We start from the raw sequence: 72089 nt of genomic DNA on the forward strand, positions 1-72089 counted from the left end.
TCAATTATGAAAGCTGTATGTTATAGAAACTTAGGAACGCTAGGAGCAAGTATGTCTACGTCAACTTCTCCAGAAATATTAAACTTGCATGTAAAGTCATCATTTATCCAAATAATCAAAACACTAAAAAAGACACTACAGAATATTTGTCACTGTGACCTCTGATATGGATCTTTCCCGGTTCATTGTAAACACTAAACGAGTGTTGCCTGGAGACCATCAGGATGAAGGACACATCATCACACACTGCTCCTGGCCAGAAAACATGGCCAAAGAGGATCATTGATTGGATTGATCAGTTACAAAGGAGTATTTCAGCTAATGTCTGATGTCTGCCCTCATCTGACTCAAACCACGACAACCCGTGGATAAAGATTCGATTTATAATGACAAATTCAAGTGTGCCTCTCTTTCATGTTTCATTATAACGGGTCGCACTGATAACTATCATTGTGCGAGTAATGCTTCCCGAGGAGCGGACGTGCTTTAATCACTCTCCAAAAACTACTGATTTACATCGTCAATATCACTTAATGAGGCTAAAGAACAACAACAAATGAGAGGATTTCTTTTGCAACCAAGCAAGTTTAACTCATGGCACAAATTCCTAAATCATACATGTTTTTTACCATACTAAAACAGTCCAACAAATAATTGCGAAACCTTCCGATTTCAATTAAATTGTCTTGAGATAAAAAAGTCTTGAGAAAAAAATATATCAAGGAGATGTTGAAATTAACCTTAGTGAATGAATATTGGTTTCATTTTCCAACATTTCACTGCAGATAAAGAAATTGCTTAAATAAACTAACTTCCGTTTGTTGATCCGAAAGCTATCCGTCTCCTCCTTGTTACAACTGTAAAAGTGGCTCCATCCATCAACATCAGGAGCAGCTAAGGCCATCTGCTGCGGAGCGTGCTGGGAGATAGATCACCGTGTTTGAAATGCAAATCACCATGAATGAAGAATTGTCCAAAATACTCTCATTTTCCTCCAACGTGTGCCGTCAAAAGAATGTCAGGCTCCCCGCGGCGGACACACTTTTGAATAATACATCTCTGCCCATAATGTGTGTGGACCCCATAGGAATATAGCTTATCAATATTGGGTGAAAATTACTGGGTGTACTACTTTCACAAATAAGCTCTGGAACTGCTCGAAAAAGTGTGTGAGAGATAAGTGTACACAACAAATGTAAATAACAATGAATGACCTAGCACAGTTCTTAAGTCATTATATTTCATGAATTCAAGAGTCAAAAAGAAGCATTTTATTCATTTAAAATCTTTTTATACAAAGCATAGGGCTGGGTATGGGCTTTACGCACAGAGCCACCACGTGATTTCCAGCTTCAATAAGATCAGCGCTGTCCTTCCTCTCCCCGATCTTTTACAGTCGCGATTAGCAGGGTCCCACACGAATGAAAAGATACACCTCAGCGTGTTACAAACCTCATGCTTGATGTGAATCCTGCCCCCAAAGTAAACGCCAGCGTTCATTAAGTTATCTTGCGAGCCAAGTAATGACAATATAACATGTAAACGACTCTTTCAAAACTTTGCGCTAGTTTTATTTTTCTATTTTGTGCTAGCCGTTAGTGTCAAGACAAAAACGCTCATCGTTATGAACATGGAGATTTTATTGCAACTTCACGATACAATACATACAGTATCATGATTCAAGTTGCCATAGAGTGTCCATAATACAAGATATATTGCACATTTTAAGAAAAAAGGATCTTTTAAGTGCACAAAATTGACTTTCTTAATTATGATGAATATGCTCAGTAGGGGTGGGCCATATCGTATCGCATAACGTTACCGCGATATAATATTTTGATATCGTTGTCATTTTTGATATCGTTGTGGACACAATATAATTTAAATACCTCTCATCTTCATCAGAGCAGCATAAACACTGACTGTAGAACACGGGGGCAGGTGCTTAAAAAGTAAAATGAAGTGAAGGATGTAAACTGCTTGAGTAGATCATATTTGCGAGGAAATATATAAATTGTTATGGTGATATTTCTTTTCTATATCATGATATAGTTTTTTGGCCACATCGCTCTGCCCTAATGCTCAGTCTGCATTTTTTTATCCTTTTATTGGAGTAGTTAGAGTGCACGTCGTGATGCGTTCTGAATAAAGACTATGACAAACATATTTGCGTATCACCATACAGGTGGCTCGATACGTTCTCCATAACGATATACTGCGATACGATATATTGAGCACAGCCCTACAAAGCAGACTGTGTGTTTTTTCACTACAGAGGCCGTAAACTTTAAACCCGTCACAGCTCGCCCTTGTCCTGCAGTAGAAAATAAATGATACTAGTTGTAAATAAGTTGGGAGCTCTATTCATTGAGATCTGAGAGGGATTACTGTGGTGTTGCTTTCACAGGCACTTCGTATATTTCACAAAACAGTCAAGAAAGTGGAGAGAGGTTTGCTTTAATCCTCTGCCAGGATAAACTACATTAACTACGCGTGCCCCTTCTGTGGCATAAACTGTACACCTCTGAACCATCACTCACCGTCCCAGCAGGGGGGGGCTTGGCGTCCCAGGAATGCCCCACCCACAGTCACCCCCACAAGGGACAAAGTCGAGGGCCCAACACCCCCTCATCTTTACCCCCGTGGGCTGACGAAGCACGTTTGTTTATGATGCCGGCATTAGCACATCAGAGAGCTAGTTTATTTAGAGCCGGGATGTCATGATATAAATATGTTTATTGTCCTGTGGGAATAATGAATAATTAAACTTTCAGAGTTTAATAGAATCATAATGGCAGGTTTTTATACATACTTGAAGTTTAGGGGTGTTTATTAAAGCAATTTAGTTTTAGACGTCATCCGAACGGTCTGTAGTATAGTTGGTTTTAAGATATAGTTAAATTCTATCTTGTTTATGAGCTTTTCGTACAGTTTCCCAAAATGTCTCACCTAGATTTAGTCTTTTATTAGGAAAACGAAGATAAAGGAACATGGGCTGTCTGCAATATTTTATATTGTTTGAAATTGTGATATTTGACAACTACAAAAAGTCTAAAATGTAAACAAAAACTCTAACTCTATTTTTTTCCCCCATCATGAAATTGTGCCAAATAAGGCTTAATACTAAAAAAAATACTTTTCATGACCTTTAAGCCAGGGTAAAACTGATCAAAATAAAGAAAACCATCACTTGTACTTTTCCACATTTGTATCATCACCGTGTGTTTTTGTCGGGCTGTGTTGGCAAAAAACTGTTTATCTCAGTCAGGCGAAAGACTATGTGACTTTGTGATAGTAAGTAACTTAACTTAACTTAATCATTAGATCACTCTGGCCTGCAACTTGCTCAGTCCGCAAACAAAACGGAATGGCTTGAGAAAAATCAAACCGTGAGTTAGACTTAATATGAGGCATTAATGCAATTGGAGTCATAGATTTTTCCCCACTTCCTTTCCGATCCATCTACCAAGGAGAGGCCCCGGAGGCCAAAAGCCAGACAAGTATTTTAACCCCAAACCTGTCCCGCTGTATTTTCTTCAAATGAGTTCAATTGTATTAAAAGAGCCTCCAACAGAGACACTGCAGGAGGGAGGGGCACCGGCCAAATTCCGGGTCAATTCTCAAATCAATGAAAATCGAGTTTGTTTCTGAAATGTGGTTATGTGGAAAACACCGTGCCTTTGTTTGGCATTATTAGGCAGCAAAAATATGCTTGAAATATCTGACAGTTTAACACAGAGAAACTATATCGTGCTGCTGGTGATGGATATACAGTGGGGGAAAAAAAGTATTTGGCCAAAATCCAATACAATGTCTATGTGAAACTGACCAAATACTTTTTTTTCCGCACTGTATAGCCTCCTGGTAGGGCTGAGAAATGAATGAGAGTTTAAAATCGAAAGAGCTTTGGTCAGCCTCAATAACGATCAGGTTTACAGCCTTTTCTTTGGCAGAACCAGCGCCTGCTTTTGGAGTTTGGATGGGACGCTGGGAGATGTGTGTGCGGTAAATAAGATTGGAGGAAAGCATTTGTTCTTGTTTGATTTGAGGTTTGTTTAAAAGATATGTTTAAGTTCAGGAATGCGAGACATGTGGTTATTTTTACTTGTGGAGTTGAATTTATCATATCCCTACCTCATCATATTGGCTTAAGATCATTAAAAAGAAAATGCCTTGCTGATGTTTTTCTTGGGAAACACACTTCACTAAAAATGCTTTATTTGACTAATGTTTTCAAAAAGAAAAATAACAATATAGGACAGTTACATTCATTATAAAATACGCCATGAGAGCAGGCATTACATGTTCCATTAAGTTTACCTCACAATTATTAAACAAACTCTGTGAGGGGGATATTTGAAAGCGGTGATAAATCTGCTGCCCCCGCGCCCTGACCAGTGAGGGGAGGGGACCAGGCTCTGTGATGGGCAGCGTATTAAAATGAGCGATGTGCAAATTGAGACGTGGGATTACGTGTCAAGTCAGCGCCAGCCAGGTGAAGGTCACACCTGGATAAAAGGGCAATTACAGCCATCACGTTGGAGCTTCGCCTTCATCTGTATCTTTTATTTTCACACAAGCGCCAGCAGCACCGGATTTTGGGGGCTTTAAAGCCCCTGATGGCTCCGGGGCGTTCTCCAAGTTCAAAAGTTCACCTTTTACGACCTCCTCGAGCCTGACTGACCATCTCCAAATAAAAACATTCCGACCCCAGCGCCCAACAGCTCAATGACACATGAGAAACAAACACCAAGGCATCAGAGGGGGGAGAAAAACAAAATATCAACCCAAACTCTTTCATTCTTTGAATTGCAGTGGAATGTCCTGACCGTAAGCAATATCATGCAACTCACACAAATGCTCCTTTTACGCACGTCATTTATTCACTCGCCAAACACTTTGAACATGGGTTCAAAGGGATAATAATGCAGGACAGTTTATACAGGAAAGCCATAAGATTAGAACAGCCGATAATAAAGAGTCACCGGAGGCCAATTACAGCCGCGGTGCAGGACAGTGAGCCCACGGACCGCGGCTCCCACTCATGTGTGGACATGCACTTCCAGGTGTCAAGACTTGACAGTAAAATAAGGGAACATTTCAGAGTTTTAGGCAGAGTTCTGCACTGAGGATGTGAGGCTTCCGTAGTTTCTTGAGTTACTTTGGCGGCTAAATCACGTTAGAAACATGCGCAAAGCACAGCATCCAGTTTTAGCCAGGTATGCTACACTGTAAGAGCCGTGCCAACCGCTCAAGTACAAAACCGCTGTTGACAACGATGAAGTCAAACATTACCGCCGACAAAATAGCTAAAACTGCAAGAATAAAACGACTAAAGTCGGAGAGGAGTCTCTGGCTCACCGGAGACGGACTTGGCGTTGCTCCTGTCCGTGAAGTCGAACCCACTGGCCACCTCCATCCTCCTGCAGAAGCCGAGCCCCGTGTGGGTCAGCAGCTGGAAGTTGCCTCTCGCCGCCAGTGAGAGCCCAGACTCGCCCCTGGAGCAAAGGACCGGGCCGGTGGCGGTGCTGGGGGCGGTAGTGCGCGCTGTCGGGCCTGGGGTAAAGTTGAATGAAGCCGCTCGTGGTTCTCCTCGTCCTGGGCTGGCTCAATGCTCTGCGCGTCCCATGCTGTAGCTCTGAGCGCCACAGACACGATCCACACCCCCTGGAAGCGCGTTCACGGCGCCGGGGAGGGTGGGGGACCACTCACAAAGGACGCACACTCTTAATTCTCGCTCGGAAACAAATATGATCTAACTTGGATCCACATGTGCGCTGTAATATTGGCCACTGGGTAAGTTTGGCACCTCAGCTTTTTTATCCTAACGCCAAGAATAGATTAAATGACTGATGGTGTTATATTGTCACAGAGAACGTGAAAGCAGCATAGCAGGAAGTTTGGTAAGGGGCACCATGGTAATTGTAGTGCTCGTGCAAACTACCCGCCAGTCAAAGTTTTGAATCCTCGCATTTCTCAGTGACCAAATAGCTTCCAACGTGCTGTTTGTTATTGGGAACAACGGTGTAAACTTACGATCAAGCTTTGATTTTAATAATAGTTTTGGGCAAATATTTCAGCAGGATAAGTGACAACATTCGTAAAGAGTGTTACTGTCCGTCTGGTGCTTTAGAACAACAATGCATCGCTCTTCTTCTGAAAATCGTTTGCGTTTAGCTGTGACGAGTTTCATAACGTCTCATTATCTACGAGTGGGTTTGAGGTCAGCATATGTTCTACACCTCCATCTTGCGGTGACAAAAGATATTGACGGAGTGTGCACGCTCAGGCCGTGGGCAGGGGCGGACTGGCCATATGTCCATTCTGGGAGAGCACAGAAGGGCCGCTGGCTCTAGGGCCACCGGTCCCGCCTCAACCGAGCTTTACCCAAATCTAAAAGCTAAAAAGAAAAGCATCGAAATAGCGAGAAAAAGGGGATGAAAAGTCAACAAAAACACGAGGAAAAACACAGACAAAAAAAAACAACAAAAATATGACAAAAATGTGGCGACGTGACGAAAAGTTTCCATCACTTTTGTAGGTCTCAGCTTTCAAATGAGGCGTTACATTGTTGATCTCCAGTCGAGAAGCTTTTAGATTTGGGTAAAGCCCAGTATGAAAAAAACATGAATCTAAAAGGAATTCCGTGGAGTATGGTGTGCCACAAGGTTCAATTTTGGGACCATTATTATTTATTATTTATATGAATGATTTTGCTTCTGTTTCTACGACCACCTTTCCCGTTCTTTTTGCTGATGATACCAATAAAAAAAATAATAATAATAAGCCGAACTGGAGAAAATGCACTCGTTAATGTTAAGGCGGGTGGTAAGAGGTTGAAATATGTATTTGTGAAAGTGCACAATTACGCTAATTTGGGCCAGGCTGGTCAGAGTCCAGGGCTGTTTTTCAGTCCCAGTCCGCCCCTGGCCATGGGTGCATTATAAATATTGAATATAGGCGCCTAATAGTTGAGGTCAGGACTGCACTCAACAAATAAAATAAAATACTCAAAACATAAGATATCATTGTAGACCTATTGTAAAGTGTCTCCCTTAAAGTGATAGTCTGTAAGTTTGCAAAGTGTGATAAAGTGAACAATCAAACTCCTCCCCTCTTTAAGCAGAAAGTCCTTAGTTTGCAAAATGAGGAGAGCAGGAACCGAAAGTAAACGATCAAGCTGGTGTCCCGCGGATTCCGATTAGTTGCTGAAATCAGGGCAGGGACTTCAGAAAAGATATGACTTTAATATTACTTACAGTACGTCAAATTTCAGGCCCAGGTGGTCAATTATACGCATTGATCTATAACAGTGGTAAAGCATTTCAACTTACGGACTATCACTTTAAATTTAACATTAATTTTATGTATATTTTATGCTTTACAAAAATGTATGTGTTTTATCGTTGTTATATTTTGTGTGGCCTTTTCTTTTTTATTCACCTCTTGATCCCCGCCTTAGCCAAGTGCATTTTCTCCAGTCCAGCTTTACCCAAATCAAAAAGGTTAAAGCCTTCAGGTCAGTGTAGAAAGCTTAGACCTACGAAACTCATCTAAATCCCGTTTTTGTCACTTTTCTGCTGCTTATTGTTGCACGTTAGTCACTCTTTCACCCCTTCTGTGTCACTTATCTTTTGTGGCTTTTATTATGGCGTTTTCGTCACACATTTTTCGTCCTTTTTTGGTCACTTTTTCATTGAATCTTCATCCTCGTTTTCATGTCATGTTCGTCTCTATTATGACACATTTTTTCTCAAGAAGCTTTTAGATTTGGGTAAAGCCAAATCTGGGGGAAATGCGCGCGGTCCAGGTGGGAGTTAAAGCAGAACTAAGTAACTCTTCCCCCTAGAGGCCATAAGCGCAACTGCAGGTGTCGTAGCAAGTTACGATTTTTTAACTTATTAATTGTCTTGGAGAGTAAATACTACGCTGACAGGAAAGGCGAAGGGAGAGAGGGTTACTGTGCATCCAATTATCACTCAAACTTGGCTGTAAATACTGTTTAAAGTGACGTTAGCCGCAGTTAGCTTTGTCCGTTAGCCTGCTAGCTTCTTCTTCGTGATTCCATTAGTGTGTATTGCTTTCTCCGCACCGGTGGCAGTCAAGTTGTAACATGGTTTTCTATCCAGAGACACCAGGGGGAGATGAAAGACCCTCCAATCAGCCCATAAACACTTGTATTACCCCCACAGGGACTACGGAAAGGATTTATTAAGGTAAACAAGTTACTTAGTACTGCTTTAAGTGTCAAGTTAACTGATGTAAAGCGCTAATTATCCGCAAGATGGCGCCAAACGGACACTCAAACCGGCTCATAGTCGTCCGGCGGACTCGCCAACCGTAAATCAGTTTCTTTGCATGAGCCACAGTAATACAAGTAATTTGCATGCATATTTTCAAGTATTTTTTTTTTTAACTATGGCATTTCTGTTATCTACGTGTGATGACTAAACAAATGTAGGCGTAAATGAAATAACTGTAGGCTGTATCTGTAGGCTATATCTGTAAGTGATAAGTGATAAAGTGATAAGGTACTGGATAATTACGTCTCAATTATGCATAGCCTGAATTGTCCATTGCCAAGTTGTTTATTCGAAGTGCCCTCTTCTGGAAGCAACAGGTGTGTGTGTGTGTGTGTGTGTGTGTATAAAGGGGTCCACATCGCATGCTCGCGGTGTAAGCTCAGTGTGTTTGTAGAGCGTTTAAACCCCTCCCTTGACGCATGGCGGATGATGCGCGCTTTTTAGTGCGCAAGGAGAGCGCGCGTGGGGCAGCAGTAGACAGCTCCCAGTCACCACACAGCATCACCTCCACTGCGCACGGGCCAAAAAACATGGAGCTAAATTAGACCGGGCACCGCGACACTTCTTTGGCGCGACTTTTTGTTGTTGTATTTATTTATTTATTTTGTCACTTTTTAACGCACGTATTCAAAGGACGACAACATGTGGAGATGTATCAAGTTGATCGCGTGCCTTCTGGTTTTGTGTGAGGATGCAAGTGCACTGAGCAAGGTAAGACGATTTCTAACATACAACAACAAAAAGTGGTTTATAGTTGGTAAATTAAAATAAAAGATTTTTTTTTTTAAATAATGAAGTTGCAGCTCCTATACCGTTGCATTTACGTTGCATGTCAGGGCGTTGGACATGTGCCAGCGCAGCGCAACAGCCCGTGACATTACCACTTACCCAACCCCTACATTTGCGGTCTTAAGTGTGCAGATGTTCTGCGGCATGTGCCATATATTTAATGCTTTACATTAATCCACCCAGCGCGCGCCTTTGTATATTTGACAGGGGTTAACAATAGGCTGTGCGGGCGCGGTAATGATGGGTGCAGCGAGCCAGCAGCAGTAGTGGGGCTGGGACACACGCAATATTGGAGCGCGCGTACAGGGCCCAGTGGGGTTACAGTAATATGGAACTGTCCCGTGTTTGGACAGCTGCTGGACTCCAGTAACCCCCCCTCCCTCACTCAGTCACTCACTCTCCCCCTCACACTCACTGCAGCCCTAAACAGGGCAAACATCACAAGTGTCCCCAATAACTGCACAGGCGCTGATATCTGCGTTTGAGAAAATGTGCCATGCTACACTATTTGATTTTAACATTATATTGCTTTTTTTAAGGGCAATAGTAGCAGAGATCCTACTGCAGGGCTCACTTTTGTTGGGTCCATGGGCAATGCACTCACACTCTCAACAGGCTCTTGTGTGAGTGATTGGGGTTCTTGATGTTAACTTCTTGGAGCGCATTAACCTCTAAACCAAGTGCATTGTCTCCAGTTCAGCTTTACCCAAATCTAAAAGGTGACACGCTGCAGGCCAGAGTGGCGCCTCATTTGAAAGCTAAGACCTACAAAAGGGAGTTTTCCTCGCATTGTTGCCACGTTGTTTTTTTGGCACTTTTTTGTGGCTTCTTTGTTTGGTTATTGCGACCTTTTCATGTTCATTTATGTCTCGTTTTTGTCGCCATTTTGACAACTTTTTTTCAAGAAGGGTTTAGATTTGGTTAAAGTCGAACTGCAGAAAATGTGCTCGGTTCAGGCGGGGGTTAAGAGGTTCAGACCTTTTTTCAGTTAAAGTGCCAATTCTGTTTTGGTGTTGACTTTTATGAATGAAGTGAAGAGAATGATATTTTTTCCAGCTTTAGTGCACTTACCTCTTTCTTTTGTAAGTATTCCAGGTTAAATTTAAGTCTATTGCTTGGGTGTCATTCATAATAATTATGTTTACATGAGTACAACAAGCCCTTCGATAGTTAAATAGACAGGCAGACAGAGATATTGCTGTAATTTTCCATGGTGTCTTAGTTACACCTGTATGTTGTCATTGTGCCCTTGGACGATCTTCAATACATGAATTGCCTCTAGTGACCAATTTTGACCATTTTCTTATCAAAACTGCAATGTTAGGTCTTTGAATTAATACGACCATGCACAATTGCAAAAGGCCTTTCCTTATTTTTCCCATTCTGCAAGTCATTTGTTTTTTAAACTCATGTTTTTGTCCTTTGGGTGTAGGCTTATTTTAGACCTTGTTTATTCCCAGTTCTGACCTAGATTAGACCTTGTTTGGCCCTTCATAGATAGATCTAGTAACATTGAAAAAGTAAAAATATTTCCTTAGGGGTACTTTGGGTGAAAAGTGCTCAAGAACTGATGTTGCACAGGAACACATGCACAGTACATGCAAAGGGAAACTGCTGGTCATGCTTTACTGCAGCTGAAATGGGGCAGAAAAGTGGCACTGGATGACATCAAAGGAAGACTCCTATACTTTAGTCTGTTAGCCTTTTGTACAGTATTATCTACTGCTACTGATGAGGTTATATTCTATTGTAAAGTAGCATTAAGACTTTGCATTAGCCGGATCAATCCACACCAACTAAATTTACTACAAAGTGTGCATTAAGTCTTAAGTGCACTGCTCGATAAAGAGGTCAGGAGATACAGCATATGCCGTAATTCATTCTTGTTGGACCAGAAGCTTGTTCCCATATTTGGAGGGTAGACTTGAAAAGTAAGGAATCCCTGCAGCTGTTAACAGGGACACGCGATACATCATACGCCTTTTGTTTACAAAATCATATGACAAAACACAAGCCGTTCTCATTGTTGAACTCTCTGCACATTGTCGTCGTGTCATCATTTTTTTATGTACTTCTAACTCCAGTTCTGCAAAAGCTGTCTTAATGCACAGAGCTTTGCAAAAATTTATTTAATTAAAAGAATAGACCTCGGCGGCACAGTTAGCGCTTGTGCTTCACAGACAGTCCCAGTTTCAATCACCGGCTGGACGGGGCCGTTCTGTGTGGAGTTTGCATGTTCTCCCCATGTCTGTGTAAGCTTCCTCTGGCCTCTGGGTACAATGTACAATAGCCCAGAATGAATGAGTGTGAGTGAGGGGTTGGTGGCGCAGATTGGCCGCCTCGCGTCCGGGACGGCTGTGACTACAATAGTGAGTTTGCTGAGTATGTTGTGAATAATGACTACAAAGTGACGCTTGGAGAAACTTGGTAACACATGCTTGAAAAGCACAATACAGGTGTCAGCCGTTATTATTATTATTATTACCTCTGCCAAGGCACTGCTCCAAACTTGGAAAGGAAAAAGAGATGCCCCTGTTGGCAGGACTCGGTTTCTTAGGTTTTATTGTGCACATAAATCTTTGTCATTTTAGTTTCCAAGTCTTCAAAGAGAAATAGTCATTCAGTTGCAAAAACAGATATTTAGGAGGATTGTAAGTTTGTCTTTAGGCAGTGTTTTCAATTACAAGATCTGTTAATGTAGAAAAACGAAAACAAATCCCGACCACAATCCAATGTATTTGTTATATTTGTCTTCCTAACAAAACATTAATATCAATATTTGTTTTACACTTTACTTGAATAATTGACAACTTGATAACTGTACCAACAAAACAAAATGCAACACAGAGCTTGGCACTTGGCTGGCATTAATGAAGCACGGAGGGGGCATGGTGGGCACCCCGGGGTGGCGTGGGAACGGGTGCCTGCACCTGCCCCATGTTTTGGATGTAAACACCATGAACAATTGGCACAGGGTCATGGCAAGGCTACCGAGTAAAAGACAACAAACTGCGGCGCTGGGTGCGCCTCATTCCTGCAGGGCAGAGCATGAGCGCAGCAATATTTCATCAAGCCGTGTTGTGCCAACACCACAGCAGTTAATTGTGTCTGTCATATGATGTGATGAAGTGTCGGCATCATCTGTCTGTGCAAACCCAGTCGGGAAGTTTGTGGTGCAAAGGAACTGATAAGGGGGAAATGTGCCCATGAGTAACTGTCAGAATGATTGCAGATTGTTTTGAAGAATCGGGGTTATTGTTTTTGACGCTCCTACAGTATGTTGCTGGTCTTTGGCACAGTTCAGTCGTGAATCTTCTTGTTCCAATCGCCCAGAGATATGCATGTGCTAGAAGAAATATGAGACTATATTGGCCCAATATGGACCAAATATGAATGTAGTTTACGAGGCCCAAAGTTTCAAAGAAAATTATTGACTTTAACAATGAGTCAATCTTGGACTTCCGGTGAGGCACGAGGCAAGATGGCGGCGATGCGCTGAGCTCCGAGCGAAACCCCGTACTATTTTGATATATTTTCAAAACCCAATAACTTTTTTAATTGACCTAAGGTGCGCCCTGAGTTGTCTAACAATGACAACAAGAAGAGAACAAGGTTTGGGGAAAAAACAAGAGGCGAGCAGCAGCAAAGGTTCCATTCGCCCCTCAGCCCTTGAGCTAACGGAGGAGCTAGCTGCGCTAATCAAGACAACCTTGGCTGACGAGATGACGACTTTTCACGAGAATGCCAGTAAACTGATCAAAGATTCTATTAAGGAGTCTCTTGCCCCCATCGAGAAGACGCTGACCGAAAACAGTAATATTCTGCGGTCACTGAACGAGCAGATGGACACTCATGCTAAAAAGTTCACTACGGTCTTCAGCAAAGTGGATAGCATTCAAGCTAACCTCAGAAAAAACGAGACCGATACTGCGCGCTGCTGGGAGGAGATAGCAAAACTGCGTGAGGACTTGACTGAGCAAGAAGACCGAGCCAGAAGAAACAATGTGCGGCTGGTAAACTTACCAACTGGAGCAGAGGGTGACGACCCGCGCGGGTATATTCGGAAGATGCTCCCCACCTGGATTCCGTCTCTCCGCGGGTCTCATGTGGAAATCGACAGAGCACATCGGATCTACTCAAACAACGCTTCGAAAACCCAGACCATGATATTCCGTCTTCTGCGTTACACTGACCGACAGGCTATACTTGAGGGAGCAAGAAAATCCAAACCGAGTCTCCCAGATGGCACTCCGCTGTGGTTTTACGCAGATTACAGCACCGCGACAAGTAAGAAACGGCGAGGATACAACAATGTTCGAGCCAGACTTCGGAAGAAAGGCATTGAAGCGTTCCTGGTCTATCCAGCAACCCTGAAGGTGAAATACAAGGGCAAGAGGATGTCGTTTGAAACGCCAGGGCAAGCCGAGGAAGCTCTGGCCACAGCACTGCGGGAGGACGGAGAAGGCGAGGGTTTGGAGGAACAACTTGTTGACTCTGATTCTGGGTGAAATGATCTACGGTCAAGAAGCAGGTTTGGAGTTGATTTTACGCACAAACATTGGACTATTTCTGTTTTGGTATTTCTCTGTTGAAAGAGGGCTCTATGAAGAGGGCTCAGTTCTTTGACATTTTATTTTACGGGCAGGAGCAAAGTTGTAATTTTTAGTTGCGAATGACCAGATCGTGGTACTAAGTTTAAAAATGTCCAGATCACTTAAATTATCACTTAGGTTATCTGATATACAGACTGGTTCGAATTTGTAAGGGCTCTTTATTTACTTCAATTATTATTATTATTTATGTATATTTTACCTGTGTTAAAGTTTAGATAAACAATGTTGTTGCAGCATTATGGCGCTGCGGTTGTGTTAAGATACTAGTTGGGGATTCTGTTTAATGTAAACAAGGAGGGGTCGGGATCGGAGGCTGGCGTGTGACGTTGCCAAGTGACGCTCACGGATGCAACAAGAGGGTGATCGTGATAGGGGAAGGGAGGAAGGGGGAGAGGGGGGGCAGAGGGACGGGGTGGGGGAGGGGGCTGCCACCACCAGTAATGAGGGTAATACTCTTAAATGTATTGATGCTGTTAAACCGAAATGTTTCAAAATTATGTCTTTTAATGTTAAAGGCTTAAACTCTCCCTATAAAAGATCCAAGGTTTTAGATTTTCTCAACAGAAAGAAAGTAGATATAGCAATGTTTCAGGAAACTCATTTGAGGCCCAATGATGTTGTTAGAATGCAGAATAGATTGTACAAGCCAGTTGCATGGTCATCAGATGGCACGCGTACTAAAGGAGTCATGATAATTATGAGACGAAATTTGAATTTGTTAATTGAGAAGACCGGCTCAGACGAATTAGGTAGAATGTCATATTGTTGTGTGTCCGCTCAGGGTAAAAAGATTGCACTTATTAGCTTGTATGCACCAAATACTTTTGAAAGTGACTTTTTCCCTTCAATAACAAAACGATTACTGACACTCTCTGGCTACCAATTGTATATCGGGTCGGATATGAATGCCCAAGCAAACATGAACCTTGATAAGACAGCTTCAGTATTCTCCAACTCTCAAGATGCTGCCTCAAAGGCACTCAATCGTTTTATGACAGACTTAAACATAAAGGACGTATGGAGAATACATAACCCATCAGCAAAGGATTATACCTTTTATTCAGCGAGGCATAAAACATTTTCCCGTATTGACTATATTATGGTGTCTTCTAGTCTTCTCCCGGCAATTAGTGCTATTGACATTCTACCGAGGTACATATCGGATCACAACCCAATAATATCAACCTTTAACTACACTATGGTTAAGAACAGGAATAGCAGGTGGAGATTTAATACTACCCTTTTAAAGTGCGAAGAATTTTTGAAACAAATGCGGGCCCAATTAACAGAATTTATTGCTCTAAATATGGACACTATTGTAGACAAGACGCTAATATGGGCATCGGTTAAGGGATGTATTCGTAACATATCAATACAGTTTAGCTCAAATCTTCACAGAAACAGATTACAAAAGATTTCAGATTTGGAAAATGAATGTAAGATCTTGGAAAAGGACCTTAAAAAAGTTTATAATGCACCCAAAGCAAATACCCTTAAATCTAAGCAGGCAGAGTTAAATGACCTACTGAGAAATAGAGTTGAGTATATGATGCAGGTGACGAGATCTAAATATTATTCGGAAAGTAGTAAGCCAAGTCATCTTCTGGCTCTAACTTTAAAACAACAGGAGGCCAAGAGTGCAATTTCAGCCATTAGATGTAATCAAAAAGGGTTGCTAACCTCAACTGAGGATATAAATAAAACTTTTAAAGAATATTTTAAAAAGTTGTATACTAGTGGCGGAAAACCGTCAGAGAATGATCTAGATGATTTTTTTACAGGCCTTAATCTTCCAACTTTAACAACAATTGAGGCTGAAAATCTTGATAAACCAATAACGCTGGAGGAGCTGTTAAAGGCAGTTAAAAATACCAAAACTGGCCGTACACCAGGAATCGATGGGATTCCAGTTGAATTGTACTTAAAACTCTGGGATCTTCTTGGCCCAATTTGGCTTGAAGCAATAAATCATGCTATTGATAGTGGTTCATTCCATCGTGACCTCAACACTGCTCTAATAACTGTTATCCCGAAACCAGGGAAAGATCACCTTGAGTGTGCAAATTATCGACCGATTTCATTGATTAATGCTGACTTAAAAATATTCTCTAAAGTTTTGGCCAACAGGATGGAACAAGTAATTGGAAAAATTATTAATCCCGATCAAACTGGCTTTATGAAAGGCCGATTTCCTTCTGATAATGTTCGGCGCCTGCTTCATATACTCGGCTCATCACATAAAATCCCCCCAGCCTCCGGGCTGTTATTTTTGGATGCTGAAAAGGCGTTTGATCGCCTAGAATGGACATATTTGTGGAGGGTACTAAAAGAATTTAAATTTGGGGATAAATTTATTGGCATGATACAGACACTGTACTCAAATCCATCAGCGAGGATATGTACAGGAGGGTTTTTTTCTGAATTATTTCAAATTGAAAGAGGGAGTAGGCAAGGCGATCCTTTATCGCCTTTGGTATTCAATTTGTCTATTGAACCATTGGCACAATTAATTCGGGACTGTCCACAAGTATCTCCTATCACTATTGGTTCATCTTCACACTCTGTGTCGCTTTATGCCGACGACACATTGATTTACATGGCTGATGTGCAACATTCTCTTCCCGTTGTGTTGGAGAAGCTTAAATATTTTGGTCATCTCTCGGGCTACAAGGTTAATTATTCCAAATCAGCATTAATGTTAGTAAATATTGATAAAGAAGAGGTAATTCTTCCTTCAGAAGTAACGATAGTTACAGAGACTACTTACTTGGGTATTCGGGTCACATCTAATGTAACACTGACCGCAAAAAATAGCTACCTGTCTGTCCTAAAGAAAATTGAAGAGGACATTAGTCGGTGGACGCACTTGCCAGCTTCGGTCCCAGCCCGAATAGCAACTGTTAAAATGAACATATTACCTAGAATAAATTTTGTGAGTTCCATGATTCCTCTGCCGCCCCCTACTGGGTTTTGGCAAAAACTCGACTGTTTGCTTCGTAAATATATTTGGAATGGCAAGCGCCCTGCTATTAAGTGGTCAGTGTTACAGAGGAAACGGTCTAATGGTGGATGTGCGTGTCCCAATTTTAAACTCTATCACTGGGCTTTCGTGCTGAGGAGTTTGTCCTATTGGTTAAATGATAACAAAAAATCAGCATGGAAGTCCATTGAAAGTAATCTTATTGAGCCACTGCAGCTGAGAGACTTTCTTTTTGTAGGATTGCCTACTAAAAAATGTAATCTGCGGTACGGTCCAATTCTGTCATATATGTTGGTGGTATTTAGAGCAGTGGAAAGATATCTTAAGCACAAGCAAAAGTGGCATAAATTATCACCATTGTGGTACAACAGTAATTTTATCTCAGGGGGAAAACCATTTACAAACAAAGAGTGGAATAACAAAGGTATTAGAGTATTGCAAGACATTAATGGGGAAGAATCTATTCTTAGTTTTCAAGATTTGGTATCAAATTACGACATTGATAAACACTCCTTATTTTTCTATTTCAGAATAAGATCTGCCTGTAAAGCCTATGGAGTTCCCTGGGGATCAGAGCTAAGCGATCACCCCATTTCTGAATTGTTACGGAATGCCCCTAAAAGGATAGTGTCCTATATCTACGATCAACTATTGAATCAAAATGTGGTGCCCTCAGTGGGAATGAAAGCTTGGGAACAAGAAATTTCAAATGACACTTTTAATCCTGACTGGGAGTTAATTTGGCAGAATATCGGGAAAGCCTCAAAAAACTCTAATCACCAATATATACATTTGAAATATTGCCATAGAGCATACCTAACCCCAGTTGTGAGGCATAGAATGGGGACGGCACCTGATCCTTACTGCTCATTTTGTCTCCCAGGGACCATAGGCTCCTTCATCCATGTTGTGTGGGAATGTCCAGGAGTTCAGGAGCTCTGGGGTAAAGTTGTGAGCTGCCTCAGTACACTAATAGAGGTTGCTCTACCAATGGAGCCCACAATACATCTTTTGAATGATAACTCAAGTATAAGGCTAACGGGAAGAACGTGTAAAATCTGGCTTGCAGGCCTCACAGCAGCCAAAAAGATCATAGCGCAAAGGTGGAAAAGTAATGATGTGTCATTCACTCACTGGCTTCACTGTTTTAGAGACATTGCTTATATGGAACTGTCCACGGCAAGGATCAACAATGCATCATCCAACACAATTGACTTATGGACACAATTAATTGAAAATCTTAAAGTACTCTTTTGACATATTGTATATTGTAACAACATCACTGTACATGAATATTCGGTGGGTGGCAGGGGGGTGGGATGGGAGGTCTGTGGGGTGGGAGGGAGGTCTGGGGGGTGGGAGGGAGGTCTGGGGGGTGGTGAGGGAGGTGGGGTGGGGGATTTATTGATAAAAAAGAGGAACTGAATTTTATTGTACTCTGAAATTTGTTTAAACTGTATGTTCTTCTCAATAAAAATTTAATGATAAAAAAAAAACAATGAGTCAATCTTAAAGACAGGAGTAAAGTTTGCTTTATTGTTGCAATAGGTATCATGTATATAGACAGTTGGCCATTAACGATGTGTTCAGGGTATCAACAAGGTGGGAAATGGTGGAAAATGGCAAGTTCAACTCCTTCTTACTGGAGAGGTTTAAAGCATGTCTGCCGGATGCTCTCTCATCAAATGTAATTTCTCCATCTGTGAGATCAATAAAGCATTATCTTATCTTAAACCAAAAGGAATCAAAGCCTGAGGTGTAAGGTTTACCTGTGAGGCATGAGTGCTCACTCATCAGTCAGTGTGCCACCAATGGAAGACACAATATCTTCAATTCCAAACAACCAAGTACTGATGACTGTTTTTTAATGGTTTTGGCAACAAGACAGAAATTGTGCTAACATCTACAGATCAGATATCCAAACTAACCTTCCAGCTGAACTGGCCCAAATCTTCACAACTAATGAAAAACATTTTTGGAGTGTGACAGTATTAATATTGAAATTCCACTCCACATGTCTACGTCACATGCACACAGATTCCATGATTGCCTCGTCCTGTGAAATATAGGGAACTACCCAATATTACTTTGAATTAGCATCACCCAAGTATTTATTATCCTCAATAATGTATCGATATATAGACGTTTGGACACTCTTCAGGGTGATAAAACAACTACAAAGCAAAAGGTGATTGGATAGAGCAAATATTCAAACTAAACTAGACCCCTCGATGTTGCTTTACCTCAGCAGCAGCAGAAGTCCAGACATCGTTTTGCCCCACAAATTTGTTTCCGTAACACGAAACTAGATAAACTCTACCTTAGGTCACGTCTCCTCTGAACTGCAGAAAGACCAGAATGTGTGTTTTGCAACGTTCAGAGCTCCAAGACGCATGATAAATGTCAGGGCTATCAGACAGAGGCCAGGGGAAACAAGCTTATCTCGAGTTTCTGGGGCCATGAAGTGATGAACTCCAGTTGGACGGACATGCAATATCAGAATGAATACAAATCATTAAGAGAATAAAATGAATTTCAAATGTTTTGCCTCCTGTGATAATTGGCACTGTTGTCAAGCTCCAAGGCCGTCGCGTACTGGCAAATTTATTTGAACAGATTTTGTTTTCTTTTCAGTTGAGTTATTAATTGTATTTTTGCATCCCACAAACATCTGTTACTGTATCTAATCATCTGGAGAAAAGGCGTTGGCAGCCCGTTCTCATTCCAGCCGTGTTTGAGGTCACAGCACTGACTAATATTTACTGACTGACTGTTTGTGACTGGATTATCAACATGACAACAATTTCGTGGCAGAAAACAATATAATAACTAATACCATATTATTTTTCTTAGTCAGATCACTGCAAACTGAAGCCATTTCACCCAATGGATAGTCAAATATTAATTCATAATTGCCTGAGTAACCAATTTGTCCGCAGATATTGGTCGTATTGCACGATGTTCAAACTTCTGTCCTTTTGTAGGTTGAGGTTTTAGTGTCATGATTTAGTCAACCAAATATTTATTTAAAAAAAGTTCCTCTGAAAGAAGGGACGAGAGGAACATACATTTTACATGACTCTTGAGGGAAACCATATAGAACCTGCACACACAGACACAGAAAGATTATGCAAACTCTGCAAAGAAAGGGCAGAGCTAGCGTCTCGTGCAGAGGTGGGTGGAGTGGAGTAGCCAAAATATTTACGTAAGAGTAACGTCACTTTGAAAGAATTTTACTCATGTAGGAGTAAAAAAGTACCTGGAGAATTCTTTTTTTTTGAGTAACTGTTAGGAACTGAGTAAATGTTTGAACGTAAGAGTTTGATTCATGTTTCAGTCGTGACATAAATTATAAGAAACAAAACATGAATACCATGAAAACATATCAAATAAAGTTATTATGAAGAATGAACTGAGCAAAACAACAGATATTAATTTTTTGCACATCAAAATGAAGAATTGACAATTAAAAATGCACTCACAGTGGCACAAGGTACTTTTTAGAAGTAGAAGTAAAAAAAACACGTACTCTTCCCCACCTCTGGTCTTGTGTGCTTTAAAACAGTCTTGATTGATCTTTGTATTTTACTTTTAGACAGTGTTTTCCAATCAGGGGTATGGGGACTTAGGAGGACTTAGCAGGGGGTATTTTTTCAATCTTGGTTTTAGATTTGAAGAAGAAGGTGAAATTGAACATTATTTTGAAAGGAAAAACTATAACTGTTGCAGTGAAATTTAGTTTAGAGAGTATTTCCTCTCTTTGCATTCTGAAAAGGCCATAGTTTAAAACTGAGGCGGAGTCCAGCTGAAAATTCCATGGTGGTAACCATGGTAACTGTCAAAATGCAGATTTCTAGTCTTAGTTAATTTCTCTGTAATTCCTGAGCTAATTCACATAAAACAAAAACTCACACAAAGTTCAAAGTCACCCCTTCCAGCACATATGAACTATGATCTAATTATTCGTCCAAAAGTGGAGACAATAATCAAAAACTTGATAAGATAAGATAAACCGTGATGTTGGTCGGTAGAAAGGACTTTCAGCCATAAGAATAATGTGGCAGGTTTGTGAATCCAATCACTATCAAATAATGATCAAGGAAAACATTTGGACATTTTCTTTTTCGAAATTTCTTTCAAAAATTGTTCCACTCTCATAGTTGTATTGACACCTGTCCTCCAACTGAAATAGAATTCTTTAAAGCAGTACTAAGTAACTTGTTTACCTTAATAAATCCTTTTCGTGGTCCCTCTGGGGGTAATACAAGCGTTAATGGGACGATTGGGGGTCTTTCATCTCCCCTGATGTCTCTGGCCAGAAAACCACAACTGCAACTCTCCTGCACCGGGTCAGAGTTACCATTAAACACTAATGGAATCATGAAGAAGCTAACAGGCTAACGGGGAAAGCTAGCCGCGGGCTAACACCACTAAAACAGTATTTACAGCCAAGTTTGAGTGAAAAAATTGTGTAATTGGATGTAGAATGTCCCTCTCTCCCTTTGTCTTTTCTGTCAGCGTAGTATTTACTCTCACGGACAATTAATGAGTAAAAAAACGTAACGTGCTTCGACACCTGCAGTGGCGCTTATGGCCTCAAGGGCCATGAGTTACTTAGTACTGCTTTAACATGAACGCAACCTATTCTTGTAGAATATGGCTTGGTTTCCAATTTCCATAGTCTTTATTAATCTGTCCCGATTTTATGTCCTGACCCTCAAACAAACGCCTCTGGAATGTAGAAGTGTACCCTCAGAATCAGCGAGTACCTGAAGAGCTTTGTGTTGGGGCCATTAACATCCCTCTGTTAAGGTTCCTGATGTCTCTGCTCCAGTATCTTTTTTCATTCAAAGACTTTCATTTGTAGACTTAATCATGACAATGACGTGACCAGATATTTATAATACGTCTGTGTCGTATCGTTTCTTTTTTTAAAACTTTTTATTCATCATCTTCACATGTCTGGAGTCCTCACTGCTGCCTCCTGGCGTGTGTGACGTGATTTGCATAACGGTCAGTCTGCCAGCCACAAAGTGAACCCCAGATTGCGCCTTGCTTTAATTTGTTGTCCCTCTTTTATAACTGTTGTGGGAAAACAGCATGGATGAAACCCCCTTGAGCTTTGTTTATAAGTTGGCAGCGCCGAAGTATCCCTGAAATACCTTCCCTCTGTGCCCTCCACTCCATCTCGTTTCCACGGTAATTAGCAGCTGGCACAGCTCAGGATGAGAAGGATATCCTTGTTTATGTGAACGCGTCTGTAAAGGCACCGATGGCCACTGACTCGGACCCTAACGAGCCTTTTCAGTGGCCCATGTCGACTGCCCTCCCCGACACAATCGCTCTTTGACTTGATGGCTGTCAGTGTGCGTTAGCTGTTAAAGCCTGCTCTACTTGATCTAATGGACTTCTGCGCGGGACACCGGACCCCTTTCCTGCCATTGTGCGGACCTGAATTCATTTCCTCTTTGACCCAAAACTTGACTGCACTTCAGAGGTCCGCGGCGGAGATTTGGGAGATTAAAGCATGCGTTAAATCTCCAGTACTTTTAATTATTAGCGGGCTTAATTGTGTTAGCTGTACTCATGCTGGCGGGGCAGCTGGCATGGAGGTTCGGGTATGGCACTGTAGTCAATGTGATTTGACAAGAAACAGGAGGTGGTAGGACGCTGAGATGCTGATGCTGGAGCATTCTCATGCAAGGTTCAGTCCAAAACACGCACAATAGGTTAGCCTTGCCAAGTATCGTCAGCCTAACACGCACATAAGCCTTTCATTGACCCAGGATTTCATGTTCTGTAATTTGAAATTGAGATGTTTATGAAGATATAAGATATAAGTAGTCATTTTTTCATGGAAAACCACTTTGCCAAAACTCATGGGAATATCATGGACCTGGCAAACTTGGTCTTGATCCCGCCTAGCGCAAGTTCTAGGCCCTGTTCATGCAAAGTCAACCTCAGGACTAAACACAAACATATTTTTATCAATCCAGAGTATCATCCATACGAAAGGGGCGTTTTGGGCGTCTGTAAACGAACATTTTCCAAACCAGGTCCCAGAGTGGAAAGATCTCAAAACTACGTTTAAGTGGCTCCGTTGTTACAGCGTCTCCGCAACTTCCACTAAAACGATGACATCACAGCACCAGCGTTGTGTCTGTTATCCATAATCTACTGACCTTATAATGGCCCCACGGCGAGCCACAGGTGACAAAGAGTATTTCTGTTTTTGTCCCTAGCGGTCTGAAGAATAGATTCACCTCCTCATCTCGTCTTTAGATCGTAAATCCGTACAGCAGTTTCATTTCCACAGCAGCATGACAACATGACTGGCTTCATGTGGATGCACACATTTACAGAGTTGGATCCGATGTTTTTGAAACTATGCCTGTTTTGTCTTTGTACGGATATCCCTAGAGCTGGAATGTGGTGCCCACTGTTCCTGACAGTTTGTCCCAGTGGCACTGAAGGATCGGTCGAGAGCAGAGGTGAAGTCTCCCAACTGGGACCATAAAGCATACCTTCACCTCACCAAATAATCCGGTTTTGAGAAGAAAAGCACAAGTAAAATGTGTTGTTTGATGGCTATTTTAAACTGCTGAACAGCCACAGTGAGCCAAATGTGAACGGTTTCTGACACTGAGGACCTCAAGACCAGACAGTCCCTTTCAGCCGGTGGAAAATCTGTTTAATCCCACACCTGAACTCAACTCAAAACTAACTGATGACAACAGAGGTGTCTAAATAAAGGGAGTGTCTCGAGGATTTTTGGCTCTCACACCAGTAAAAGACTAAAGTTAAGTGACTCTTCTGAATCCTCGGTGTTAATACCATTGCTTTATGATAAGTGGCCTTGCTAATATTCAAGTCACGTCTGATTGTTTTGGTCCACAGTTGTTCACTCCGTCTAAAGAAGAAAGTGAGTTGACTGCTAGTATAGTAAGTATTGAAAAAGTATAGGTTTTCAAAGGATCAACGGATTCCAGTGCTTTTGATGAGGGATACAACGCGAGAATGCGCCTCACGTAATGGTTCAACCTTTAACCCACTGCTAAGGCAATCACCCATTCAAGACCATAACCCCTGTGGAGAGAAATTACCAAATTGACATGATAACAGGTCAGGAAGTTGGGTCAAGAAAGATTTGGGAAACACATGCTTTAGTCTCTGTTACCAGAACCAAACAGAAGCCAATCTGACAGGAATTCATTTGACTTGTGTGATGTAAAGCTGCTTAAGTCAAGGCCTTACAATGGCAGCACAGTGGGACCGAACTCCTAAAGACGTCTAATCTGCTAATCCACTGTGTTTTCATGCGGCGGGGCCATTTGTCAACTGGCCCATGTACGTTTGACATGGATTGTCCCGGGACCCCAGCCGTGTGTGCGCGCGGGACCCCTCTTTTGGTGCTCGGAGCGTCTGGGGAGATGTCTGCATTCCTACACTAATGAGCCAGCACTACCCACCCCCCCGCCCTCACCTTCACTAATCCCGCTGTCAGATGGGATATTGTTCACCGTGCATTCATGCCATTTGCAATAAAAATCTGTATGTTCGCTTCCATACACCTGCGGTTTCCTTCAAAGTCTAATGTTGAATTAAACTTCCGTGAATGTATTTTGGCCAGGACAGACGTAAAGGTCATGCGCCCTATTTTTTCAAACTCTGACAGAAGGAGAAAGTATCATTTGAACTGTTAGCAACAGCCTCTAACAAAAATGTCTATGATAAATAATGTAGTATATGAAGCGACAAAAGTATTGTTCAGGAAGAAACGTAAAGGTATAGTGCATCAGAGTACACCTTCAGGTTTGAGATAAATAAAAATAGTTAATAACAAGATACTGATGCATGCATTTGTGGCATTTCTTCTCCCACAATCTGGTACTTTTGTGGGGATTTTACTCTGCTTTGGGGGCGGGTGTTACTCTCCTATAAGAAGAAAGTACTGGTGAAATGGCAGGATAAGAGAGGATTGGTTTTAAAGTAAAGTAAGTGCTTCACTGTATAGTAATAGTGTTCAGATGTCAGTCCTGAACTGCTGTGGCTGAGCCGGCATGACCTTGGAGGTCAGGGAAACCGTAGCACTCGGAAGAATGGATGGCCTCTGTCTCCTCTGATTCTCTGAAACGGTGCACCGCCTTCTGGGCCCGTCCCCATTTCAGAGCGTGGTGTCCTGCACTGGTCAGCTCCTCTAGCTCCTCCTTCCTCCTGCACAGCTTCCTCCGCTCCACAACAGTCTTTCACCATCTTCTCATTTGTTCCCTTCCTTGTTTCCTGTAGCTCCTCTTGTGACGCCTCCACTGTGCTGCAGGTGTGGGGGCTCTTGATGCCTCTTCATTGTCTCAGAAGAAGAAATGTGCAGGTCTCAAATGGGTTTAGCTGATATAAGCTTTTGTTTTGGATTCACAAAATAAACAAATTCACCAAATCTCCACAAAAACACAGCAAAGATGTACAAGACCATCCAGTAAAACAATGTGGAACTCAGAAACCCCAAATGCAGTTCGCAGAAAAAGGCAAAACATTCAGCTGTACCTGGAGAGAGAGAGGTTGCTTCCTGTTTTCACGTTGCCATGACAACATGTGGATGTGGTTAAGAGGTGAATGTAGTGGACTTGGTACCTTAACCTTTCGAAATTATTCTTCTTATTATTTTTTATCAAATCAGTCTATAGGTTGCGTTCATGTTATAGATTGCCAATACAACTCTACGGAAGAGAAATTGTTTTTGATAGAAATTTCCAGAAAGAAAATGTCCAAATGTTTTCCCTGATCATTATCTGACAGTGATTGGTTTCACAAACCTGCCACATTCATCTTATGGCTGAAAGTCTTTTCTGCTGGCCAACATCACACACATGTGTTTGAATGTTCTCACCACTTTTGGACACCTTTATGAGGAAATAATTAGACTATTGTTCACATGTGCTGGAAGAGATGACACTGAACTTTGTGACAGTTTTTGTTTCATGTGAATTGGCCGAGGAATTACCACATACATAGTTACCACAATGACATTTTCAGTTGCCCTTGAACTATAGGCTCTTTAGAATGATGTGATGTCATGTGAACGCTAATAGGTATTTGGTGGACAAGAACAGTATACAGTTTAGAGGGTTGTGCGACCTAAGGATTTCTTATGTTGCCTGTGTCTTCTTTTCATATCTCTTCCTTTTCCTTTCTGTTTGACAAAACAAATGCCTGAATATTGAATCAAAAATGTATTTGCAGTAGCTTTCCTTCTTTGGTATTCTAAAACTGACCAAAGTTGTTTGTAAAGTAAGCTAAGTCAAAACATTTCTTGAATTCAAAGTTTATAAGCTGATAAATCTCCGGCCAATTATCTCTTCTCACTTTTGTTTAGTCTGCGTAATTAGCAGCGCCAACTGGCAACAACACACAAGCTTCTGGCACCAGGGACATGGTTTATACACAAAACACGCAACAGCTGCGAACATTAAAACCTGCATAGACACTGTTCCTCCAACCCAAATCCCATGGCGCGAATGCAAAAAGTTGATTCCACAAAACTTGATATGACCACAGCTGTCACTCAGATGATGTGTCTGCAGGTTTAATCAATCAAAGGGCCTGTTGTGTTCGGATTTTGAGAACTTGGGTGGTACAGCTGACTAATGATTTGTCCCCGTTCCCTACAGGGGCGAATAAGGCTTCAGTTATATCTAATATCAATGCATCCATCGAGAAGGGAGCAGAAAACGCCTTTAGAGTTGGCTCTGAGTGGGTGTCCTGATAAAAGATAAGGTCAAAAAGCTCATAAATCACTCACCGTTCAATAGAAATGTGACCCCAACCCATTGGACCTGATCCTCTTTCTATTTGCTCGCGCTACGGGCAACGACTTTGGGAACTGTTTGACTTGTCTTGACCTTTTTGGCTTACACACATGATTGTCCTGGATTGTCTAAAAAGGTTAGCGTAATTAGCAAATCATAGCTTTTGTTCTAAGCCAGATTTACTTGCTTACAAAGTGGCTCTGTAATGCTTGTCTCTTTGGTGAAATTGTCTCCTTTTAGAACAGTTGCCTTTTCTTCATGTTGAACACGATGAGTGCTGCTATTTAGAATAAAGGTGGGTGGTCTCAATTCAAGGTTAAACCCTTCCTACTAGGTATATTTGTCATTGATGAAACTCTTAGACTAGCAAGTACAGATGATGGCTAAAGAACTTGTTATACAATGGAAACACTTTTTTCTGCTAATTTCAGATGTTAGATTGCAGGCAAATATAGACCTTCTTGCTGTTTTGCTCACAGTTTCCTTTTTTTTTTGGATCTAAATATCTCTGCAAATATTTACCTTTCAGAGTCGTGCAGAGTTTTTGGATCCGGTGAAACAGATAAACAGTTGATGGGGGGAAAAGTCATTAAGTGTCCAATAGTCAGCAATGACAATTGGAACAACCCGGTGGTCGGTCAAAGAGGCCTTTTCCAGTGCTTAAAGTTTTGTTTAAACATAGTAGCAATTGAAAGGTGTCCAAAAGTTATTAGGGAAAAAAAAGATGTATCAAACCAGGGGTGTCCACATTTTTTTTCACAGGTTGCCGCATATGGACATGTGTGTACAGCATGGAGGGCCACAGATCAGTGCATTCAGACATTCAACTGAGTGTATTAGAAGGAACAGGCCACCGTTTTTCCATACTGAGATATGTTCTTACCTGAGCTTAGACGAGTTGATGTGTACCTGTCTGGTCTTTGTGCATGCGCTCAGTCACGCAAAACGACCAAAGATATTGTTAGCATTTGGCCTCTCCCAATGTAGTCCTATAGCTCCAAACAGGGTGAAGTTAGAAGCGACCAAGCTCTTCCACAGGCACAAAGACCAGACAGGTACGTAAGTAAAAACGGTGGCCTGTTCCTTTAAGAGAGGTTAAAACATGCCCCTCACCTTTATTTAGACTTGTTATCCATAATGCTCTCACAATAAATGTTACTTTTTGAAGTATTAATTGTGTGGAATAAGATTTCAATAAAAAGTTCCATCTCTGGTGATGTGGGCCAATAAAACAAGATGCTTGTCTTAAAGGTTTTTGTTTTTGTTTTTTTAATCCAGTGCATCAGTGGTTGATGTTGGTTTTGGCCGGTCGTTCTTTTGTCACAGTCTTTGTTCTCATTAGTGGCAGTGCTGTATCTTATTAATATCAAATGTGTTATTGGGGCCAAATATAGATTCATTGGAAACACAAACACATGCGTGTGCAGTTGAGATGTTAAAGTGTCATCAATGGCCTGACTTCAAATGAAAAGAGGAGCATGTGTTGATAAAATACATTTTACAACTTCCACAGTTTTCAGAAGAAATGTTTTTTCTCGGAATATAAATGTGCATAAGCATCGCAAAGAGCCAACTCTTTTGGATACGAGCGTTTGAAGATTGCCTTTAGCATCTGTGCCATCACTGGTGCTGTTATGTTGCTTTATCTTCTGCTTCCTGTGAAGGCTGGTTTATACTTCAGCGACAGCTCCACGTTTACGTGGGAGCCAATCAGGGAGTTTGCGACAGCTGCATTTGCCGCTGAAGTGCACCTGATGCCCAAGGTGACTCCGCGACAAGTGCTGCAGAATGCAAGCGCTGTGATTGGTTGATCCTTTCGCAAAACAAGGAAACACACAAAAAACTCCTTCAGTCTCCCCCTCCCAAGTTATTTTTCATGAATATATTGTTCGTATGATTTAGTGCTTTAGTGTTTTCATTTTTTATGTTATTAAAAAAATTGTTTCAAATATACATCATAACGTGAACGCTGAGGAGCTACACGGAAGTTCGAATGATTCTGGCTTACGTCAAGTGGGCGGGCAATAAAAGAGCCTTTAGAGGACACGGGATGCTCGGACAATAATCAAATGAAGCTTAGGTGTAAATTCAGCCTGGAAGACTAATTTCAGCATCATCTACCTCCAGCTAGTGATATGCTAATGCATAGCGTTGAAATCAATCCAATTATATGCAAATACAGAGACATTTCTGGCGGCGACCACTAACCACAGAACATGAACTGACAGGCATGTGAGGAATTGGCTCACACACCTCAGCTCTGTCTCAAACCCCACCTCCACGTGCTCCTGCACAAGGGGGGCTGTCGAAGGAAGAAGAACAAGCTGAGCGATGGAAAGTGAAATATTTTCGCTTGGTGTGAATCCTCTGTCACACCTCACCTCAGCCTTTCAGCGCAGAGCCACACCTTCACAGCCAATCATTGCACTCGGTCCTGCATTTAAGCTCCAGCGTTCATGGCTCGTCCACCTCTCAGCTGTGCTGCGACCCACCTCCACCCCTTCACCACCTCTTCTTCCATGGCTTCTCCCTGCTACATCCTTCACCTGTTTCCCATACCACCAGTGTCTGGGCTCCGGGGAAGACATCCCTAACTCTAACCTACCCATCCATACTAACTTTTATCCGTATATCGATGTCGACTGCAATAAATGTTTCTAATTGCTGCTTTTGTCTCTAAGTCTATCCAGGTTCAATTAGCTTTTCACTGCTGAATATTGGACTTTTGATCGTTTTTCCCCTCTTAACTGTTTTCTATACGACCAAATCCAAAACTTCTGCACAACAAATATTTATGGAGATATGTAGCTACAAAAAAGTAAACCATTTTATGTTTTCTTTACTCCTCTAAAAGGCTACAGGCAGGGCTTCATGGCAGCCCACATCAAAACCCCGGCTATCGGTTAAGTGCCAACATACAAAGGCAACTCTTCACTCTCTCATTTGTTCAATTTTACTAGAATCCATTGTTTTACAACTTAACCAACAACAAATTGCAAAAATGTACTTTTTATTTACTAAATTGTGAATTCAGACTCTCTTGCCTTCTTGAGCTCAACACACATATAGTTTAATGCATGTTACATAAGCACTTTAAAATCCCCATTCACCTGGGAAGATAAAGCGTACTTCATAACCTTTTACGTAATCTTTCCAATAAATCCAGTCCTATCTTTGGTAAGATGAAAACGAACAATAAATCTTTCTAAGAAGGGACATTTCTTGAGTAGCAGTGCAGATCACGTCTAGCTCTTGACTGTTTCATCACTCGGGCTTTAAATCTGTGTGAATTCTTGAGTGAAAGTAGTGGTTTTGCTGATGCCAGGCTGCTCTTCCTGTTTGCAAGTGTTGCCAAAGCCCTTATGTCGCACAATGGAGTCCAGGGTCAGACCTTAATGCACCTCTTTAATGGGACATGTGAAAAGGCAGGATGCATGTGGTTATTTCTCCGGATCACTTTCCTTCCTTTGCTTTGTGTTTGTATAAATAAATACTAAAAGATTGGTTGTTCACGTCCATTGGGGGTGACGAATGGAACAAGTGAAGTCAGGTGCAATGTATGAGAAGAAACAATACCTGCTCTTAAGATTAAACAAAAGGTATTTATTTGCAGTTATGTATGCGCAGTTACTGACTTTGAAAACATGATTATGTAGCACTTAGCAAGAAAAGAAATCATTCATCATCGTTGCATCAAAAAACATTTAAACCATCAAATCCAATGACTGTCAGAGCAACAGGAGTACAATGATTGGGGAGGCTTCTCTTGATCGTTGAGTTATTCATCGTCACGAGTACCTGAAGAGGGATTCATCTACTATTGAAATGCTTTAAAAATACAAAATGTGGACCGATCCTTTGAAAAGAAATTGCTGGCGAAGGATTCCAAGACCGCCATGTTTAGACTGTGTGAAGAACAATAACAATGTTGCGCCACCGTTGGAAAGTTTTCCCCTTTTTTGCTTTTGACGATAACAAAAAAAATGCCTTCAAAACAGAGCAAAATTGTCCACCCCTGCTCTAGATCAGTGGTTCCCAACTGGACCCAAAAGTGGGCTGCGGAAGCATTTTCACGCCACCGGAGTTTGTTAAAATGACTGTTACAGAGTTGTTAAGAATAGAGGTGGACCGATATGGGTTTTTCTAAGGCCAATGCCGATATACACGGCCTATATTTTTTTTTAAATGTCTGATCTTTAATCCTGTAAAAACATAAATACTTGGCCACTGCAGCGGTGGCCAATTTTATTTCATTACTTTAGGTGATTCAATCATCATCTGTCCCAGCTCTGTACAATTGCGGTGCTTAAATCCAACTAAGCGATTGAATTCTCCAGGTTCTGTGCCTCATAATGACATGCTGCATGTCCATATTGACTGAGGTTTAGTGAAACATGTGTTTAACAAATTGTAGCTAACCAATTTTCATCACAATGTTTCTCTGTTCCCCTGAGACCTAGTGGGAAGTTGTGGGAGGACTCATTTTAAAGCACTGACTTCACTCTTTTCCAATGCAAAAAAACGGGAAGTCTATCACTTCACGGAGATATTGGCACGATATACGATAAATCGGTCGACCTCTGGATAGATTTCAGGTAGTCGAAGCATCTGTACAGATAGATTCATGAAACTAGCAATTGGCACTGGAATAATAAGCCTACAAGTGGTTGTGCTTTGTATTTTCCATGGCACAAATCCACCGTAAGATACGCTATAAAATATTATGAATTGGTCCGTCATCTTGTGGCAAACAATCAAACCATAAAAGAAAACAATACCTTTTTTCCCTCTTTATGCCAGGAGCTACAAGATGGGTAAAACTAACTATATATAAAACTAAATATCCCACCCACCATGACTTACTGTAGCCAAATAAAGGGATAATCCATAATAGGCACAATTTGTTGTATCCATATCCATCCAAATAAGAAAATAACATGTTCATGAATAAAACCCGGGACCTTGTGATTGTGCACAAACCCTGAACACGCGTCTGTGTTGCAGGTGTTTGGCGAGACAGAGCCGGTGCGGATGACCTCGGAGGGCTCCGACTGCAGGTGTAAGTGCATCATGAGGCCTCTGTCCCGGGACGCCTGCGTGCGGCTGAAGAGCGGGGCGGTGCGGGTGGAGGACTTCTACACGGTGGAGACGGTCAGCTCCGGGTCCGACTGCAAATGCTCCTGCACCGCACCCCCGTCCTCCCTCAACCCGTGCGAGAACGAGTGGAAGATGGACCGGCTCAAGAAACAGGCGCCGGAGCTGCTCAAGGTGAGACGGTCAGAATATTGTAAAGAATAAACATGCAATATGACTCAGGATACTCCGGATTCAAACACTACAACACCCAGCAACATTTCCCGTTTACAGGATGTGCCTAAATGTTGCCGCGGAAAGCATCATTCATACCATTTCCTTCAGACATTGATTCCTAATTCGGTTTGTTGATGTGTTTCATGTGGCCTGAGAGACTGGATTGGATGACACATTCGGGTGGAGGCCGTGTTGTCTGATGTCTGCATTTCTGACACAAATTGAGAGACTTTGTTAGAAGATTAGCCAGAGTTTCATCTTGAGAGAGGAAGTCCCTTATTCTTTGTTTAGCGTTTATTGGTTAATAGGTAGACGATGCGAAAGGGTGAGATTTTGTGGATCCATGCGACTTCAAAAGAGCTCCTTCTCACTTTGGTGGTTCCAAAGCCGGTCCGCTACTTTTACTGGTCAGCCCAATAGAGTCAAGCTGCTTCTATAGCTTCAAAGACCTGTTATTGGTTCATCGAAGCTACAGTATATTGCGATTCAGTGGTCCATTGCTTTTACTGCTAAGTGTTTCTGCAACTGTAGCTGATGCTTATTGGAAAGGTCAGACTGGAGGTTTCATGAGGGCCAAGTCTGGAACACATTGTTATAGAAGTTTAAATTCTTAAAGATGCACTACCTGACCAAAAGGCAACCACCTGGATTTAACTAGCTGTGATCTGGGGTTGCTGTGGTTGGTCAGATCTATAGTGTTCAAAAACACTATGGGCCAGATCTTGTGGCGGCGCACGGGGCGGCGCAGGCTCTTGGCGAATTATTTTCCGAGTGGCGGAGCTATATGTGCCATTCGCCTCCGCCACCTGTGAGGGGGCGTCACAAGAGGAGGTGACTGCACTGATGGAAACACGGCTGACATTCACTTCCTCGTTTACATTGCGCTGTCTTGCGTTCTTTCTTAAGCCTTAGGCTCTCACAGGTCAAACTAAAAACTTTATTTACCCCATCGTGAGCTAAACGATGTTCATCTCTTGAGAGAAAAAGAGCTACAGCGTCCGCTGTGGCGCGGATCGGCCGCGCTCGGCGTGAACGCGAAGCAAAACAAAAGCACATGTTCACCCCCCACAACCACTCTCCTGGACGCGGAGTCGATCTGGTTGGAGGAAAATGTCTGCGTCTCCACCCACGTAAATGCGCTAAGTCTGGAGTGGCAAGATCACAAAGTGCGCTCCGACTGAGCGCAAAATGTCACACTATCGTCTCCGTTTTGATGCACAAGATCGGGCCCTATGTGCCCAAAGAATGAGATCAGCAGACGAACGGAACATCCTGAATGACCAGGTTATTCCATCAATGGATTTCTTCTTCCCTGATGGCACGGACATACTCCCTGATGACGATGCCAGGATTCATCGTGATTCATCATTGTGAAAGAGTGGTTTTCACACATGGATTGTCCACCACAGAGTCCAGATCGTAACCCCATTGAGAATCTTTGGAGAAGGCTTTGCACAATGGTCACACTTTCTTATTCCTTATTTCTTAATGAAAATTGTTATAGAACTAACGTATTCGGTTATTACAGAATAGTGAGACATACAAGTCTGCAATTCATCAAGAATTCATATTAGATCTACCTGTGTAAAGAGCAACTAACCCCCAAATCCACTTTTTTGTGCAGATAAGTTTTAATGGTTGACTCCTGGTTGAGGTACTTAAACTGGTTTCGGCCTGGGTTTAATTCTACATTAGGTCTGATCTGGTCTAGCCCTTGGCTTAGGCTTGGTTTTGCTCTGGTTGCAGACTTTAGACCTTATTCCTGCTTTGAAGTCCTGCTCTCTCAGTACATATGGTCTCAATAGTTTTAATATATGGCCTTGTGGTATGAATTATGATATAAAGGATCTCACATACAGTCATGAAAGGTTTATAGAAACACTAATGAGAATATATTATTTGCTGATATAATTGTAGTGTTCAATCATTTAGGTCACTCGTAGGTCAACGATTAACCTGCGGAGCAGCACAGTCGACGATATAGACAAATGCAACAAAACAAACTTTAAACACAATTACAAAATCGACTCAATCAATTAGTTGAGTGACAGGTCTTGATGTAAAACGTCATCATCTTTTACACTATCTCCAGTAGGACACGTCAGCTTGGCCTCCTCCCGTTCAATGCCCGTGCTTTTCATTCTTCACAGCAGCAGCGCCACACCATGCGCCATGTGGGACCAAGCTGCTTCCAGATGTGCCGCTGGAGGCTGAGCTAACAGAGCACATGTATTTACAGGGCAAACCCAGGGCAACAAGTACAGGAGGTGGACTGACAGTGACCCCCGTTTGTAACTGTCTGAGTCAATAGAGGTGAAGCCAATATACAAGATAGTGTTGAGGTACAGGTAGATCAGGTTATGTCTCGGTTTATGTCTGGTTTATCCTTCTGTGTTCCTCATAGAGCTTAAGTCAAGAGCAATAGGCCTCAGTGTTGTCAGTTCACCTCTCGGATCTGTCTCTTTGCTGAGTGCCTCTCCTCACGATTTTACATTCAGCAGCCCTCTAATGATAATAGCCAAATATAATATAACCAATGTAGGACTAGTTTAGTCTTGGTGGCCTTGGATTATTTACGGCTTGTGTAGGTCTTAATATTAAGGTTATGGTTAAGGTATACTAAGGTATACTAAGGTATTTGACCCATCCTTTGATGCCACTGGGGCGACCCGTAAGAAGCTGTGGCCGGCGACAGGGCCGCGTCCGGAGACCTTGATGGTCAGAATCACCTGGCTGGAGGATTCACCTTGTGCATGATGATGGGAGAGTGTGACCACTGTGCAAAGCCTTCTCTCAAAGATTCTCAATGGGGTTCAGATCTGGACTCTGTGGCCAATCCATGTGTGAAATTATTATTATCATGTTCCCTGAACACCTCATTTACAATGTGAGCCCGATGAATCCTTGCATTGTCATCTTGGAATATGCCCGTGCCATCAGAGAAGAAGAAATCCAATGATGGAATAACTTGGTCCCTCCAAATATAAAACTGACAGGACCTTGTAATTGTGCACAAACTCTGAAACTTGTCTCTGTGTTGCAGGTGTAGCAGCTCCATGTGTTCCTCCAGTTTAGGCCTAGTCTGTTTCTTGTTTGTTATGTACCTGGTCTCATTTTGCACCAATTTAGATCTGGTTTTATTTGGGCTTACTTCATGTTTTTCTCCAGACCGTTATTACTGTAGTTTTCATGTTGTCTTGATTTTAGACCTATTCCTGGTATAGTCTTGATTACACCGTTATTTTCTCTCGGTGCGGTCCTATTTTAGTTCTCATTAGGCCCATCTGTCAAACTACATTATAAACCTGGACCCCGCTTCTTGAGTGTCTTGGTCAATTTAGCTCAAGTCAATAGACGGCCGTGTTTAGAAAGTGCACTTAAGCTAATGCTGCTCCCGTCTGGACAAACAGAGGCGCTTCAAGATGTCAGACTGTTTGGAGTTCAGCAGTGATTGATGATTGTGTGATTTTTTTTTTCTCCTTTTCTCCCATTGTCCCACTGAGCAGCTGCAGTCTATGGTGGACCTCCTGGAGGGCACTCTGTACAGCATGGACATGATGAAAGTCCACGCCTACATCAACAAAGTGGTGTCCCAGATGAACACGCTGGAGGAGGTGAGGCCAGGGGTCGTTTTAATGTGGAAATGGAACGAAATGCTTATCATAAGTGACTATTGTCTGTATTAGAGTAGAGTATGTGGAGTATATGACCACTGTTATAGTGTTGTTACTATTAGAACTGCTACTACTGCAATTAACCAAAATCAATCTCGTCTATTTGTTGTAAGTTTATAGCTCAAAACACCTTAAACCAGGATTCTCTGAGATTAATAAAGGTTACACAATACAATAATTTCCAAGTAGCTTGGATAGTGTTATGGGAGTGTGTGGTCGTTGAAGGTTTTCCCATACTTCAGATATAGCAGTTTAGGCGAGAGGCTACAGGTGAATAGGGAAACTTTTTTTTTACATTTACAGATATCAATTTGAAACTTTTGCTGTAGATTACTGGCATTTGCCTTTTTTGACATAGGGTAGTTCACTATGTTTAGATTTCCACTGTTGCGGTATTTTCAAGGAAAGTATGAAAAACTATACAATTTTGGAAACCTTGTAAGTGATAAGAAAAACAATGTTTCCATTTGCCCTTGTCATTTGGTGAAATTGTGCAATTTTACACATTTTTTTTTTACAATTTTTGGGGAATTTTCACCCAAATTTCATAAATTACTCTAAACTCTACTAAATTACTTATTATGAATGTTATCATGCACCGTTTGTTTACATATATGAGCAAATGGAAACCTTGTTTTTCTGATTGCTGATTTAATGAAGTTTTCAAAAAGTGTTTTGATCCTCTCCCCATAAATCCAACGAAATTACATAGTGAACCGGACTTAATAAATCAGGATTGGAATTAGATATTAAAGAATCCCTCAGACAAAAACCTTCAAAATATTGAGGTGCAAGACTGGAAAATTTGAAGTCAGTACTGCTACTGATGTAGAGATATTGTCGCACCAATGTGAGGAAAAAATCATTTGGAGAAAATGTCTCTTGAAATTTCCCAAATAAATCTATGTCGAAACATTGAATCAGTGCCATAATTAAACAGGTTATTGTGAAGATTAGGTATGTTTTTTTTTACAGTTTATATTTTAAGAAACCAAAACCTGAAAATTGACAAATCTACCGGGATACCCCAAAGTGCTACCCTCAGACCAAATGTTGGTGTCCCTCAGACTCAATTGGAACACATCTCCAAAGATAGTACTTTTTACTGCACATTTCAGTATTCCACACAATTAAAACATCAAAAAGTAACATTTTATGGTGATACGAAGAGGTTTGCACCTCTCTCTCACTACACTGACCACAGATCTTTGGCCCTCCAAACTGCAAACACTTAGATATGCGTCCCTCGATGGAAAAAAAAAGTTTGGGCACCATTGGTTTACATGATGCGTGTTTCTCTTTCAGACGATTAAGACCAATCTGACCCGGGAGAACGATTTTGTCCGTGACAGTATGCAGAGCCTGACGAACCAGTTCAAGCGATACGAGAATTACTCCAACATCATGATGAGCATCAAGAAGGAACTGTCCGGACTCAGCCTGCACCTACTGCAGAAGGACGAGAACAAGGCACAGGTTAGACACTCTATAAGATGAGGAAATGAGTTATTATTCCCTTGCTCAATCATGACTCATCTGACTCATCTTGGTCAAGAGTCATTAATGGGTCAAAGCTGAATATAATATACACTTTTCTTCCAGGAGACAAACGGTGATAAATCAAAGGACGCTGTGAAGTTAAACAAAAAGGCCACAGCGGTGAAGCCCCCTCCAAAACAAGTCAAAGAGAAGGTCCTGAAGCCCAAGAAAGAGGCAACCAAACCAGCAAAGGCTCTGAAACCCGATCCCACGGCCAAAACCAAAGTGGGACACCAGCCGGGAGTCATCCGCGGCATCACCTACTACAAAGCGACCAAGACTGACGAGGACGAGCGCAGGGAAGGTGAGAGCGCCCCCAGAGAAAGCACTTCCTGATCTCTCCCACTGTTTTTTAAGTCTTTAGTGTTGCATGAATAGCACGGACTGCCCTTGTCAGTTCAACGTAGCGCTGTCAGTCCGCATGTTCTGCCCCAAACGTGAACCTGAGAGGATCTTTGGACCTTGTGAAACTGTGAAAACATCTGGCTGCATTTCCATAATCCTCCAGCTAGTGCAAGGAGACTCCTTTTATCGGAGCTGCCAGTCCTGCTCCTAACCTGCGGGTCAACCACAAAGACTGGCTTCAGTTGAATTTACTGGGAAGTGCCAATTGTAAAACAGTGTAAAGCAGATGGGAATATGGGGAAGAATAGAGTTTTCAGTAGACGATGGCCAGACAGCTTCTAATTGACTCTAGGTAAGGAAATGTTGGTGTATTTTTGGGTCTGTTATTTACCATTCTCCATTGTAGATAAAAGTACTAAAGACATCATCTGTACTGGGTTGATTTTTATGTTGAAGACGTTTTGGCTCTCACCAGAGGAGGCCTCGTCAGCAACCAAGGATCTTTTAGTAACATGAATTGTTCTTGAATATATATTGAATATATACAGTGCAGTATCATGGAGATTTTTAGAAGAAGATGTTTGTAATCACAAAGTAAACGACACAAAATGTATCAATGGCTGCTCCAGTACTTTTGTCTACAGTCACTAAAGAAAAATTCATCAGCCATCCAGGAAGACAAGGAAAATCGCAAAACCTTTTGTGATATCGGCTGGCTCATATATCGGGCCAATGGGGTATTTTATGATATCGTCTATCGGCCGATATAATGCAGAAAAAATCTCCAGAACCGAATGTGATAGAGACTTCCCGTTGCATTGGAAATGAGCATTCCCACAACTCAATTGGCCTGAGGGTAACTAAGAAACAGCTTGTATTGTATTATATATTTTATATATATTTTGTTGCTTGTAATTTCAATAGTATGGCCAGTAGTAGTAGTATGAAAGAGACTTGCCATGTTTTATTTTGCAGATTTGTTTTCTTTCAAGCAGGCTTTCTCTAAAGTACCAACTAAACATGAATGTCCTGAATAGATAATCCCTATGGCTCTCATGCAGCGCCCCCTGCTGTCACAGTTTAACACTGTCACATTTTACAGATTAAGAAGTATCAGGATTATAGACCAGACATTTTAAAGCAGTAGTAAGTAACTCGTGCTCCTAGAGGCCATAAGCGCCACTGCAGGTGCCGTAGCATGTTGCGTTTTTTTCTCATTAATTGTCCATGAGAGTAAATACTACACTGACAGAAAAGACAAAGGGAGAGAGGGATGTTGTACATCCAACTACACAATGGAGATTTTTTATTTCACTCAAACTGGCTGTAAATATTATTTAAGTGGCGCTAGCCCACAGTTAGCTTTGCCTGTTAGCCTGTTCTTCTTCGTGATTCCATTAGTGTATATTGCGCCTCCGACCCGGTGGCAGGGAAAGTTTCTAGGGTGGTTTTCTGGCCAGAGACACTAGGGGGAGATGAAAGACCCCTCAATCATCCCATTAACACTTGTATTACCCCCAGAGGGACTACGAACAGGATTTATTAAGGTAAACATGTTACTTAGTAGTGCTTTAAAGAGGGGGTATTATGCTTTTTTCACTCACATAGCACCAGTCTATATCACACTACAATGATGACAAACCTTCTGTTGGTCTGTAAATGCAGTAAATTAGAATAACTGCCTTGTATAAAATTGCTCTCTCAAAATGGCTGTAGTGAATGTCTTGAAATAGGCCTCTGTCTCTTTAACCTCTGACCCTTTCCGACACGCCCCCTCTACATGCTGTCTGTGGCATCAGTGGGGAGGGGGTTCTGCTGAGGAGCAGTGGTTGGTTACTCGGCTGGTGACGAAAGCTCGGAGGCGTCTCCAGGAGGTGGGGGCGTTCCTAGGAGGACTCAGGCAAACCTATCCCTAAAATGGCCGCCATCAGAGTTTTTACAGATTACTCAAAAATATGTGAATGTGCCAAGGCAACACTTCAGGCATGTTTTTAATGAGGGAATGATATAATAACATGATGTAAAGCTTGAAAAAGTCGATTTTGCATAATACCCCCCCTTTTAAAAAAAATCTGCCAAAAATATTGGCATTAGCCTTAGAAAAACCCATATCGGTCGACCTCTACTCTTTTGAGATGACACAAAACTGTTGCTGGATTATTATTATACCAGCATTTCCACTACCGGTGTACTTAATCCTAACCAATATTAAAATGGAAATCTTGAGACAGATTTCAGGACAAATTACCTTCAAACTATAATCATTGTCCTCACAACTATCCCTTTTTAGGTGACACAAAACTGGATTACCACCTGTGTACTTAATCTCAAAATATTATACTATGAAGGCCTGAGAAAATGAAAAAATCAATGTCAATAGTGGTTGAAGTGTGCTTTCTACACATTTTACATATGGTATTTTGGTGTCTTTATTCTAACCACAGTGTTAAAGATAAGCATGTACATGGTGATTTATTAAGGAGTACTAAAGCAACAGAGGAATTATGGGTTGCTTCGTGTGTCTGTACCCTATTCACCATTGTCCTTAAAGTATCCTTACAGAGACCCATGGTTACTGGGAAAGATCATCGCCACCAGAACCCCTCCATAACATGAAGAAGATGCATGAATATTAAACACAGCAGTTTTACAGCATTATGTAATAACGCCTTTAAACTTAACATAAGAAAATGCTCTAAAGATGTGCTCCCCATATGCTTTAGCGGTACATATAATTGACTGCAGGCCCAATGTTCTTTTGAAATTGTGACACATTAACTGCCATACTGTGCACGGGTTACTATTATCACCAAGATTTAATTGTTCCCCTAAGACTCCTGTTAATATGATAATCCTACAGTCGGCTGTATTACCTCCATATGTGGACATTACGACGTGGTGGAGGAAGATGCACAGTTGTAGCTCATGTGTTTGGCAGAAGCAGACGTGGCAGCAAACAGACAGCAGCGCTCTCTGGTTTAAATCCATGGCTTATGCACTCTGTCATTTCTATTTATGCTAAAAATATAGCTGAAACGTGGCTTGTTACATAAATTCTCTGAAGTAGTGATTGTTAAAATGAGCTGGTTTAAAGAAAAGTTTATCAGCTTTCAGTTTTGCCCGCCATGGGAAAGCTCGACTGCCCATCTTTCCTCTTCTTCTTCTTCTTCTTCTTCTTCTTCTTCTTCTTCTTCTTCTTCTTCTTCTTCTTCTGACTAAGAAACAAACAAAAGCGCAGACTATTTGCTGCCTGAAATCTCTCTCTCTTTCATGCATGGACGGAGCATATGCCTGTAACCCAAGGCGAACTTCATACAAGTCAGATGAAGACGGAGGAAGTTGGTATTTTCTCAGCGCTGCATCGCTAATGTGTGGTCTTTGATGTGAAATTCTGGAGTGGAGTTAAACTGTGTGTCCTGCTGACATGAAGCAGACTCAACGAAATGAAAGTCCTGGAAAACGAGACGGTCCCAATCTAAGATCAACACGGATGATCAGCTGGAGCTCCGTCTGACCTTTCCTTCCACATTCACTTGTTTTATGATTTTTCACGGCTTTTGAGGTTTAGGATTAGTTCAGTTGTCCACAGACCATGAAAGACCAAGGTATAAAATGCTTGAAAGAGTGGACCAAAACCTCTGAAATCATCTGAATCTGTGTGTTGACAATGGGGGCCAACATTTAAATGACATCCTTTTCATGTTGCGTGACAGGAAATAAAATAAGGAAAAAAGTAAGTTCTCATGCCCCAGCCTGTAGATAAAAATGTTCTTCCTTTTGTTTCTGTAGAGAACTCTGGCAAAACCTACTCGGTCCACCACGTGAAAGAGACCCAGTCCGAGGATGGAGGATCTGAGCTGGTTTTCGAGGCTGTAGAGGCCACAGAAGCTCCTCCCACCACCGACGCACTATCCTCCACGATCTCCACGACAACCACCGGCACCACAACATCAGCAACAGCATCTCCTGATACGACCACGACCACGGCAGCCACCACCACCACCACAACGGTTTCCACAACGACCACAACCACAAGACAGGCACAGGCCGCCCCCGAGAGACCCGCCCCCACCATCCTCCTGCTGCTGGACAACTCCAACAACAACAGCCGGCCCAGTCTGCACAGAGCAGGTACAGGGGAGCTAAAGCCACCTGTACATGCTCATCTGTTCATGTAGAGAGCTGGAAGTTCAAATTCCTGTTGGCGTAGATGGCAAAGCTGGCTAAAAGATGGTTGCGTCAGGGAAGGAGGTATATGTCTTGTAAAATAATATGTCTGCATTGAAACTGAAGGCAAGGGAAGTTTATTAAGAACAAGTGTACGGGTGAGTGCATTTTCTCAAGTTCGGCTTTTCCCAAATATAAAAGCTTCTCGACTGGAGCTTACAGCCTATAGGCCAGTGTAACACCTACAAAACTGATCATAACTCACATTTTTGATACTTTTTTGTCAGTGTGTTGCTTTTTTCAATAAGCTTTTAGATCTGGAGAAAATGTGCTTGGTTCAAGTGGGGGTAAAGAGATTAACAGAACCGTATTCAGCACAGATTTGAACTTTATCACAGTAGTGACCTGAGGGATACACTACTTAGCGGGGTAAGTTCAGGGTTAACCCTGGTTTTGCGGTACTACAAAGCTGGAATAACCTTCTCACAAGGTATAGATCTCTATGGAAACATGCCCTTAGTGCATAACCTCTTCTGGAGCAGGTTTAGTTCCCAGCTTAGATACGAAAATGGCTCTTTGACCAATCAGATCCTTTGCTTTGTCACCCAAACTCTGCGGTGTACGGAGGTGAGGAGCAGAGAGGGAAGAGGAGGAAGCACCTTGAGCGGTGGAGAGAGAAGTCCGCACATGGATTTTATAAAGGCCTATTTCTCATCCACATAATAATGAGTGTTGCATATCAGGTGTAAAGAAACAAATGTGAACATACACGCGCTGCTTGGTTCAGACTCGTTCATGGTGTTGTAGAGTATATTCGTCATGAGTTAAGTGATAGATTTTGACATTCTGATGAACTGTATCTGTGTCTCTTCCGTGATTGGCCGCATGGCACCGACTCTTTCACATGAACGCGCTCAGTCCTCAGGGAAACCCAGGGTTAACTTAACTAAGACCTCGTAGGACACTCCTCTGTCTCTCATCTTCACTGTTCTAAATTTTTAGATGCATAAAACTCAAACGCAGCCTCACTGTGTTTAGTCCTGACTCTGGGACCATCGTATGGTTCATATGCCCCCAAATGGTGGTGCTAGACCATGAAGAGACTTGTATACAAACAGAGGTGCGTTAAAGTCTATTCTCTGTGTGACAGGAAGCAATTACAGAGACCTGAGCACTGGACTAATGTGGTCGTATTTCCAGATTTCTATCTCCTTACGCTCTATAAAACCTTCTAATGTTGTTGTAGGCAAGATCCTGAACTGCGAGGGCACCCTGGCCTCCATAGAGCAGCCCGAGAAGCACCACAGCTACGGCCGAAACGAGGGCGCGTGGATGAAAGACCCCCTCGCCAAAGACTCCAAGATCTACGTCACCAATTATTACTACGGCAACAATCTGGTGGAGTTCAGGAACCTGGACAACTTCAAACAAGGTGGGACTCTCTGCAGCTGAAGCAAGCGTCTCCAGAGTGTTTGCTGTTTCTAGTCATGTGGTTTGTTTGATCATAAAGCTGTGACTCTCAGCGCCGCAGTACATGATAATATTGACTGTGGTCCAACCATATCAAGTTGAAATAACACACATTTAGCCCTCTGAGTGGTCCAGGAGAGGTGGAAGCTAACTATTACACGACACTTTCGAGAACATTTGAGTGCTTCCTTATTTTTGCCACAGTGAACCAGTGATTTGGCAGATTTTTCCTGGTGTCTTCATGAAGACAAAAACAAGATTCTGATTCCCCATAGAAGGCTATAGTCTAACTTCCAATGGCCTAAGCTAGTTTTTCCCAACCAGGAGTACAGAGACCCCTCTGGGGACTTGAGCACTCAGATGGGGGTACTTGCACTTGTTTCAGATTAAAAAGAAGGTGAAACTGAATATTAATTCCAAAGGAAAGTTAGTTTTAATTATGTTTTTTTTGGTAAAAGGTTTGAATCTGAAAGTATTTTTAGCTTCATTTTGAACACAACACTCTACTGATCACTAATCAATCTGAGTTTAGTTGGTCTCTTTGTAATCATTTTGGCAGGATCCTTGAGATAGGAATTATTCTGACTATAAATGACCAACTCAAGGGGTACGCAAGAAAAAAAAGGTTGGCAACCAGAGTTTTAAAGCAGTACGAAGTAACTCATGCCCCTAGAGGCCATAAGCGGCGCTGCAGGTGTCGTAGCATTTAGCGTTTTTTTTACTCATGAATAGTCTGTGAGAGTCAATACTACACTGACAGAAAAGACAAAGGGAGAGAGGGATGTTGTACATCCAATTACACAATGGAGATAATTTTTTCACTCAAACTTGGCTGTAAATACTGTTTAAGTGGCGCTTGTCCACAGTTAGCTTTGGCCAGAGACACCAGGGGGAGATGAAAGACCCCCTATCATCCCATTAACACTTGTATTACCCCCAGAGGGACTACGGAAAGGATTTATTAAGGTAAACAAGTTACTTAGTACTGCTTTAGGAAAGCCCTGGGGGTCTAGACCATGCATATTGTCTACACTCTGTCTCTGTTTTGTGAACTAAAGCTGTATATTGAATTCTAAAATTGGCATTGACAGAAAATAATCCTCATGCAGAATGACTGTGAGAGAAAGACTTTCACACAAAAATGTTTGTTCGTTATCCATAAACGTTGACTTGACGTAAAAAAAAAAGCTACCATAACCTTTTTACATTTTTCAACTTAAAACCTCTTTAGCTCATTACATTAGACAAAAGGTTAATGCAAAAATGGTCCAATGTAGCGAAAACAACAATTTTCTTTAAGTGCGCCTAATATGTGAATAATTAACCTAAATTGTGTAACTTGGCCGAAGTCGATTCTCCCGTGGCATGACTGACGGTAATTGGTGCTGAGTGATTTGAGAACTCTGGGGGTTTTGGGCGAGGAGTGGGAGAAGTGAGGCGTGGAGAGAGTAAAAACTAACTTCAGACCAAAGTTTTCCCAACACAAATCAACACAGGAATCACATTACAGTGGAGGAGACTGACGCTGGATCGGCCTGTTCTTTGCTTTGGACCCTCTTAGCGCAATACGGTTAAGACCACAAACCACAATGTATTTGAGTGAATAATTTAGTGATGCAAAATTGGTAGTTGATTAAATTTAAGAGTGGATGAAGGAGTTGTCAAGGGATAGGAGCTGTGAATCCCTGAGTGTAAGATTAGACTTATTGGACTGATATCACAAGATCAATCCCGCATCATTCAACAAACCCTTTCAGCAATATTTTGTTAAGATAACCCCAATGAAATAACACAAGATATGTGGCTAGTACAAACATTGTAAAAATAATGAGCCTAATTCCTTTACTAGTCCATCTTTTCCAGACAATTCTCCAGTGATCAGGGGTCAGTGGCGTTTTACAATTTTCAAATGCCCCAAAAAATTATAGAAAGTCACACTTACAGTTTGTGTATATTGTTTTATTTTTTTATGTCGATTTGGTCCCGGCTAAAAAGTGTTAAATTGCATATTTCTGATTTAACGTCTGGAATGTCTAAAGATTCAGATTATATTGACCTTACATACATGTAGTATACACATTTTTTTCTTTAAGCGACTAATGGATGTGTGCTGTGTCTATGCCTGGATAGATGATTAGCGAGCAAGTTCAAAGGTAACCGGCGCTACATACATGAGTTAGTCAGTATACTCATAGTGTAACAGTTACAACAGCCAGGGCCAGTAGGGAGTCACCCATTGAGATCACAGAAATGCCTTTAGCCTATCGCTATATCTGACCCTGTTCCTACAAATGCACATATCTTGTTTGCCATCAAATCCTGAACTTGTTTTAAACTGAAAGTTCCAGCCCTATCCAAATGAACAGGGAAAACATATTATAAGATGATGTTTAGTGGCCACTGGATGTGAATCCGACATTACAAAACTTAACTGAATTTGAAGTAGCATTTAGCTCAGAGGACACTATATGCTAATTTGTATCTAAAGTAAATTCTCAAAAGGTTTATACATTCATTCATGATTTCTAATTAAGCTTTGACCTCAACTAAATGTAGTCATTGGGTTGACAACAGCTGAAAACAGCTGGATTGTTCGTAATTTGCTATGTTTGGTGGCTAATGCTAAAGGCTATAGGATAAACACATTGAGCAGGCTAGCGGACTCTCCTGGACTAGCCTACTTGCTAACACCGCTTCTCCTTTTTATTTCTATGGGAGTCAACCTTTTGATTCAGCAATTTCTAACCTTTCTGGTGCAGGCCTATTAATTTATTTAGATTTTAAAGTGGCATTAAACCACAATTTTCAGATGCATGATAAACTTTTTTCTTTTTTCTTTTTTTTTTTTACATAACATCAACTTTTTGAAAAACAAAAAAAAATAAAAATAAAACTTGAATAAAAGTGATGAATAAAAGATGTCAGGTATATTCTTTGGAGAAAACTCAGTTTAGATACATGATCCCCTTGGATACATGGACAATGTTTTTTGTAGATATTACATGCTTGGCCTCAGAGCAAATGATAATGTTATCTCAACACCAGACTGTGTCCACTCCGGCTTCACGCAGCACTAACGCGGTTTATTTTGCCTGCTACTGAATAAACACAATGTATACGTTTAGTGTCATTATTCTAATCGCTAATATCACGCTCTCAGGAAGCAAGATTTCTACACTGATAAAGAGGGCGCAGCTTTGGTGGCGCACTAAAACAACTGAACACATGTCCCCTTCCTCTACCCCACAGCCCCGCGTCCCACAATGCACCACCAAAACCCCCAGAATCCGGCCCTCTCTCCTAATCCCTGTCTGTTGTGCATGGTTCAAAGCGAAGGCCAGAGCACATGTCAGAGAATAAAGACACCTACTCATCCGCACGCAGCCCGGAGCTAGCCACACGGCACGACTCCTCACATTCAAGGGCGTGAAACAGGCCCATTGTCTGAGTTCATCAAAATCAACTAGGCCCTCTCCTGTCTTCAGGGTTTTTACAAGGGACATGATGAAATAGATTCATAAGACAACCAATATATCAACAATGCAACAACTGCAGGTTTACTTGAATGGTGTTAGCAAAGTGCAAAGAGTGAACTTAGGTAACTTGGAAATTTCAAAATAAAAACCTAACCCTGTAATTCAAACATCTACTAACATGTTGTGACACAACTTCAGTCTTCGCTCATTGCTTCTAGATGAAATGTACTGTGAACTGAGCACTGCTTTTTCCAATAAGGATTAGAGGAGTCTTGCACAAATCAATGCATAGTTCAGGAAAACATCACGGACAGTGAGATACTGATGGGAAGTCACTGGCTGCTTAAAAATATTAGATATTAGATATTATATTATTAAAAATATTACGTTGGATGCAAATACTTCACGCAGGAAACATCTGTGTTCATTGAGGTAGGACTTTTTAAGGGCAAGTATCAAAAACAACTGTAACTATCTAGTTGGCTGATTATTTTTTGAGCAGCTCATTTAAAATGTTGGTCCTATTTACATTTTTATCAAGACAAAAACACTTTGCATGTGACTGTCCACCAGTAACTCACTGCCTGCCATATAATCTTGAGCTATTTATTTATTTGCACAAGACACTGCAACAAACTCATTGGGAATAAACGGGATAGGAAGAGCAGCGCCTCCTGAGGATCCATGTGTCATGTGACACGTTCGTGCATGTGCCCATTGTTTGAAAATGATTGACTATTGGGAAGTCTCTCAGCCCCATAGCGATGACATCACAGGCCATGTCATAGTATAACTTGTGATAAGTTGTGCTTTTTGTTTGTTCAGAGCTCAGGGTTCAGGAAGGCAAGGCAAGTTTATTTGTATAGCACAATTCATACACAATTCAAAGTGATTCACAGTTACATAAAATTACAATAAGGCAGATCAAATCAATCCAGAAAATATCCATATAATCATTAATACATTACATTAAAAAGTGAAGAATGCAGATAAAACACTTTAAGTGCCATATGCGCAGCTAAAAATAACTGTTCTGCCAGGATTGTCACAGCATTGTCAGTCTTGAGGCCTGACGCGCGTCTTCTGTGAGTCTGTTCCAGATTTTAGCTGTGTAAAACTGAAATGCAGCCTCACCGTGTTTAGTTTTTAGCGTCTACTGCAGGCTATAGCTGGGTCTATTGCACTGCGATTTAACCTCTGCCAAACACTTGTATACACAATATTCAGATAAAGATTTCATTTAACTCATCTTGACTGGATCATGTTTATCTGTCAAAGTCTATTTGTTAGCCAGGAAATAGCGATGATATGATAAGAAATATTTTGGCTATTAACAAATGTTGACCTCTGTGAGACTCTGGAGTGGATCAAGTAGGTTTTCACTTTGTCACTGGGAAATACTGTTTGGCTTCCTTCTACTTTACCTCATTTCGCTGTCTTTCAAAAAAAGCATATACATTTTTTTGTCTGTGGAAGGGGTAGGGGAAAAACAAGCAGATTCATGGATAACATGTACACCCCTCACAGAAAGGCCCCACCCAGTTGAACCAAAGGGCATTTGAAGCAAGGAATCGGCCAAATTCCCAATGCATAAAAGGGGCAAACAAAAGCATCAACAAAGCTTCAGTAGTGTTCAATTTTCAAATAGTCTGATAATGTAAACTTTACTTAAGGAATGGCTGATTTCCTTGGTTCCACAGTTGTCTCTGTGCTAATAACAATTGTGCATTTCCTTTTCGTTTCCCAGGTCGCTGGAGCAACCTCTTCAAACTGCCCTACAACTGGATCGGCACCGGCCACGTCGTCTACAACGGAGCCTTCTACTACAACCGCGCCTTCACCAAAAACATCATCAAGTACGACCTGAGGATGCGCTACGTGGCCGCCTGGACCCTGCTTCACGACGTGGTATACGAAGACACCACTCCCTGGAAATGGAGGGGTCACTCGGACATTGACTTTGCGGTGGACGAGAGCGGCCTTTGGGTCATATACCCGTCTGCGGACTACGACTACAGCCAGCAGGAGATGATCATCATCAGCAAACTGGACCCTGCCGACCTTTCTTTGAAGAAGGAAACCACGTGGAGGACTGGCCTCAAGAGGAACTCCTACGGCAACTGCTTTATCATATGCGGGGTCTTGTATGCCGTGGATGTGTACAATCAGAAAGAAGGGGAGATTAACTATGCCTATGATACGCACACAAACACGGACGCTATCCCGCGGCTGTCCTTTACGAACGAATACGCCTACACCACTCAAATCGACTACAATCCGAAAGAGAAAGTGCTGTACGCGTGGGACAATGGACACCAGCTCACGTATAAGGTGAACTTTCTAGAACAGTAGTGAATAGAGTGGAACTGCCACAATTAAAACTGGCAGCCATCTTGGAAAGGACTGAACAGGACAATGGACGGACCTCCTCCAGCCTTCAATGCATGTTATTCAAACGTATGACCTCACAGCCAACGTGCATATCTCAGACTTTACATGTGGATTTTTGTTAGACTGCAAATGGGTATTATGGAAATAAGCTTATGGGTTAAGGCAAAAGGGTTGAAGCTAGAGTTTTGGGGACTCTGAATCCGAATTAGCTCTGCTTTGATGTGAGAATTTACTCCGCAATGAAAGGATTAAGCTTTGCTAGAAATCAAGAGGTGAGGGAAGCATTTCCTGGATACGTAGGACCTCAGGAGGAACTTTTTTTGGGGAACAGGGGCTCTCTCAGAGCAGCCGCCGCATTGCTAGAATGTTAACTGGGAAAGATTAAAAGATTACTCAAAGATGCGCTAGTGGCTCCAAACATCACTCCAGGTATGTTTTTGATTGTAACATACTTGAAAGCTCTAAAGAAAAGTTTATATTGCTTAATACCCTCTTTTAAAGAAAAAAATAAGAAATTGAAGCATTGCTATTAAGACATGGATACTATCAATACTAGCACCAGTATGGAAATATCAATAGTTTTTTTGCTATCCGCCCATCACTAATCCGGAGATGTTCCACGGCCAGATGAGAGACATTGTAGCCTTTTGCAATACTGGTCTTTGTCACACGAGATTTATTTCACTGCCTTAAATGGACACTTTTTGGTAAATGTGCCGATTTGTCGTTGGAAAAGTTACAATCATTGTTCTTTGACCACTTAAGAACGATGAACAGGGTAATTATTCCATGGAAAGGTTTTCTGTTGTGTATCAGCTCTTCCTCTCAAGGTCTCGCCGTAAGTGTATTATTGTTCGTCTATCAATCCATCCTTTCACCAAGCACTTTGTTCATTATGCTTTTGTTTTTGCGTTTGCTTGTACTGGCCTCAAAACTGGTTTTGTGTGTGGGGTAATGTGGGGAAAAGAGTTGAAAATTGAAACTTGTTAACATTGTGTGACCTCCAAAAAATAATAATCCACTCGCTTGTGCTGTATTTTGGATTTGTCAATAACATTTTTTGTAAATTTAATGTTTTGTAAGTAAATCGTGCATTGTTACCACTACATTTGTCATAGTTTATGAGATTCTGTACATTTTGTCAATTGTTCTTAAAATTTGATGCAAATAATAAAGACACATATATAACCTAATTTTGCATCGTGTGACTGGGGACAGTTGGGTTGTCTATGAAATAAGAGCGGTCTTAGGGAGTCAGCGGACAGTGGCACATAAGCTGGAAACATGGCACCAGAGGTTTGTTCATGACGAGGGCGGATATGATCAGCAGTGCACCAGAGAAACCACTCAATTTAAGAAAATGAAGATGTTCTGGAGATAAAGAGAGTGGTCAGACTGAGATGGTTTGCAGAGACAGGGGCAGAGGAGGCCGACAGTGGCTAATTTGGCAGAGAGTTTATCCACACACCCAAAGATTGGAGGTTCAATCCCAGCTCCTCTCAGTGCATAATGTGTATTTGTCCTTGGGCTAAACACTTAAAGGTCCTATGCCTGATTTGTTTATTACGAAAAATGAAAGCAAAGCCACTAAATTAAAATGTTAGCTGTGGACCAAACTCATTCCTAAATTTTCCAACATACTGATACTGTCACATCCAAATCCTCCAAGGAGGCGGGTTTATAGCCACGTTTCAAAACTTGCAGGGTCACTTTTCGGGGTTACTTACAGAGAAATGCCAGACAACTAGCCTGCAAGTTCATGAAATCAACTCAAATGCTTTATATTTATTCTCCACACATGTCTGAGTTTACAGTATACTTAAGGAGGACACAAAAACAAATCTTGTTCAGAGGAAAGTTTCTACCCTGGGTGCATTTCTCTTTTGCTCTGGGACAGTTATTTGGATTGCAGAGTTAAACATGTGACTCACTGCTCCTGACAGGCCTCTCGTGAGTTTGGGGTCAAAGGTGATGGTGTTCTGTCTCATTCCCAGTACAGAGAGCGGAGAATCGCGGGGTCGTGGTATCGGGGCACGGACGTCTGATTTCTTGGCTCTGGTTGAGTATCTCTTTGGGGGAATGGACTGATATAAACCAAGTGCTTGAGAGGTGGGTGTGGCTGGACTCCACATGTAGACCTCATGTAAGGGGAAACACCATCTATTTTTAATCCAATCTGTGTGTTCTGGCAGATGGGCATCAACAGCAGAGGAAGAATTTTGTAAATGCTACAGTGGGGGAAAACTCAAGTGTTTATCTACAGTGTCTGTGTATCGATGATTTTTAGCTCCATCCCAGTCACAATAGTGTGGTTTTCCCATTCTGCGATGATCGGAGATGGCGAGTTGTGCTTTTTGTTGAGGAAGACAAAACATAAGTGGTCGAAACTGTCCTTAGAAAGAAGCCTTCGAAATGACTACTGTGGGAGTACAACGATCACTGCTGTTTCTACTTCTACCACCATTACGGTGTCTACCCCTTATTCCCGACAACCCTCCATTTTGACAACCCTCCAAACCAAAACCCCATCATTCCGACAACCCTCCATTGCGACGTCCCCCCAATCCGACACTTTTGACACCTCCATCCTGACAATAGTTTTGAGGGTTAGGGTTAGGGCTGTCGAAATGGCAACGAGTAACTCTCTATTACTTTTTAATTGCTTTTTTACAACTTCTTACTGCAACAATCTGACAAGCACAACTACTATAAATATTCCATTTACGAGCTAATGACAAACCAGCACAGAAGACAATCATTTGAGTGGGGTGTATTGGTGTAAGAGGAAATGATGTCTTCATAATGATGTAAGCTGGCTATTTGAATTGGATTAATTAAAGCGTAGTTCATCCAAAGTGCCCGCAGTCGATGACTTTCTGGTCATGAAAATGATAGTGTAAACAACGAGATGAGAACATGGCCTGCAGTGTGCGTAATCAAAGAGTTGCAAATGAATTAACGCCTCAGTAGTGCTGACACTTTTTTGCACTCTTGGGGAGGGGAAGTCCGAGAGTGAGGAAGCGCTTTATAATGGAGAGTGTTTGTACAGTTTGGATGTGTGTGGAAGTGTTAAAACAAATAAGTGAAAAAAAAAAAAAACTATGAACACCCAGCGTGCCAGATTCATTGACTAACAATGAGAAGTGAAAATGAAATCTCTCCTAGAAGGACTGAGGTAAGGAGGAGGATCATTTGTTTCTCGAACTTATGTTCCACAAATTGAGTCCTTCGCAGAGGATTCCAGCTGGCATGGCTGGTTAAACACATTTAGCTACAATTCCTGCTCCTTCATCAAAAGTGAATGATTGATATGCTGCATGGTTTCTAAAGGTGACTAGCAAAATGTTTGTGCGTGCTCTGTTGTACTGGAGTTCTCCATCGAAAATGCTGAACCAGTTAGTTTTGAAGGCGATTCAATCTTCGACCTCTTGCCGATGTTTAAATGCCTGCTGACCAACACAAAGACTGATGAAGCTTCTTGGACAAGTCGCGAACCGTACAGATGACGACTTCTGAACGTTCGTTTGCCATGAGTGAAAAATAGCGGTGCCCTCGCATGTATGTTGGTCATCAGAGGCATGTTGTAATGACGTGTCGAGCGCTAAACTCTGTCACGAAACGTTGACATGTTTTTGTAATGGGACAATGAGGTCCAGCGCGGCTCCAGTGATCAGGCCTGACACTTCACATGACCCCGGCTCCTGCCCGGCTCCTCTGCCCCATTCTCCTCTCACCCGCACAAAGAGCCTCCTGTGGTGAGACCAGGCCCGGACTTGAACCAATTCACTTCAGGACATGCATGATGAAGTGACATCCATCAGCCCTTTGTCAAACTTCGGAAGCGAGCGTTTATATGGCCTTGTTAATACGGGACACTCGATACAATCCGTGTCTTCTTGCTCATTCCTAGCTGCTATTGATTTGCGCCTTTAGTCTGTCTGAATTACTTTCACTGCATTTTGAAGTTTTGCATTTTATTGAGAAAAAAAAAATGTCATTGAGCCCAGTTGATCCCTGCGTGACCCCAGTGTGACCCCTCAGCGTGACTCTCATTTACCTCTCATTGCCTCCATTCAAAGGTTGTTTCTGCCTGAACGCTCATCCATGACCAACTTCTCTGAAATAATCCATTGTTGAGTTGTTTTTTTGGCTCACTGGGGCCTGCCATATTAATCACAATAAATAATAATTATCAAGCGCTTTTAAAGACATTCAAAATCTCGTTACAGTTTCATGCACTATTCGTCAAGTCTGAAAACTTTTAGGCAGAATTAAAGTGTGGCATCGATCTGAGCTCATGGTCTTACTGGCCATCAACAATCATACACTCACTGACCACTAGAGCTGGGTACAGATAAACAATACCAGTATGGAATCGGAAAAAAACTACTGGTATCAAAAAAATAAAGGTACAGAAAAAAAAACATATCTTTAGAGACCGACTTTTAGACTGAAATTTTGCTCAAAGTTGCCCGTTGTGTCCAATTTGATATTGAATATGAATGAAACTTTGATTGTGTACAGGCTTATGTAACCGTATTTACAGTGCCTCTCGAAAGTATTCATACACCTTGAACATTTGCACATTTTGTCATGTTTACAACCCTAAACATAAAGATTATATTTTGATTTTTTTACTGAGCGTTCACACACCAGTAACAGACAACTGTGAAGTGAAAGCAAAATGATACATGATTCTGTTATTTTTCAAATAATAGAAAAGTGAAAAGTGGGGCATGCATAAGTATTCATACAGCATTTTCTGAGTGCATTAAATTGCCTTTATAACATTCTTAATGACTCCAGAATGTTCACTCCTTGGCCTAATGGTTAAATAGAGGTCACCTGTGTGTAATCTACTCTCAGTATAATTGCAGCTGTTCTTTTAGGCCCTCAGAGCTTTGGTCGCAGTGTATTGGTCACTAAACAACATCATGAAGGTCAAGGAGCACCAGAGAGGTCAGGGATAAAGCTGTGGAGAAGTTTAAAGCAGCATTTAGTTATACAAAGATTTCCCAAGATTTAAACATCTCCCGGAGCACTGTTCAATCCATCATTCAGAAATGGAAAGAGTCCAGCACCACTGCCAACTTACCAAGACACGGTCGCCCATCTAAAATATTAGATCAAACAGGGAGAGCACTGGTAAGAAATACAACCAAGTGCCCCAAGATAACTCTGGAGGAGCTGTGAAGTCCTGCCGCTGAGCTGGGGGAATCTGTACATGGGACAACTATAAGTCGTACTCTACACAAATCTGGCCTTCATGGACGAGTGGAAGAAGAAAGCCATTATTGAAAGGAGGTCATAAGAAATCCTGTTTGAAGTTTGCTAGAAGTCATATACATGTGGAGGAAGGAGCTTTGGTCAGATGAGAGAAAAATGTAACTTTTTGGCCCAAATGCAAAACGTTATGTATGGATCAAACCTGACACTGCTCATCGTCCTGAGTGCACCATCCCCAGTGTCAAATATGGGGGGGGAGCATCATGATGTGGGGCTGCTTTTCCTCAGCGGGGACTGGGGAGACTGTAAGAATAGTTGGGAAGATGGATGGAGCCAAACACAGGGACATTTTGGAGGAAAACCTGCTGGAGTCAGCAAGAGAACTGAGGCTGGGGCGGAGATTCACCTTCCAGCAGGACAATGACCCGAAGCACAAAGCTAAATCTTCAATGGAATGGTTCAATAAAAACATATTAATGTGTTAGAATGGCCCAGTCAAAGTCCTGACCAAAATCCTATTGAAAATCTGTGGAAAGATCTGAAAACTGCTGTTCACAAACGCTCTCCTTCTAATGTGACAGAGCTTGAGTTGTTTTGTAAAGAGTAATGGGCTAAAATGTCAGTCTCTACATGTGCTAATCTTGTAGAGTCAAACCCCAAAAGACTTTCTGCTGTTATTGCAGTAAAAGGGGGTCCCACAAAGTATTCATGCATGCTGTATGAATACTTATGCACGCCCCACTTTTCGGTTTTCTATTTTTTGAAAAATAACAGAATCATGAATCATTTTGCTTTCACTTCACAGTTGTCTGTTACTTGTGTGTGAACGTTCAGTAAAAAAATCAAAATAAAATCTTTATGTTTAGGGTTGAAAACATGACAAAATGTGCAAAAGTTCAAGGTGTATGAATACTTTTGAGAGGCACTGTAAATAGGAAAAACGTGGAAGAGCTTGGTTGCTTCTAATTTCACCTCCGTTTGGATCCATAGAGATGAGGAGAGGCTGTATGCTAACAGTGTGCTCTGTTTACGTGACTGAGGGCACGCGTAAAGACCAGACAGCTACACATCAACTCGTCTAAGCTAAGGTAACAACATGTCTTTAGAAACAGTGGCCCATTCCTTTAAAAAAAAAAAAAAAGTATTTTAGTTCTAGATGACAAATATTTTAGCATCGATATAAAGAAAAAAAAGTATCGAAAACCAAGTATGGTTAAATTTAATGGCACTAAGCACTGCTCACCTCTTCATCCCACACAATATTGCAAGCTGCTTAAAAAACGTTAAACTTTCTTCAAGGCTAGTTTTATTTCATAGTCTGCCCAATGTATGTCTACTGTAATAATACATAATGTCATCACGAAATGGGACACTCCTCTTTGACCCCCTTGACAGGCCTCTCCCAAACTGAGCTCATTTCTCCACTGTCCAATCACCCACACAACCTCACACTCCCCATAAATTACAGGCGCCCTCGTGTATTGTACTCATTATATACACAAAGAGGTGTCTGACATGCGTAATTATAGACCCAACAAAGACTTTAGGGTTTGTCAAAATGAATGATGTGTTTTCAAGTCAGATGTCAAGTTAATTTTTAGTTTGAACATTTTTCCACTGGGATAAAGTGCCTTTGAGAAAGTTAATCTCTTTTTCAAGGGTGTAAAGGGCCCAGGGGGAACCGATTGTATTGTACAAGGTTTTCAGAGGTGCACCTGGGAAACCCTTTTCAAACACATGAAGGAACTTGGGGTGCTTTGAGCAGAACAAAACAAGGGGTTTGGTTTGAAAACACAACATTTTGGCGCTCACTCTTGGTTTTCACTCTATTTGCCCATAAGGCAAAGCAAAAAGAGACTATCAATAAATAATATATACATAACATTCTGGTTAATCATAAATTATGAGACCAAGCTCAACTGAAATTCTTTCAGTATCAATTCTTATTGCATGTTTTTGTCAGTCTCATCTCAAGTCCAGACATGCAAATGTACACGCACCAAATAAAAATCAATTTTACAATCCTACTCATGTTGCCAGGCAGTACTTTTTGTGTGATGTGACTTGTAATAATAATTATAAGAGCTTACACTTATACTTACACTTACGTATTGCGCTTTTCAAGCCTGTGTTACCAAGCTCCTCAAAGCACTACACTGTGGCGATAAGCTACTATGTTTTTAGTAGTAGGGGTTACCGGATGAAACCTACACAAACTCTACACAGAAAGGCCCCCTAAGGCCTAACCACTAAGCCACCGTGCATGTGTTTGAGAAACAAAAAAAGCATAATTCAGTACACTTGCTTTTCAAACATTCCCCTGAGGAAAATGTTCCAAACATTTTCAACCTTTTTCACAAGTCAGTGTCAGAGTGAATGTTTTGTTTTGACCAGTAACTTCAGGGGATGCAATCCTGAGCTGTCATTGTCTCTACCTAACAAAAACCCTTTGTTCACTCTCTTTTGCCTGAAGATAGCATAAGACCGAGCAGCATGAAAGGGGCAACAATCAGCTAATTGTCGGAGCCGGGACTCAAACGCCATGATGCTGCAGAAAGCACCTTGTCAGCATGTGTGATGCAGCCTAACCCTTAGGCTATTCCAGCACAATAAGAGTTTTGACTTGACCAGTTCTACAGTGAAATATATTAGGGAATGTCTGTGTCCTATTGTGGGACATTGGTCAGACTACCACTTAATCTTACAGACCAGCTTCATTCAATTACGTTTATTTCGCCTGTTTAGCAGATGACTTTTTCCCAAACTCCAGAGCTCAGAGTTACACACTCTCACAGTGACATATGTGTTAAAGGAAACAGGACTCGTGACGGCTCGTGTTGGACCCAATACAACTCTAATGTGACTTTAATTAAATGCATTAGGGTCACTTCCTGTCGCGTAAGCAGGCTCAAGCAATGAACTTCACACCAGAGAAAAGCAAAGTTTTGATGAAGCGCTAGTAACTGTAGTGCATCTCATTCATCCATTTCATCTTCTCAAATTAGCTTTTATTTATTCATTCTTTTTAATTCTACTGCTGATTGGTTGGAACACATCTGTGGAAGTGGAAGGTGATCCATGAGCACATTTCTGTCACATTAATTGCAGTCTTACTTCAGTGTCCAGCCGGTCGTTAAGCTTTGAACCCAGTGTTCCTGTCCTCTATATTAATCTCATTATGAGGTCCGTTCCCTCTGAACTGGTGCAAAAGTCTTGGCAGACACTCAATAATGTCTCGAGCTATTTGGAAAGAGAGGGATTTTCCTGACAGCGCTGGGGCAGTGACAGAGGAGCTCACCAAAGCAGTCCATTGTGTCCCGTACAATGGGGCCCTATGAAAGCTGATGGAGGAGGAGTGGACCTGTCAGGACCTCGCATCAACATATAGGAGCAAAACACCCCCAAGTCTAGAAATGTGTTTGAAGAGTTGAGGGGAAGACAAGTGATTTAGAGTTTATTTGTACAAGAGATATTCATGGTTTGTTAAGCTGCATAAAACAAAGAAAATAAAATTGCAGAAATAACAATGCGCAAAGCGGGGAAAGACAAATAAGTATATACCAGCAGCAACTTCATCAACATCAATGTAATCCCCAAACTAAGGGTCAATTCACATTAAACTCTCTAAAGTGTAAACCTGTTCAAGAAAAAGGGTATGTGTTTATTTCGAGTCACGCAGCTTTGTGTATGAAGAAAACAGATGCGGACCCAAAATTGAGCGCTGTGGAACCCCACTAGTGAGTTACCAATAAGTTTGAGGGGAAAAATACTGACAATGTGGAAATCTTCTAAACCTTTGTGATAGGTTTCAGAAACATGCTGTGGCTGATGTTTCTAAACTCCGGTTGTAGACTAGACTTTTGCGCTGACGGGGGCGCTCTGTGCAACCTTCAGCTCCATAACCGGCGCAGTAAGTGGCTGGACAGACTCCCACGGCGATGTTACGCACAGCACTGGTCCCTCACTCACTACATTCGCTAGGTTTCCTGGTGTTACTAAACGGTCGCCCATCCAAGCACCGACCAGGCCCTTCCCTGCTTAGCTTCCCACTTCTCAAGCAATTCATACTATATCAACAAGCAGTCTGTCCTCCTGTGGTTATGACTATGTGCATCCTTGTAACAGAACTATCAGCTACATCAGCATGTTCATCTTCTCCTCTTCCCTTCCACAATCCGTGATAACCGCATGGATTGGACCTTCACTCAGTATAAGATTGTGTGTGTCAGAGATTTGTAACAACTGTAGCAGTCATAGCCATATCCACAGATCCACAGAGCGCTGCACTGTTAACTCATCTATGCTACTTGACCTTGTAACCTGTTATCAAATGCACACAAGTTCCTTATTTCCACATCATCTCATTGACAAGCTGAAGTATTTGCTTCACTGGTATTTTATCTCACAAGAAAAGCTGTCAGATGGGGTGATTCGATAACAGTTTGGCACAAATATAAAGCGCGGAATGAATGAAGCCCCTGGAGGAACCTACTGCACCTTTCCAAAACAGATAAAGCATCTCTTTGGCAAAGGCCTGACCCCATCTGTCGTGGGTGAAAGGGGATAAATCTGTCCACAAACAGGAACAATAGATCCATGGGACGTTCTCGAATGAGATGAGAGGAGAGTTAGATTTCACATAAAGCCTATATATTTAAAGCTATAGTGTGTCATCCACCATAAGTTATGATGGTGGAGGATGTGTGTGCAGACAATTGCAGTCAGATTATGCAACACCAGAATATGTTGTTTTAGAAATTCTGTTCTCATCCCTGAACGAGGACAGCAGCAAAAGCCAGTCGTACCAAGACAAACAGTGAAATTTAAGATGTTTTTTTTTATTCATTTATTTGTTTTACTTCCCCCAGCAGAATCAACCAGTGATGAAGGAAAACACTGAACACAGAAGCGAGAGAAAATGTGTCAGGAAGGATCTTGCTTAAAGGAGCTACCTGACATTTTGTTTTTTGTTTTTGTAGGGCAAAGTTCTTTTTGCCCCATAAAAGTATATTGTAAAAGTGGTCATTTGCGGAAATATCAGCTTGATACGTGAAGTTTGCTTCGTATTATGATTTGTTGATGTTGTGTATGGTCAACCCAAAGAGTCAATTTGTTACAAAAAGCTATGACTGCTGCAGTTATTACAAGAGTCTCTGACACACACAATCTTATACTGAGTGACCTTCGTCACATTTTGACTAAAAAGGTCAAATTAGGTTTAGTCCCTGTAAATGAGACACAACACATAAACAGCTGTGGAGGATATTCGGTTATGGTTAGGTTAAGGTATATCTGATTTTAATGAATATTCACAGTGTAAATGGTTGAAATTGTTGCAAAAGTGCTATTTTCATCTGTTTTCACAAACCATGTTTGCATACACAATTCACACATCTGTTTTTACTTATCCACTTTTTGTGGTGACATTTAGAAGCACCGAGTGGAGTTTCTCTTATTTTTAGTGGGAGACTTTTTTTAGTCCTTACGGTAGTTTTTCTGACAAAAAGCATAGTCCGAACGGCGCTCTCTTGTGTATGTCATCAATGGGAAAATAGTTTTGTAGCTGCTTTATACTGAATATTTCCAACTGTAATACATTTGAATTAGAAATTAAGTACATAAATACTTGTCGTCCACATTCATTCATACATACAGCGGTTTGCATGCACTTTATTAAAAGACATCTGGTTCCCACGGTACATACAGTACATCTTAACGTTGTCTCATTGCTGCATACCCCTTAAAATATTACACTTATTTCAAGTATCACGTTTTGTGGAGTCTAACCACCTGCACACAATAATTAAGAGCCTTCACAAATGTTACATCGATCATAGAACACATAGAAACCATAACAATAAGATTAGCAAGAGTCTCATAATTCATCAATATGTATAGTATCATTTGTTTTCTGTTCCTGACTTGTGCATGTGCGTCATCTCGTGTACAGCGTAGGTGTGTTAGCTGAAATGCATTGTAGCCTGTCCATAACATTTAATATCCCCTCTTGTCCTCCGTTATTACTCTTCTGTTTTCATTTGGACCATCCTTCCCCGGAGCAGCACAGGTTCAGGTTGCACCTCGTCCCGTGCCGCTCCACTAAAACCCCCCTTTGTTGACTTTATGGGAGTCTGAGGCCATAAGTTACTGTGGGATTTACTGTATGCACTTGGTCCTGTTGCTCTTCATCACATTGTCTTTTTCCCCCCCGTTTCATCAAAACAAGAAACTCCACGAGGGACCTTTACAGATAAATCGTCTACACCCCGAGCACTTTGTTATTTTCCGTTATTCTTGACACTGCAGCAGCCAAGGAGGGATTTGTTTGCTCAATCTTTATATTGTCTCTAAAGCCTCTAATAAAATGCTCTGTTTTCAAAACATGTGACGTGAAGTACTAATTCCAAATTAATTTCTAATTAATTTCAAATGGGAAATGTTTGTTTAAGATGTTGGTTGTAAAATGATGTAACACGGCCACAGGCGCGGATCTACAGCGGTGCAAAAGGGTGTGTTGCAATCTTATTTTGAAATGTTTCAGATCTCTTTATGCACCTTTTCAGTTTGTTCTGGAGCAAGCGCTGGAGGTGTACAAATATCATCCCGTATACAGACCAGGGCAGTGTCAGAACTCACAAAATTTCTCAGATAAGAGTTGAGTTCAGATTACTTCAATTTGAAAACGTTTGTTCCAATAATTCAAACTGAAAGTCATTTGTGTCCAAACTAAGATGGTTCATGGGATAGTGAATATACCAGTTGCCAGTGTCTCAGTTGGTTTGAGCAATCGTCCAGCAATCACAATCAATTGTGTCCACGAGCAAGACACTTCACCCATGACCCCCCACCTGCAAGATGGGCTGCCTCGCCTTGGCCAGTCCAGCGCAGCAGTTTTGAAGCTTGTCAACTCTGGCTTGTAAATAATACAATTATTATGGAAAATGGTCTCAACTTGTCTTGCACTTTCACACCTACATCAAGCGCTTTACAGCAAGGAACCAGACACCCATTCACACTCAGATTCATACACCAGTATACGCAGATACTGGAGGCAAGGAGGGTGAAGTGTCTTGCCCAAGGACACAACGATAGTGTGCACCTGCGGGAGCCGGGATTCGAACCCCCGACCTTCCGATGTGATACGACCCGCTTTACCATTTGCACCACTGTTATTGTTTTTATTATCTGTGGGAGGATATTGAGGTCGGAGCTGAAATTAAGGAGAGAGTTACTATGGAGACGGATATAAGTAACAGACAACTGTAAATGCAGGTTAATTAATCCAATTGAATAAAATAATATTGAAATTGGTTCGCTACAGTTTTTCACTCTAAATAAAAGCATGCAATTACAATTATAGCCATAAATTGCAGCATATTCTCCATGGAGGATTAACTACTATGCTGCATTTTGTTGATTTACTTATATTCACGTTATTCCACATGTTCCCGGGGGCACCGAAATTGATTGTGCCCGCCCCTTCACTCGGACACAAAGCCGTTTTCAGACCTTGCAGAGAAACGGTGCAGCATTGACTTGTTGGTGCAAATGAAAAATTGGACATTTTACCACTTAAGGTCAGCACGAACAGATTTTGCACTCAACCAGAAGTGTCAATACAATGTAAATGCCGATGTGTGGTAAAAAGTGTAAAAAGGGGAGCGGAATAAAGTGAATATACTATTTCAACCTGGATAGGCTCAAACAGACAGAAGCAACGATTAGGAAGGTTTATTGACATTAGTTTTAGCGATCAGACCCCAGCAGGAGACATCAGATATATGAATATAATTTAGTATCGATGGCAGGTTAGAGTTGGAGATGTCTTCCCTGGAGCCTGGACACTGGTGGCGGTATGGGAGGGATGCAGCAGGGAGATCTGAAGCTGGAAGAGGGGGAGACGAGGTGGAGGTGGGTCGCAGCACAGCTGGGAAGCGAACAAACCATGACTGCTGGAAGCTTAAAAGCGAGACCGGGGGCTTCTTATAAACCCAAAGTGTTTAATTTTGTACACGAGACCATAGACAGTCTCTTTAGAGCCTGTCAAGACTAATCCCGAAGCTAATATGAGATTACGACGACTCGTCGCTATCTCCAGTCTTAAGTAACGGAGCGAATGCACAGTCAAATTCCTGTATATAAATATCATATACATTTCAAAAAGCCGAGGGTTTTTTGGGAAGTGTTGAGATACAGAGCCGGCCTGTGGATGCTGTGTTTAGGGAACGTGGGGGTTGTGGGATTTTTGGGCATTAGCCAACAACAATGTAACGCAGGGTTCAGAGACGCACATCCCAACTGTGGGCCCCCGATGCTAATCCTCCATTAAACACAATAAGGACAGATTCAACAGCTGAACCAGCGCGGGTTTAAATGGACATTTGTCACTGTCACACTACAAACAAGTTATGCGCATTTGTAGAAAATGAACAAAATGTCTAAGAATAGCTATGTATCGTATTGACTATCGTATTACTGTCTTTGTATTATTGAGCACCTTTTCCCTGTCCCAAATGAAAACCTCCGAGGTCCTCCTTTCAAAGCACATTAGCACACCTTAAATGAGACTGTAAGAGCCAAAATGGTGAAGTGGCGGGGGGGCTGAGAGGATTGTCCCAGGACGAGGAAATGGGATTGGTTTGTTTCTAAACTAAATGGGCCCCAGCTGTCCGGCAAAGTGTGTTTGGGAGACAAAGGGGGGATATTCCAGGATAATTAAAACATGGACATGCTGCGGAAAGCCTGACTTTGTTAAAACTTAATCAGGTTTAGGAGGTTTTTAAACAAAGCTAAACATGAGAATATACAAGGAATTACGCTGCCAATTACATCAGCCGGCCAAAGCATAATGACCACTCTGACCTCAGACAAGAGAGGGGCTTTAAATAGGAGCCGTGACCAAAGATTTACCCGCCTAAACAATTAAAACACAATACAAAAACAGCTGCTTTGACTTAGGCAAGCTATTAAGACAGTTCACACAATGGGTGAAACAAGTGCACTGCAGAAACAAACATTCGGGACAAAAATACACTTAAAATAATGCAGATAAAGCTAAAAAAAAAATCTAACTAGAACATTATTCATTAGCAGGAATGATTAATAATAGAGTAGATTTCAGGTTAATTGAGTTTAAAAACAATATGGAGCCCGATCTTGTGTTTCTTAATGCAGACTAGCGCAGACTTTGTGACTGGTGAGATCTTCCAGCTCCAGACCTGGCGTATCACGTGGGCTGTAGTTGGGCTGGACAGACATCCATGGCCAATGACGATGTTATATTGGGGTGATGGAGGAGTGGGAGTGATCATGTGCTTTTGTTTGGGCCACCTTTCGGCCGTGTGCCGACCCGTACCACAACAGGATTACCAGTGTATTATTTTTCTGTCAGGACACCAGACAGTGTTTGACTCACGGTGAGATAAAATGTTTTTAGTTTAATCTGTGAGAGCTTATAAAAGCATGAAAACATGAAGCAGTGCGATATAATCAGGGGAAAGATGTGAGGCTGTAAGTGCTGCAGCTGCCGCTTGCAACAAACCACGCCTCAGTCAAACTTTTTTTTTTAAATAAGCGATGCCTTCTCACATGTGGCGCAGTCACAAAGCACAACAGCTGCACACCAGCAAGATGACTATTTCGTTTGGAGTAACATTGTCCCTGCACACACAGAAGATCTGGCTGACAGCCTTTCTTCTTTCTTTCTTTCTTTTGTTAAGGAACAGACACAACACACTCATCTTCAATAATACTCCAAAATAAATGTGAAAACTTGATCTATTTTTCTTCATTTAAATAGCTGGGGCGACGGTGACACAGGTGGTAGCGCAGGTGGTCTTATGATCGGAAGGTCGGGGGTTCGAATCCCAGCTCCTGAAGGTGAGCACTGTCATTGTGTCCTTGGGCAAGACATTTCACCCACCTCCAGTGTCTGCATACATCAGTTTGTGAATGGGTGACTGTTTCCTTTCCTGAAAAGCACTTTGGGCCTCATGAAGGTAGAAAAGTTGAGATCATTTACCATCAACACCTCTTTTATTCAAACCATGCTTAGCTGCAAAGGTCTCACGCTGCCTGGTTTCCAAAAGTTCATTACGAACCATCCTGGCTAATAAACAGGGAGCTCGGAGGCAAGGAAGAACAAATAATATTTCTTGGAAGTAGACATTGTTCGCCGGGCCAGGCACTGTATTTACAAGAGGTTTCAGATAAGAGGCCTTTTCCTGTTCAATTTAAACCCGCCCAAAGAACACACACACTCACTCACGCTGCCCAGTTTACCTGCAGCATGGAACAACCGCCCACATGTGGTGCGAGTCAATGAAATTACAAAATGAGATCACTAGTACTTTACATGTTTTTCCCAAATGTTCATTTGTTCATTTATCTGAGCATTTAGTCAGTTGCTGTTCCACTTTAGAGCACATTTGTTCAATAACAAAAGACACTGATATGCTAATTGTCCAGCGTTGGAACGATTGTATTCATGGATTTCCCTGGGAGAGTGCTCTTGGCAGCTGCACTGTACAGGCTAACTAAACAAGCAATTTTACATGCATGTACTCTAAGGGAAGGGCATTTTGTGTCCATTGAGGACTCAAAGGTTGCACTTCTATCTGTTGAAGACCATTTATTTCCATGTTGAGAATTACAAATCTCCTCAATTGGATCTCTTCTCTCGACGCAAACGCCCATGGTTTCCATCTTTATTCCTGCATCACGGTTCCATAACGTTTTAAGATCCATTGTAACTCAGCAAAGCAAAATCTGGTAGAGAATCTGGGAGTCAAAGGTTCAAAGTGTCTTTATTATCCCCGAAGGGTAGTTTGATTTGCAGCAGCAGAACACAGTCACCCCACACATTCACAATAACAATAAAGAAAAGTACAGTTTTCAAAGAATAAGCGTATTCGGCATCTCCGGGTCAAAGGTGAGGACTTCCCAGATCGTATCGTAAACTGTAAACATGGCCGAGTGTGACACAGACATGGAATACTTTGAGCGTTGTTAAGTCGATGTTTAAAAATAGTTTTGTAAGAAGCTTAGACAGTGTTACCGGGTAGAGAAGGAAAGAAACTCGTGGCCCTTGCTCTGGTCTTGTAATTTCTAAGATCCCTTAGAGCTGAGAGAAGATTGGGAGAATGAGTTGACAGCAGCAAATAAATGCATCCCCCCTGCAAGTACATAAAGATATAAATAATTATCCCATTCACAAGGATGAGCAAAACTTGCTAACAACACTTGCGAATAACTACAAAGAAGGTGACTTAATTTGTCCGTCAACATGACATGTAAACAGCTTCTAAAATCTAGTCTATAGATCAGGCTATATATCGAGGTCTAACTTTCTTTTATTTACATGTATTTATGGCATAAATACATACATGGAACAGCGTAGTATTAGTATTTTAATTCTGTTATTTTGTCGGCCTATTTATATGTAGGGCTTATATAATAATAATACATTAGGCCTAATAAAATAATTATGTCCTGAGGGGGATCCTTACTATACACGCCTAGAAATGGCGCCATATAATATGTACTCCGGTTTCCCGTACCACTAAAAACATGCACAATAGGCCAAGATGCCCATGGCTACAATCGGGATTGACTTTAACAGCACTGTCCCAACCAAATAAACCAATAATTAATATAAAATACAGTTGTTGTTGTTGTTGTTGTTGTTGTTATATAATAAATAAATAAATAAATAAATAAATAGCCATATTGGTTACAAATAGCATTACTAGATATATACAGTATGATGTTATGTCAAATTTACCAGTTTAATCTATTCGTCACGACTTTCTGGATCTTTTCTTTAGCAGGAAATGGGATGAGTGCGTATAGCGGGTCACAGGTTCCTTTATTAGAAAATTATTGCTCTCGTGAATAGGACGTGCAAAAAGTGAGAATTTTTTTTATAATGTTTAAGATGCGGGGGATTCAATTTTTCACATGTTGCGAGCAATGCACACAACCTCTCCAGCGCACCTGTTATGAAACAGATGTGTGAAGCACCCGCTCTCACTCGTGAATAGGGCAAAATTCTTCCATCCACTTATTAAGCCCACGTGTACCGTTGGGACAGTCATGCACTGCAATGGGAACCTGGAATATCGCCTTAAAGCGACTTTATACTAAGTAATAGTCACTATATAGCTGGTTGTTCCACTATGATAGTATGGCTATATCGGGCTTTGTTGACACCGTGGGTAGACGTGAACTCTGACTGGAATATTGACCCGGGTACCACGTATGTATACTGATGCCAATAGCCACTGGAACAAATCAGTTGAATCGATGTCCTATCCCCTTATGGACACTGAATCTGCCTCTTTGGATGTTGGATGTGGAGCTAAAATTCCCAACACTTAAAAGTGCACATTTGGCCAAACGTCATGTCTTGTTTAAACAACTTCTAAATTAGAATTTCTCAAGAGAATCTCTCCCTGATCCTTCAAACATGACCTACTTTTCACACAACTTTACTAAACACTTCTATTAAATCCATTACGACCTTCTGTATTATCTTGTAATAAAAATATAATCTGGCCCTTTTTATTTGGGATTGTTGGCTTTGCTCAAACTGTTGTGCACTCTCTGCTTCAGGCCATCATGCCACATCAGTAATGCCTGCTTCAGTCAACAACGCTCTGTTGTGCCCAGTCCTGGTTTACTGTGTTTCACGCTTTATTACATTCCTGGCTTTTTTATTCCCCCAAAGCCATGGCCCCGCTTCAGATCTGGAGCTAGTGGGTCAGTCCTGAGACTTAGGTGATATATTACCCACAATCAGAACAGAGATAACAACTACCCTACAGAAAGTGTAATCAAAAGTTACTCAGGTAAATGTGAAACTAAATAAATCTGCCCTCTGTCTTGGGCCTGGGGTGATCCTGGCTGTGAGCACTTTAACGAAGAGTGTTAGCGATGTTTAAAACAAGCCCATCGCTCTTCTGTCACCAGTGCTGCCGCTCTCACAGCAGCGGCCTGAAACTGCAGCCTCAGACACATCTGTCCAAAATAACTCACTCAAACACTCTGAATTCAACAGGCCACAGTGAGCCGGACAACGATGAGTAATGCTTCGAGTAACATGCCGAGAAGGGGCTTTCCCGTGGGTAATGTTTGTAAACACGGACATTATGTCAGTGAAGCTGAATCCTAAAGTAAGCTAAATATCATTTACTTGACAAACTATACCCCATTGAGCTCTTTAAAGCTCTTTACGTCAAAGAACTGTTCATTATCAACATTCACAACAGCACACACATAATAATATAATATTATAATTATCTCTTTAGCTGAAAGATTTCTTTATAAAGCGACACATAGGGTCAGATCTTCTGCCTGGCGGAACATCCCCATTGGCATGGGAGTCTGTCCTGCCCACTTACAGCCCACTTAAAGAAGTACTAAGTAAGTTGTTTACCATAATAAATCCTTTTTGTAGTCCCTGTGGGGATAATACAAGTGTTCTTGGGATGATTGGGGGGTCTTTCATCTCCCCCTGGTGTCTCTGGCCAGAAAACCACAATTGTAACTTCTGACCCTCCGGGTCAGAGGCCCCAGCACACACTAATAGAATCACGAAGAAGACGCTAACAGGCTAACAGGCAAAGCTAACTGTGGGCTAGCGCCACTGAAATAGTATTTACAGCCAAGTTTGAGTGAAAAGATGATCTCCATTGTGTAACTGGATGTACAATATCCCTTTCTCCCATTGTCTTTTCTGTCAGCGTAGTATTTACTCTCACGGACAATTAATAGCGCTATATTCTGCGTTTAGAAACACAAGATCTGGCTCAAAGTCTATAACTCATTAATGTATAGTTTTGGGCTATTATTGGCCCATAGGCCTCAGTAATAGCTTAACTAGCAGTTTACAAAGGTGGAGAGACATGGAAATTACACAAACATTTTACATGTAAATTAACCAAATATTGCCTGAGGCATTGAAAAAAACAAATAGGACCCATGTGTAAAATTTGGATATAACATGATCTGATGACAGCTGGATGTGTCAACCGGCCCCTGATTATGTGTAGCATGATGTCAAAAGAAAATATGTCCACAAAAAAATATGACATCAGTTCACAGTAGTGTGAACTGATGTCATTCGTTCCATAGTTGAGCAGTTTTCCTGGTGAGCTGGTTTTCTGTTTGTTGCGCTGACTAGCTGAACGTGGGCAAGTCCAAAACCTAAAGCTCCTGAAACGGAATCCCAGCAAATATTCATTAATATAACATAACATTTTTTTACCCTTTTTAGTCAGTATGTGACGGATTAAGTACGTTTACTGTCACGTCCTTCAGAGTCAAAATGTGACATCAAAGGTAAAGCCCTTTTCGTCACATATCGACTTTTTGGGTTGACCGCACAAAAAGTCGAAAAAATCATCACACACAATGCAAACTTCATGAATCAGGCAAATTTTTACACACACATTTTTATGGGGCAAAAATAATACATCCTACAAAAAGAAAAATAACTCCGGTATAGGGCCTTTAAATGAACATAAAATGAACAATCGCAACAATTTCAATAAAAGAATAAAGAGATTTAATAATTTAAGTATTTGCTAAATTTGATCGCCTCCTAAGCTGATAATTAACCCTTTTTATGACCGACTTCATATTCATCACTATGGCTGCAAAACAATAAACATTTGTAGTGTCAAGACAATACAATGCCTGACCAAAAACAAAAGTCACCACCTGGATCTAACTAACTGCTCTGATCTGGAGTTGCTGCAGTTGATCAGGACTAAGTTCAGCAAGCATCAGTGCAATGAATGCAATACAGCAAATGTGTGCTGTAATCTAAGCTCGGTCCAGTTAAATATCATTATAATTTTTTTAGTCTGGCACAAAACAATAAAACTTCTGGTAACACCTGGTAGAAAAGGCAATTGGCAGAAATCCTTTGAACAAGAGGCGCTTACATGAACAAACCACATTTGAGCAGCACCCCTTCTGCATGGAAGCCTCTCACATGACCAACTGTTCTGCTTTGTCTTAGCGCTCGTAACGCCTGCCGCGGAGCCCAGGCCTTTCACACAAGTCGAACACCTTAAGGGACTGAAGCACGAGGTTCTTTCGGGACAGTGTGACGCCATGTTTTCTTTGATGAAGAGGGAGGTGTTAAGAAGATTGTTGACCGATAACATTTTACCTACATCTGCGCTCAAGATGTGACTAATCGAATTGTTATGGAATAGATAGTGGGCCGTGCTCTGAAAGACATAATCCTGTTTTCATATCATTTTATTGACGATATTACAAGAGGATAAGGCACTCATTGTCACCAGAGTCCATCTGTCACAGCGTTTGCGGATTTCGATCGAAACGTGCGAAGAATTGCAATGAAGCATGTCTCCAGAACAATGAAAGCGTTGTCTGAATGATCTGCATGAAGGCAAGTCTGAAGGAATGTGGCAGTGGCACATCGAGGACTTGATTATGATAAATGACTGTCGCATTTTGAAAGACACTGCAGAGTTTTCACGCACCGCGGCACGATACCAGAGCTCTGACACGTTTTACACGTTTTACATATTTTTAAAGGTTAAAGCGAACTCGTGTTGGATGAGACATGGCAGGCAGATGTACATACCGCGCATACTGTCTTTTCACCAGTGATTTTGAGTTTTTGAAGTGTACGTTCTGGCTCCACAGGCCCATCCTGATGCAACCCTGTATTTTACTTGATGAAAGACCACTCCTGGCCCATGGTCATTGACTTAAAACTGCATAAATGATGAAAAAAAAGGGTAGATTTTGCATGATTTGTCTTGTGAATAGCTTTGAATTGAGGCAGGGTCTGCATTCTTTTGCGGAATTTGTCTTTTGATTGTCAGAGGAGCATGCTTCTTCGCTGTGTAAGAACAAGACTTATGAAGAAAACAGAGTCGAAATCTCCTCCACACCTAATCCTGTTCCTCCCCACGTATCGCTCTGTGGGGGACGCGCCTCCTCTGGTCCTGTAAAGTCAGACGTCTCCACTTCCTCTGCACCATTATTTCACAGACTCCGGACACAGTGCCAAACATATCAGAGCGGGGAGTCCTGTTTCGCTATCTCTCCCCGCTGCCTGTAGAGCCGCCATCACACGCTCAATGATAAAAACCTGAATAAAAACATTAGCGTTTTGTCTCCAGATGTTGGCAGCGCACGGTTCATTTCACTTGTAAAACACAGGAAAGCAATGTGGAAGTATAATCTTGAACATTGTTACCTGAGAGTTGTTTGAAAAAGAGCATAATGTGCCCCCTAGACATGCCTTTGTCTATGTTTAAGAACACTGTGTTGCAACTCAGAGGTGGCCAACCTTTTTTTATATTAATTCATTTGACCTTGATTTAAACAGGCTTAAACAATGACAAAAAAATCTTAATTTTATATGAAATCTCGTAGAGTGACCTGGACAAGAAGCTGCATCTCAGATCCACAAACAATTTAAAATATAACACATCTTAGATTGAACATCTGCAACCATCAACAAAACAAAAATGCGCACATAAGGGCTGAAAGTGAAGAGGAAAAAAAGTTGCTGAAGCAGAGGGGAACCCGATGACAGTTACAGAATGATCAGTCAACTCAAACAAACCAGTCCACTCAACAACTCTGAAAAGCTTTAAGTATAAAAAACAAAACAAGTTAAAGCTCTCGAACCATTACATTTTTCAATGTTCAGTTTGTCACCAAACGGTTTGTTGTTGATTTTACGGTGTGTAAAAAAGTGTGAAGGATAAAGTCCATTGCAATTTATGCATGAGACTAAATCAGGATGGACTAAAATTGTTCTAAGATCTCTTTAATACTGGCAGTAAACTCAATAAGAACTTGATATGTAAAAAGAAACCTGAAAATGAGCATCACTGCAGTCATACCAGTACACTTACCACAGTTTGTGAATCAAACTGTCAAACTATTTGAGAAAATACTTGAAATTGTTCCAAAGCAAATTGTTCCATGAAATGGTACATTTATTGGTGTAGTACTTTTCACATGACACAAGTCACTCAAAGCAGTTCTCACAAGGAAAGGGGATCTTAGTTTTCCCTTGGGTAGACTGACAGAACCACCACAAACCATCACTCACACCAGCTTTCTGGTTAGGAACTATCCAGGCTCTCACCTGCTTAGCTTCCGAGATCTGATGTGATTGGGCATTTACAAGGCGGTATGACCTTATTAGCACATTTAGTCCTATAGTCACTTTAACCAGTTAGATATTATGCTTTATCTCTCTATACAGTACATGAAGTAGTCATCACCAAACTAGGGGAAAAAATAACCACGGCTTAAAGGACAACATGAAATGCAGCAAACTCTAATTTGAAAGACAAGATTACAATTACACACAAAAACACTTGATGATAACTAACTTTATTTAGCCTTAATAAATGATTAATGGACACTTAATTCATCATGAACAATTCATTAGTTAAGTGTCATTAGTATGTGAAGAACAATTTATTATGAGTTAGGCATTAACTGCAGTAGTTATTAAATGTTTGTCACATTTAACTAATGAATTGTAAATGATAAACTAAGTGTTAACTCATAATTTAAGTTATAAAGTGTTACCCTTTAAACCTAATTTGCCAGTAAAGTTTGAAGACTATCCACAATGAGCACAATGAACAAAATGAGTTTGAGCATTGGAATACAATCTGAGGACAAAAGGATTTGTTGTAATAATAAATTCTAAATCACATTGTTTTTCATCTTCAACAGAGCATCCAAAACATTTTACCATGAAGACGTCCCAGCAGAGTGACGTATTGTGTCTGTTGAGGATATGTCTGTGTTTCCAAAGGACATGAGCCACTGTTTGTAGTTGCTGTATAAATAATCTCCCTCCTAAATATAAATCCCAATAAAAAGTCGAGTTTACACAGAGTGACCTGGTTTTCTCTCTGAGGCGAGAGGAAGGGTGACTCAAAGTGCTTCTGGTCACAGATGTCCAGCTATTTTCCTCTTTGGCAGCTCTGC

General features: G+C 41.4%; 1 protein-coding gene across 1 annotated transcript; it reads left to right on the top strand.

Annotated features, from left to right (window-relative positions):
- Positions 1–8882: 8882 nt before the first annotated feature.
- LOC306971440 (olfactomedin-like protein 2A) lies at positions 8883–49940 on the top strand. Its single transcript, XM_079567715.1, has 8 exons — positions 8883–9014; positions 31493–31756; positions 35305–35412; positions 36778–36948; positions 37075–37315; positions 41146–41487; positions 42770–42955; positions 48217–49940. The coding sequence occupies exons 1-8, from the start codon at positions 8946–8948 to the stop codon at positions 48819–48821; spliced, it is 1986 nt and encodes a 661-aa protein (XP_079423841.1). The 5' UTR covers positions 8883–8945; the 3' UTR covers positions 48822–49940.
- The last annotated feature ends 22149 nt before the right edge of the window (positions 49941–72089 follow it).

This window comes from Gobius niger (genome assembly GCF_951799975.1).
Source record: "Gobius niger genome assembly, chromosome: 1".
Lineage (NCBI taxonomy): Eukaryota > Metazoa > Chordata > Actinopteri > Gobiiformes > Gobiidae > Gobius > Gobius niger.

Coding starts and splice junctions, on each gene's coding strand:
- LOC306971440 (XM_079567715.1), top strand. CDS start 8,946: ATGTGGAGATGTATCAAGTTGATCGCGTGCCTTCTGGTTTTGTGTGAG. Junction 35,413..36,777: donor AGATGAACACGCTGGAGGAG/GTGAGGCCAGGG, acceptor TTTCTCTTTCAG/ACGATTAAGACCAATCTGAC. Junction 36,949..37,074: donor AGGACGAGAACAAGGCACAG/GTTAGACACTCT, acceptor CTTTTCTTCCAG/GAGACAAACGGTGATAAATC.